Source organism: Varroa jacobsoni, unplaced genomic scaffold, assembly GCF_002532875.2.
Source record: "Varroa jacobsoni isolate VJ856 unplaced genomic scaffold, vjacob_1.0 scaffold_893, whole genome shotgun sequence".
NCBI classification, from domain to species: Eukaryota; Metazoa; Arthropoda; class Arachnida; order Mesostigmata; family Varroidae; genus Varroa; species Varroa jacobsoni.
In genome coordinates this window covers 18,245-90,333 of record NW_019213795.1, presented here as the reverse complement: position 1 = coordinate 90,333, position 72,089 = coordinate 18,245, and the positions used below count along the sequence as shown (strand labels likewise).

The window sequence follows — 72,089 nt, the reverse complement described above, 5'->3', positions numbered from 1 at the left end:
AATATATATATATATATATATATATATATTTCTTAACAGACGGCTTGAAAGCAAGGGGTGGGTTATATATAAATAGTACAATAGCTAGAACCTTCTCATCCAACACATTATATATTTTTTGATTAGAGCTAAATAGAACAATCCCAAACGGCCACCCCAAATTTGACCGCAATTCGCCGCTACGAGGATACATGACTTTTTTGTTTTTATAGGAAAAGAGATAAAGGACTGTAACAAAATCTCGACAGAATCTTGCTGTTCTTTTTAGATAGTATCTCTAAGACATGTAATACTAACTTGCTTTTGGAGAATTCTGAAATAACTAAGTGAACTTAGTCATTTTGCTCGTTGTAAGTACTGGTAAAAAGTAGTCCATACAACGACCTTGTCAAAGCGATTTTATACTGGTGGGCTAATTTATGTTGCCTTCAATGGACCAAGGCTTTAGTCACATCCAACGGCTTACGCACATATAAAAATAGCTTATTAAAAATAATGGTACACCTAATAAAAGCGGTCTCGCCAATGAACATCGGAATGCGAATGGGAATTAAAGAAAAACTACTGGATTAATAAAAACAAAACACTGAATAACCGCGTCCGAAAAATGCGACTGCTTTGTTTAGATTTCAGCCCCTGTCTCTACTATTATATCATTGACTGAACTCAGAAGCTTTTCCACCATCACGAGATCGCGTTATGTTCAGAATAAATGGCGGTTTTCAGTCTACGTGCTAGCTGGTTTTAGCATGCTTCTATATATTGGTTTGTATCGTGCTGGCAGGTCTTAGTAAGTTGCATGAGGACATTTGCACAGAGAAGGCGCGAGAATGTCAGGAGTGAATTCTTGGAGGGATCCGTTCACGTAACGGACAGCCAGGGTCGTATGCATTGCATAACTGATTGAAGAGTCAGCCTTGCCGATCCGGTATGCACGACTATGCAAAGCTCCCAATCGCATCTAATTCTATCGAGTCCTTCCTTATTCTGTCTAAATCCCCGTACATTCGTCCTCCGCTGACTGGTTCGTTCTGTTGCCTTTTCTTTACAACAGTATGCAGTTCTCGTTGGTAACAGAGGTTAGTTTCTGTATTTCCCTTAGCTTTCGTCGATGCAGGAGAATTCACACGACTTTTGCAGACGCTGATAGCAGCTGAGTGAACGAAGCTTGCTCCGCGGTGCGCCTCATCGCTTCTCTTCTATTGAGAGTCGCCTGAAGTCTCTTTAAGATGCTTTTCAAGGAGCTTCCACGTGTCTGCCCATGTAAGGTGTTTACCACTGTCATCTAACTATCGTTCCAGATCCTGTTGTGATAGGTAGCTAGCGCAAGGACGCGTAAATTTGAGCCTGAGACCTAGTAAAGCTGTGGAGCCTTCCATGCAACTGGGTTGATGGGGTCGTGACAGAATCAGTAGCATCACCACTTCTACCACGTGGAAAAAGAGATGCCAAGGATAGCAGCAGTTCCAAATCGAAAAGGACAGGCGAGAGAAACCCAGCCTCAGCTGTCTCGCAGTGGCCGCGAGGGCCACCATGAAGATGTATGTTATCGCGTCAATGAGGCAATTTCGACAAGGCGCAAGGAAAAGAAAAAACGGAGAATGGGGAATCTCGTTAGGGGTTTTGCTTCACGAAGGCCCACCACTAGAATTCGTTCCAAGGGAGGGTCGGATGGAAGACGCGATCCTTAGCGCCGTTCCAAAGTTCTTTCTATATAGGGGGCTGGGGGTGTAAATGAATACGCATGGGTAGACAGGGGTTGGGCAGGGGGTAATCTCTGGGGCATCTTCCAGGAGAGGTCGCTCTGCCCGTTTTCTGCCTAACCGGCTGAAGCGATCGCTGCAGACGCCGGGGCTGTTTCTTCATATCTGCATCTGAATGGCCGCGGGCCGCATATCTCAAACGCGTGGACAAGCCTTCGGCTTGCGTCGGCCGGATTGGCATCATGAGCCAGTCAAGACCCTGAGGACAGACTAACGAACGGGAAAATCGTCAATATAGACGAATGTGAAGCAAACGAGAACCTTGAAGGCCCGCGTTCCGCATACGCTATAGATTTACGGAAGACGAAACAGCAGCGCAACAGCATAAGGCATGACACGGACAACAGAAGAAAATGACGATGGACTATGAAGAACAGAAGAAACTAAAGAAAACTCGACTCCGCGGTTTTTTGGCGAGGCATCCGCTGCGATAAAGACACGTAGGTGCGACGTAGACACTACTCCTTTAGCAGCTCTTTGAGTTAATGAGAGAAGGGATCAGCTTGAACGAGATATTACGTAACCCACACACATTCATACGCCTGGCAAGAGCCTTAGAAGAAATGATCATCATAGGCTTTCTTCACCTTGGATGGCGAATTATTCAGTCATTCAGTTGTTGCACAAGAGCATAAATTTACTGATAAGTGCCTGCTTTTTTTTGTGGTTCGAGGAGAGAATTATTCAATGTCCATAATGATTATGCATGGACGGATTTTTGTTGTAGCAGTCACGGTGATATTTTACAAACACGCGGATTAAAGTTAGGTGCTAAAAAAATACGGCTCAAAATGTCCTGATTCTTAACACGATAACATTCCTTCAGCTCGCTGATGTCTAGCACAAAATAAATGTGTCTGTACCATAATTTAAAGCTATGAGTACGCGCATCTACGCATACGGAGGTCTTATTATACGAAGTCTTACGAAGAAGTACTGCAGTAAGAAGTGCTTACGTTTCCTTTTGTATTTTTATCGATTAAATGTACTCGCAACTTAAATTAACTTTATTTTTAACCGTTGATCATATGTCACATCACGTGCATTTTTGCTTAATTGTCAGTCTCCGTATTGACGTTAAAATCAAAACAGACCAGAAAAAGCAATCGACGTAGTCGTACTCACTTGTCCTTCTGGGCTCAAAAAGCTTAACTTAGTTTATTTTGGATCTGATTCGCTTTCCAGACTTTTCTTTCCAGGAAACCGCAACTTTCTCCGTCGTTTTCGGTTATCAAATGGTTAATTATAGCGATTTTCATATTGACTTAAAAATTATACACTGACTTCAAAATCGACGCACCGTTATTTCCTTTGAGATTGGATGCCTCCCCATCCTAGTTCTCCTTCTAAATGTTAGCCATTGGCCTTTTGCTATCACCGGCCTTGGGACCGTTCGCACGTTACTTTGGCGTATGACAAAAAAACTACTATCTCTAATGCTACATCATTAATGACAGATTACGATTGTGTTTCTTTTTGCCATAATCTTTAGCAAGCAGAACTGACTGGACAGGGAAAGTCGCGACATCTTTCAAAACAATGGCATCGTTATTGTGCACCGGTGCTTCTAAGCTGATAACAATCCAAGCTACAAGTGCATTATTTCAATGTAACAGTATGTACTATGCAACACAATCACAAGCGAGAATGCCGATGAAGTTCTGACCGAAATTTCCAACTGGTCAAAGCTAGTACACTGGCAGGGTGGAAAGAAAAAGAATATGCTTAGACAAAAGAATGTTGTAAGCAGGGTATGTGAATATGTACCAGAGTTTTACAGGTATAGTTCTTGACAGCCATAGTCCCCCCTCTAGCAACCCCAGAAGAAGAAAAAAACTACATGTCGTCGATCAGTGAGTACAATTCACGTCAGACTACCAAAAATCACGTTATCAAGCGAATTATACAAATAAAATATTTAATAATTGTATAGGGACAATATATAAGCGATATGTGGCCCGAGTTCCAATAAGTCTTATTTTTTCCAACTGTAACACCAATATTTGGTGGTCCACGATGTTAGTGATAGCTATATGATTTCTGAAAGGGACGCATACGTCAGGTGGTTTCGTCGCATCGATACTTTCTACACAGGTCATATTATAAAAACTGTTGAGGATAAAAAATTATACATTAGTTTGTAAGGTATTTTTCTTTTGTTTTAATCGTTCGAGCATTTGCATCTGTTGTAAGAGTGAAATAATTGTATACGTTTAATAATGAAGCGAGCTACATAAAAAACGATTTTTTACCGCATTTCTCGAAATGAACGTTTTTGTAGATTATATATACAACAAAACATTTGAGATTTTTTTTATGTTTCAGGGTGTCGCAGAAAACAGAACTTCGCTTAACGTACTTATGCTTTGTCTTTGCATTTACATTGTAGTTTCTTGTATCTATTGAGATGAGATTTTCTGGTATTAACAGCTAAAATATTTTGAACTATTAGCTGTGTTCTTTTTTGTAGAATATATTACTATATAATTACTTAAGTACTGAAAAATGAGAAGCAAAAAAAAAATAGGAAATCAAACCGGAGCCGAGAATTTAATGTTATGCCATTAGACATACTCAACCTGGGGGCCACAAGTAAAGGTAACACCTCTTAAAAATGTCTTTTCAAGCCTTGAGAGCTTTTCGGCAGTAATATTTGACTACCAACTAGCTAATAATTACAAAGGGAAGCCCTAAGGAGAACGGTCATTACATATGCACTAACCTAATAAAGGATACTCAATAGTCGAAGTATATATGTAAAAAAAATATATATAAAAAAAAATTATAAAAACATATAGTAACAAAGCAATCGACATATTTAGCGCCACCGGCTATTGCTGTTGTATGAATAAATCTTCCATTGCAGTATAAACTAGCCTTTCACCGGAACGTCGAGTCCCGGTGGGTCTTTCTAGAGTTACCTGGGGCTTAACAGACCATGAAACGTTATGGTAACCAATAAATACATAACGTTCTCAATGTAAGGGTTGAGACCAGTAATCTGCTAATCTTTTATAGTGATCTTTAGCATCTTAATCCACATTGTTACTGCTGTTTCTTCTATTGCTAAATAATGAGTCCTTGAACGAAGGCACGATGTTTTCCGAAATGTACCATCAAGGTATTAACGGGGTATTAGCAGAGGCGGAGTCCTGGGTGGTGACCACAATTATACACCATCAAATATCCCTTCATTTTTCTGTATTCCCCCAATCCCCTGTAGTGCATGTAAAGCAAACAGAAGGACATCAAGTGAGGGAATAATGGATTCCAGGCTTACAAGAACACCACATCTTCCCTTGCCCCGCGAACTCTGCCGTTTCCACTACATTTTGTAGAAAATTGATCCTCCGCTCGTGAGCCGCTTTGGACGAAGCGAATGGCACTGGCAAAGAGCGGAGGTAGGGGGCCCCGCTTTAACGAGCATACGCGAATGAATCTGAAGATTCTTTCCTGCCGCGTCCGTTGGTGCTAGAAAAGGCGAAAACACGTTTCCGTGCATGGTCTTGCTGCTAGCATCACCAGCGCGGCTCAGATCTACTTTTACGTCCCTTCAACTGAAAAAAGGGAAAAAGATGAGGGGCCAGCGAGAACGGAAAGAGCAAGCGAAAAAAATATAGCGGGGTGAGCTCATGAAGGCTGATTGTGCGTCCAGCGTGTGCTTTTAAATTGTGTGCAAGTTTGCTGTCTTTATGTATGTCAAATAGACCTAACGCAAGCTGAAGTCGGTTCGAGTAAGAGATGACCACCTGGCAGCATCGCTCGAAAAGTTCATTAAAGAGGGTCAATTCATTTAAACGTGCTATACTGTTCATAACGCCTGCCTCGGATGCTGATTTGGATCTGTGTGGACCTATATTTGTTTGTCTGTAATTGTAATATAGAATTAGGTGGCGCGGGTTGGTCTGTCATTTATGTTGCCAGGTTTTGACGGGATGGAGGCTTGCTTTATTACTTGCAATTGACTAAGATGTGACAAGTGTTGGATGCAAGTTACAAGCAGGTGAAGCGAAGCGTATCCCGGTTAAATATATTGTCAAACTGAAAGATATTTTTAAAACTGATTATGTATTTTCGAACTATTATCCTTGTTCCTAATAACAATAATAATAAGAAATAATGTGAACTGACAAAGACACCAAGCGGCACGCTTGCTTATAACACACAAAGAAAAAGTGACATACATCTCACGGAAAATTTATATTACTTAGAAAATAATTGAGCGATAACAACGTTTGAAGCCTACCTAACATTTTATGTCAATTTTTTTAGTTATTTTTTACCGCAAAAACGCTTTGATTTGTATATATAGTGCAAGACCCGAATTACGTTAGAGCTTCATGATTCCTCAAACTCCTTTTACGTTAGTCTGGATCTGTGCGATGGTGAATATTAGTCTAAAACGAGAATATACCGATATTCATGTTGTGTCTATGGCGTATTCACTTATCCGCTTCAGTTACCTCGTGTTTCCTTTTTCAAGGCCATTCTTCCTATTTTGCGCCTCGTTGCGCCATTTTTGGCTAATACAGTCGCCTTTGTACGTATCTCTGCTATACTTTTGTTTCGCGCTATTGCATTGGCCTTCAAATGCTTACTTTTGATAGGCTATTTGTTGTGGGTGAATTGTATTATACAGTAAGAACAAAAAAGCTACTCGAAGTACCCTTCAATTGTCCCTTTTATATTTTCATTGCTGCTGGTCAGAGCCTTTTTCAATGAAATTTTCTCTGCCGATTCAGCGCTATACTGAAACGGCAGAAACGAAACACGAATAGCAGTCAACATATGACCGTAGCCAAGTGCGTTGACAAGTAGATCGTTGAAAATTTTATCTGTATGGTATCTGTCGGGCCTTGCTGAGATTTTCTGTGTTCTCGTCTTTCATCCTTAGACAATAATGACGACTATTTAGTCAGCGTCTATCTGGAGTCGCTCTAGTTTTTAAGAAGTGGAAAAAGGTAAAATGACAGCGAGAATATGTACGGACAATGTACGAAAACAGGCGTGCAAATACTGAAAAAGAACAAGCGTACCGATATTGTTAGTATAATTTTGTGTCTCTTTCTAGATAACGGCATGTTCTTAATTTGCCTCGAGCACGTGGTCTGACAGCCACTTTTTGGAGGCTATATAGAAAACACAAATGCATTGTATACCGATTAGGTTGAAGCTTGCTCGGACAATAAAGTCAGCGGGCATGCACGAAGCTTCTGGGACTCCCCCTCCTTTTGAAATTTATTTGCGTTTAGTAAGCTAAAAATTCTAGCTAATGTTCTCACCAATCTTTAGCACATTGCTGTAGACGATTTACGTAGCGGACGTTTTATGGATTCCTGTTCTGCGGGGATCGCGAATCCCGTTGTGCTTCGTTACTCTGCATTGCCATAGAACTCTGGACTCTACTTGGCGTTTTCGTGCATATCTCTAAGGGAATTTTCAGTATCCAGCTGGGTGGGGCCACTTCGTCTTGCGACGACAAAGGCCTGCGCTCGTTTTTTCAAAACCACTTATTCGGGTGGAGTCCGCCGCCCCATAGCGATCTCCTTACCAGCCATGTATTCGCACGAGTGAGGTACCTTTTCCGACGTCTGCGCCTAACACTGGGGAAAGCAGCAGCACTCAAAGCAGCGTTTAAGGGATCTAGGGCTACCCATAACTCACACAACAAGGTACTATCCCCTGTGTCGACTCTAGAACGTAGTGAGTGTTCCGATTCAAAGGAAAGCATGGCGCTGATAATCTTTTCGTGTGAGTTTATCCATTCTGTTGTAGGACAAGATTTTGATTCGTAAAGCACGCCACCTTGTCGCGGATCTATCTCGCACCTGCAACATGCTTTCGTTGCCAAGGCTCTCCATCGCAAAGATCAACGTGCTATTGGAATCTGGTAGAAAGATTTCAGTGAGATAGAAAGTGGGCAGGGGTTAGCGACAAAGGGTTATGAAGACGGTTAATAGCTTCGTAGTGCGAGATCACAAACTGCAGGCAAGAAGTCATGAGGTCTGCTTTACAGAGAGCATGAGCTAGTGTTATCGCTTCTGCACCTTTGAAAAGTTTACAATCGTGATAACCGACTTGTCGCAACTTGGTTAGCTCTTTAGAAAAAAAAATTGGTTTGTGGCATAGTTTAAACTTGCTTTGCACTATCTCCTGAAAGATAGTACTTGGCCAGATTTATCGCTAGTCCTTTTCAGAAAAAAGTTAAAAAAATAGCACCTATTGTTAGCCTATAAGAAACATTTTCGAACAGAACGACGTTACAGAGTTAGATCTACCACAGACCTATGGAAAGATGCATACGCAAGCCAGTATGGCGAAACTTCTCTTCGAACAAATAAGGTTATGGTCCATTATGGAGTCTGATGTAAACGTAGTAGTCCTCCGCTATGCGGGAACGGACTTTCGTAGCTCAACTGGACAACATAAAAATGAGTTAGTTATCCTTTTCAAAATATACAACTATCTCAACTTAGATAAAGTTATCATGCCATTATGTCGAGACAAGGGCTGTTGAGCAATATTCGCAGGACCAGTTACGACGCGAGACGACAGCTGTGTATCGCGCTATAAAGTAAAAATGCGGCTCATGTATATGTTTAAGCTATAGCAAGATAACAATAGTTAATAGAAACATTAAGCTCAAATCTAGACTAAGAGTCACCGTTTATGAATGTTTAAATGAGTAGATGGTTGGTGGCTGCAACAAATTTCTTAGGATGCTATCCTAATGTCCTAGTGTAGGTCCGAATTGAAGCGATAAAGAGATACGAACCTCTGAATCTGTCTCAACAATTGCAAGCAACACCTATAAAGTTGTAGTGCAATAGTCTAAGCTAAGGTTCCATATGTAAATTTTGAACAGACTGTTGTCAAAGATTATCAACTTAACAACAAGACGAGAACATTCATATATACATATATATATATATATATATATATGTATGTACGCATGCATCTTTAAGTATGTTCGGAAAAATGAGGAATCTAAGGAGAATTTCCTAAGACTTGATTATTATTAATAAAATTGATAATTTCTTGCATCGTTACCATGCCATTTTTTGGGTGTATTGCGTAAATGCACCAAGACTAATTGCGGGTATACTCGTAAGGGGGGAAGTTGTCGATGCATTACCTCGAAAGAGGTGATCCTGAGTGCTAGTTCTCATAGAGAGGATAACTGAAATTGCTGAAAGTAGATCTGAAAAAAGTAATTAAGAAAAAGAAAAATTATACATGAGTATCAGAAGCACTATAATCGTTTTAGTCTAGGCGTTGTAGGGTTTCCTAAGAGTTAATACGCCTCTTGGTTGTGAAACCAAACTCGATAAACAGCTCATAACTGAAGTAAGCTTGTTTACAGTTCCCCTTATGTTGACTTAAAACTGCTAGATCAAATCTATGTTGCAAATAATTCTAATCTCTAAGTACATAGACGATTTATTAGATGACAAAGTGGATTCTCTAAATTTTATCTAATACAACTATATACAATAACATTAACAATCCGACTGTCCTGCGTTTCTTGCTGCAATCCGGCTTTCGTATTGTACGTCCGCATTTGTTTGAAATATGGTGTAACAAATTAGCTTTACTGATAAAATAGACTTTGAAGAACAACTTCAAAATTTCCCGGAAAGGTTAATATAGCTGCAACAGCTAGGCACTACCTTAGCCTGTCTTCTCTTCGATTTCTGTGCAAGTATATACCCACTATGGCTAGCAAGAGGTAAAAGACATACAGCTTCTATAAGAAAGCCAAATCTCGTTCTCCTAGTTTCGAAGCAGGCAACAGCCGCCACTTCCGTTTCGGTAGACCACGCAAAAACGTCTGTGAGCTCGACAAATCTCAGTTCGTTGTTTTCTATCATCCTCTCACCTGCTCCCTCCCCTGTTTCCTTACGATTTCGTCTGATAAAGAACGCGCTCTCCTCACGTTGTAGAGTAGGCGCCAGTTCAGCTGTCAGTATCGCCGCTGGCTCGGCATCTTTCTCCAACCTTTTGTTCGAGCTTCCCCTTTTTCCCAGTTGTTCGTAGTCCTTCCGCCGCTCCGATCCTCGGCGGCTATTTATCAAGAACTTGCACAGCTGCTCTAGGTGAGAGAGCAAGAGCTGCAGCGCGAATAGCCAACACAGTAGCAACCGGTAGCTAACAGAGGATAACAGTGCGATAGCAAATAGGATTGCAGGAAAGGATCCGCGCGCGAAAAAATCTTGTAGAGGATCTAAAGAGGGGCGCGAACGAGTTCAGGAGGAGGCTAGCGCTTGTGTCGTCCTATGTTCAAAGACGCTTTAAGATGGCCCATAGGAGCAAGGGAATAGCAAAAAAGAAAACGCAGAGAGCAACAGATAACGTGATTTTAGCGAAAGCAACAGCAGTGGCAGCTGAAGCCTTTCTTGTACAACAATCTTCTGTTACATCCAGTACCCAATCGGTTAGAGTTACATCATTTTCTATCGGCTGGATAAAGCGTTCAGTGACGAGTTGTTGACCGGCTGGTGACTACTAAGTCACTGAGGCATTGCTCTTTTGTTGAAGTTTTCTGTTTTCAGCGGTAAATGCAATTACAATAAGGGTACGATGCAATACACCTGGATTGTTTGGTCAGTAACCCGTATAGATTTTTACTGTTTTTGTGCAGCTGTCAACCAAGATATAGATAGTATTGCAGTAAAATTATGTCCTCTGCGAGAAGTGATCACTAGTATAAGTCACAAGCCCTTATGATGACGCGGTGCTACTGTGTTGGTTCACCAAACTTTGAAACGCCACATAACACACGTCTTGGTTCGAGCTACGATATACAATTAGTTTTATGAGGGTTAGAGCCGGCCGTCCGAAACAATGCAGCTAACGGTCGTATCAGACTTGAAGCTAGATTTACATCACAAAGTCTTCTCGAGACGATCTATTTACTGATAAGCGATATGGTTACGACGTGTTCAACATAAAGTCTACTATCTACGGTTCTCTAACATCTGAATTTAAGTACCTAGTGGTCTTGCTTTGCAGGAACTACGTTTGTTGTCCACATATCGCGTTTTCCAGAAAAAAAATCCAGAGCAGATGGCTTTCTCACTAGCTAAATACTAGTGATCATTAATATGATAATTCCGTATATTTAACAATTTGTGTACGCACTACCCCGTTTACCGTTAAATGGCAACATAATAATTGTTCGTATTAATAACCTTATTATACTTCTTATAGACCAGGTTTAGGTTAATATTATATTAGTAAAATTAAAGTACACCTGAATAACAAGTATTTCTTTATAAATACAATCACATAATCTAGCAAAAAAAGATGCACGTTGATATCTATTCATGCTATCAGTAGACAGTCGTTTTCTTAATTACCACTACGATGCTAGTTTGCTACAAGATGACACTAAATCTAAGTTGTCCCGTCTCTACATGTATTCTCTACACGTATTGGGTCTCTATTCAGCTAGATTCAAATCTATCAATCTGTTTCTGTAACAAAAAGAAAACGCCTAAGTAAAGTAGTAGGCTAAGTAGGTTCAGATACCATGTAGACCTATATCTTAATACGAAATATCACTAACGTATCCAATTGAAAACTACTGAAATCTCTACTCTCTTCTACTTTCCCTCACTGGTTGTTTACTCCCGGTATACCGTTCGTTAGCGTCCATCCTGCTCGGTTTTGTACTGTGGACGCAGTTTTAGCTCGGAAGAGTTGCTCCAGGACAGATATTCCAAATGAAGGAAGGTGTCTTTTCGGCGCCTTCTGCACCGTGTATTTCTTGGAGGCCAGAATGCTTCTGAAACAGTCCGGGGCATTTATCCGACGCTGTCGTCAAAATGATTATTCAAAAGTGGTTTACCAAGTTTGAAAACGGTATCCCAGCCTTGAGAGTGCCTGCCGTTCTAGCTGACTGCCTAAATTGAATTGCAACTATCTGAAGGTCTACTTACAGACGGAGAGCCGATAAAGAACTTATGCAATGACCGAGTTACTGCCACATGACCTTTGTTAAGCATCTCAAGCCTATTCGATTCATACCGCATCTCGGAGGTAAAATATCCTAGGAACTTTCTGAATCCAACCAGGTATTATGGTTTGACGCTTCATCTTCGCACCATCTCGTCCGTTATTAAACGTCACAATGACCGGTTTTTATACCGAATTATCATTAACGATAGATAGCAATTAGTGGCTCTGGGGGAGCAGTCAAGGCTTGAGCTCCGACCAACTTTTGACACGTGTCAATGTGGTCGGGAAACATCTACAAAACAAAGCCCGATCCACCTTCTGGCGAGGCAATATATACCACTTGGTGAAAAAATGGAGAAAGGACATAACATAATCATTTATATAATAAGTATAGTGTCGTCTATTTATTTATTCTCGGGAACTTTTCCCCAGTCCAACGTGTTTGACATTATAGCAGTTGTAATCCATTATATACTTGCTCAAGAAGCTATCTAATTATTCATTTCAGGTGACTTGTGGTGGTTCCAGTCAGGTCGAATTTTTACAATCACAGAAACTGATAACCACGAATAATTAGTTTTCAAAGCGTTCGTTATTAAATCATATGATCTGAGATCAAATTATCCGATTGGGGATCTTTTTTCTATGCCAGAAATTAGTAATAATTGCTGAAGTATCCAGTGGGATTATTCGATTAACCTGGGAAACACCGATAGCTTACTTCGGCAGCATATGATAAATTTGCGATGTTTGGTAAGTTTTACCTTTTCCACCTGTTGCTTCACTACATTGCTCTTCAGCAGCATCAAGACATCCTCTACGACGCTCCATCTAAAGACGTTTAATGGGGAATCCTCATCCCTCTATTCCAGTACGCCCAATTGGCTTCGAAATGAGGTCCATATAACACCTTTCTATTCATCATTTGAAGCCTGAATGCAAAACAGAAACGTAGCACAACGCGTTGTCCATCCTAGGTTATGGGAGCTCGTTTATATCTTACGTACTATTGATATTTAATCTTAAAGTCTAACAGAAGATTTGTTATTAGCGTACTGACCCTTGCTCATACCGCCAGCAGGTGTCCGTGAATGTTACTCTAGTGCATAAACAAATACGATTTAATTTATTTCTTCACGCGGTACATTCATACCGCAGGTCTGCTCGACCATTATCTGCGTGTCACTCGCTTTCAAAGTACTTCCATTTTCGCTTCTGCAGATGACGAATGGAGTTGATGTTATGAAGCATGAGCTACCGAATAAACGCAGGGTAAAGCTTATACTTAATGACAAGGCTATTTGTTTCATCAAATATACCTGTCGTTATCTTCTATGCGTTTCGCTTCTACGGATTACTGTATCTCATAGCTATATCGGCCGAGTTTTGCGCGACCAGTGTAGCAAATAAAGCGGCGCGATTTTCATTTTAGTTTTTTTTCCTTTGTTTACAGGCTCTATTAGATGACTACAGCTTCGATTGCCTTACCACTGTTCTACGAAGCTTTAAACAACGCACAATAAGACAGACATTACTCGATATCCTTTATTCATTTGTTGTATGTGGAGGAATTAAGCAAGAGCTCATATAAGGTCGGATATTTCTATAGTATGATGCTAATGCGCGTTGGCCTATTAAGCACGATACTTTGGAGCCTGTGCCTACGCTGTTTTTGCATCGACCCGACAAACAATGCTCAACGCTAATGATGGTTTTCTCCCAAATGCTATATTGTCCGCGTTCTCAACCTCTCAATGGTTTCATTGAAAAATTTTGAGTATACCATTGTCCGGCAAATCCGCTGCAATACAAGTACGATGAAGTTCCAATATAAGCTGTCACTCATCTCACCGCAACTACCATAACTATCCGAAAAACCTTGTTGCTTCAATATTCCATGGGCTTGACCTAACCGCAAATCGACAGTAGTTACACCGAAAAAAGGAGATTTTTCAAGAAATCTCTGTAACGCTTCCTTCGTTCGCCTCATACTCTCCGCCGTATATGCTTTCATGAAAGTTTTCTTGCTTTGCTCGTTATCCTACGAAACTTCCGCCTCGTCGACTACGCCAATGTGACCAATTTCACCGCTTTCTTTTCTCGTGCATTGATTATTTGACCGACGTTGCACCTTCGCTCCAGCCGCTTGCTGCTAAAAGTTTCCGGTAAAGCAACATACAGAGCAGCACGCTAAAGCCGCCCATCCGGATATAAACGTTTTTTCTTTTTTGTCTGACTGCTCACAGGAGAGCCCCTTGAAGATGAGCAGTACGAGCTTCAAGGGAAACGATACAGACCCGTACACATACTTAGACACCGGATACAGCTAGGATGAGGCCTATGGAAACAGTTCTTTTGGGGCGTCCTAATCTAAAATAGACGAAGCAGCACTTCTTACTTATTCGAAGCGAAACTCCATAGGAACTGGCCGGGGGGCGAGGTCAAGGGGGTCACCAAAGGGTGGCCTACGATTAAGCTGATAGTGATATAGAATTATGGGAGCACTTTCAACTTGATAAAGGCTACGATAAGCTGCTGGCAATGTAACAGTAAGCACGGCAAACGAGGTTGCACGGCTAAGGCTAAAAAGAATGGTTTCAGAATCTAAAACTCGACTAAGAAAAGTGTTCCCTTTTTCTTTTCTCTAGCTCTAGAGAGAGGGAGAAGTACGATGAATCGATCGATGAAAGTCAAGAATAGCATAAATGGTAAATTAAGACTTTGATTCAGATCCTCGCTTACGGTCGTTTTGTTCCTTAATATCTCATTCTTTTGCCCGGTCCTTTGAAACCCTTTAACGAAATGAGGACATGAGACTGACAACCAAGGAACGTCGCCGATTTAGCCGTCAGTCAGGGTCGGAAATATAGAGAGGATTCACTTTTAGCGGTCCACTTACATATTGATAATAGACTCAAAATGTGTTTGTCCATATTTTCCTTCAGCCTCCTACTAGGTTTTCGATTAGTATAGCTAAATATCTGGAAATCTAATTCTGCCAGCCAGTGGGCTCGTATTCATTCAGGTATGATCTTCTTCGCTGTGTGGTTTCTTAGAGCCATGAGCTACAAGTAACTAGTCGACTGTAATCCAAACAAAATGTTCATAATACAGGCCCCTTTTGGTCGTGGCTATGGTAGTCAGCCGTTCGTTTGTGAACGTTTTCTCAGCTGCATGGATTTGCATGTAGAAGCGAAACAGAAAGTCAAGAAACAGAACCCGTTTTTACGCATTCACGAGCCTATAAACGACAATACCCAAAGGATGGGATCCTTGAGCACATCTCTGTTAAGCTCCTATGTCATCATTGCATTGCCATATTTGTCGGGCGTAAAAAAAGGCATGTAGTGAATGACTTTGGCCGAGTGATTCCCCATTGGGGCATACGATCAACGCATATCGATTCCAGCACAGCCAAAGGTGACCGTAATCTCTGAAGGCTTCTACCGGCGTTTTCTCGCCTCGCCTTGCCTCGCGTCAACATAATATGAACAATCATATTAAGGGTTTTAGGGAAAAATTATTTCAATACTTATCTAAGGTGATTGTTGTATAAATTAATCCTATTGAGATGATATGCAATTTGTTTCACTGCTCCCCTCAGTTCTATCCGAGTCTTGGGCACGTTAATGAGCTCACTGGAAATTATGTAAACAGTAGTAAGTGACATCTTGTTCAGATATTACTACAACAATTTACTTGCTGTCCTTCCTTATTTAATTTATGGACAAAATGCTTTAATAGAGGTAAAGACTACATGCATTCGAGACAAATATTTACACAATACGAATACGCGTATTTGCCACCAGGAAAGCCACCGAAGGGGGCTAAGGGAAAAATGTTCAAATGAATTACTCTTCGTGTTCGACGTAAATACTAACAAAGGGACATGCGATACGGTAATTAGACAGTGCAGAAGAATAAATGAGGTGAACACGGATGATGTACGATGCCAAACTTCTTAATTTATGCAGCCGAGAGGGATTTCCAAAGTGTATCAGCAAGCTGGGGGGAGATCGGACGAAAAAATATGCTGCTGCTAAAAACGGAAATCTGATTAGAGTGCAGAAGTGAGGAAGCAAACTTATCGTAAAGCAGAAAGTTTATGCGAACTCGGGTTCCTGCTGTGCTACACGCGCTTCTCGGTCCATAGCAAATAAAATATTTAATAATATCCTCAAACGGAATTCAAATTGTTGCACTAATTGGTTATTTTTACAAACTTCTGTCACGCTAGATATGACATTAAAACAATGTTGAATATCGTTGCATCATATATTCTATTATAAATAAAGGCGAAAAAACCTGTGACCATCATTCAACGCAGATTCACGCGCTTTCAGCTCTTGCTGTTAATTTCTTACCGTGAAGCCCTACCTCTCCGCAAAGATCCGTCTGCTACTAGACAGAGTACAAGCTGTTGAACGCGTTGTTGCTGAGACCACTTATTTCTTGCACATCAACACATTTCGACTCATTAGAAATCGACATCGGACGAAATAGTAAAGGCTTTCCCAGTGCAGTTGACTACCGGGTGTTTTTTGCCCATCTTTTCGTTGTTAAAATCTCAAGCTTACAGAACAGAAATTTTGATGAGTCCCAGTCCCCTCGATTAGAAACGAGCGGCTTCCTTCCGATTATCGATTTTTCGTATTTTTCGCGAATACGTGAACGCTGAAACGAAAGTTCTGATGTTTCTGCTGTGTGAGCGATGCTGGCTTAAGAAAGGCTGGAGAGCTTAGTAAGGCAAGCTTGCCAGAGCGTCAGTGAACGCAATGGATGGTATGCCTATTCGAGCCTCACGTATTTTTTTAAGATAGCGAGGAAGTGCCTCGGCAAGGTAGTAGGGAGGGAGGCAGGGAGGAACGGTGAAAACTAAGTGAATCGAAGAGTTTACTGCCTGGAAGAACCGCTGGTTCAAATAGCAAGAATTCGTTCGCCATCCACCCGCTTACTCGCCAGCTCGGTATTCTTATTGCCTAGCAGCCTTTGATATTGCGCTTGGCCCTCCAATCTGGTTGGGTCGATCACTGATCCGTTGAGATGGCCAGAACCGTGCTAACTAAAAGATCTGCATTCTTCGGCTCCTTTGTTTCTAGTACGTTCCCCATTTTGTTCCCCTGGTGAAGTAAGCAATGCCGCTAGTTATGGAGCCGATCTTTTGGTTTGGCTGCCAAGCCTAGCAAAATTAGGGGGTTGTGCTTGCAGACAAAAAGATGGAGCAATAGTTCGCCGGCTGCTAGAGAAAGGGCAAATTTCTGGGTTTCTTTTTTTCTTGGCTCTCCAACCAGCTTTCTAGGCGCTTCCTCAAAACACGTCTTTGCTGTTGCAGTCTTGTGCGCGTGGCAGAGTCGAAACTTTTACAGTATTGGTATTATTCGTGCGAAAGTGAATGCGCACATGCAAACGAGCCGGCGTGGACCGACGACTTATATCATAAAATTTAGAAAATATGAACGTCCCTCAGCAGTCGAGGCTGTTCCTTTTTTACAGAAGTGCAGGCTTTCCACAAAGCAAACAGTTCCCTAGTCGCCACGACGCTATGCTCTCAACGCTGTTTTCTCTTGGGTTTTTTTTCTCTAGGTCTTGCTTCTTTGTAACGCCCTCATGTACAGATCAGCTCGTGCGTTTCCTACGCTACAACCGATGTGAGCACGTTAATGTGTCCAGGAACTGCACTGGCATATGTTTATATAGGATAAGCTTCTTTTTTTCTTTTTTTTTTAAGAATTTCTCTAATATAAACTAGACTTTGGAACTACCTCTTTTAGGAAAAACATCAAGTACTTGTCCCACTAGGCGTCTAACTCTGGTGGGTCTTGCTGGGCTTGTTTGGGTTTCTTCAACAACAGAGCTAAGAGCGGCATAGCAACCACACAAGCAGCTCTTCATCGTGCCAATAATTTTCTACTTTTCCTGATGTTTTTACTTTTTATTTATGGTTATTTATTTGCGACAGTCATTTTATACCAACGCTTGTTCATTATGGATACCGTAACAATTCCGTGACATCATGCGCATTAAACACCCAGACTAGACTGTCCCGTATACAGTAGGTATATAATGCAAAATTTCTAGCATTTTTTTTTATTTAGAATATTTTGAGGTTTTGTATTTAACCTCACTGTTAACCATGAATAAATATATTTATGAATACACCATTATGAAGAACCGAGTGATAATGGCAATATTGTTGCCGAGACGGGAAAAAGCTAAGCTTCGACAGTTGCTTGGCAAGTGGAAAGCTGCTGAAATGTCTAAATATCCTATATATATATATATATCTTACAGACAGCAAATGCATATAATAGCTATCGATACATGTGTCGTTACGGCCGAACTCGAAAATTAGAATATAGTTGAAATATGTTCCAAAGTAAATTTTACAGTGCTTGTATGAGTTTATAGTTTTACTAGCCTGCCATAAATTGATTTTTTCTTTGTAGATAATAATAAAAATTACACCTATGATTCAAAAATATATGCTTTCTGCAGTATAATTTGGACCTTTCTATGTGGACGAAACGGAGACTACTTGCGATTCAATATGGATGCGTTTGCGTGCTGTCTCTTTCAGGTCTCAGATCCGACATCCCCGTTATTAAACACTGAACGAATGGCCCTCACCTCGCCAAACGTTACGTCTACTCCCACCGTCTAATTATACCTCAGACGTGTTGGTGAGGCGTATGTGTAGACATATTCCTACTGAACTATCACTGAGACATCCTATTCTTTCGTATCACAACATCGATTTTTATGGGCATTTAATAATCTTTTCTATTGAGAAATATAGAGAGATAGAGCAGGTTCCTTAACAGATATCCATCGCCATAGCAGGTGGCGCGAAATACATAGAAAGGTGAAATAGTTTTCGTGGTTTCGTCGTATATAGTTCTAACAATTGCTTGTTATGTGTATTTTCGATTTGTCCAATGTTCCACTCGCATATCGCACCACCTGCGTGCCCCCCGCCGTTTGCCCCTGAGTTTTTAATGAGAGGTCAGCGGAAATAGTTTAAGTGGTCTTTATCGTTAAAATCGAAGCTCGACGAGTACGACAGCTGTGAATGGCCAGTCATGCAGTACTACCTGGGCGGGCATATAAAAAGATGACATGCTATTTGTTCCGCCTGAAATTCTACGGTTATATTACCTATCTCCCGTATACACACGTTTATGTAATCGTATTAAACGAACAGTAAAATGAAAATTAATTATTAATTTATCTTCACCAAGTGAATAATAATAAAATGTAATATTAATGAAAGTAAAAAAAAGCTCACTAGAGACACCTCAAGCTGCCAAGTGTCTTTTTTGAACTACCAAAAGACTTTTGCTCTATTCAGCATAAAGACGTGATAAATTCAATTTTTTTGTTTGTGTCTAAAGACGAAAGCCAATATGGTAACCTGGCCCTGTTTTGGGTCTTTTAGAAGTCAGATATCCTAGCAATTTATCAACGTCAAGTTGCTGGGTTGAACAATTGTCATACAAAACGTTTCAATGCTCACTCCACCTTAAAACTTAAAAAAAATAGATTACGCAAAAGCAGTAATAATAATAATAATAATAATAATAATAATAAGTAATTCCGGCAACGAAATATTAAACTATCTCTTCACACACTCGTATTTAATGTGTATTCCGTTTCATTCCCAATATGCTCATTACGGTCAATTCTTCTCCCTCTGAAGAAATCTCACCTACCCGAGCAGTCGGACGTTGAATACCAGGTGTGATAAAAACGAACTTGTTTGTATTTACGAAATACTTCCTTTAATTCATTTTCTTTCAAGTGTTACTTCCAATATGAGAAAGAAAACAGCAGTCCGATGACTGAACCGGTGACCCGTTTTCAGCAACGGGATCTTTCTGTCGTCTCTTCAATTATATGGCCCTCCCAACAAATGGAACCAGTGAACTTTAAAACCAAACCTACAAAGTTTATGCTATGGAACTTAAGTCATGTGTGTTTTGAAGATTTGACCGGCTAACACTAAGTTCACTCGTGCTTTATGTGGAGTTGGCGCCGCAAATCAGAAATAAAATTAAGCTGGTCCTTTATTAATTGACTCAGTGCCACCAAACGTTTTCCGTTTACATTCAACTGATAGCTGACCCATTAGCTTGACCTAACTTGGCTAGCGTCAGCACGCAAGCCTAGCCTGTAGAATTTCGCGTCACACATCAGAATGCACGACGTCCTAAAAACCAAACGAAGCGCTAATCAGTGGATCTATCATAAATTTATGACAAACAGGAAATTGTAAAGGACATAATATTATTAATACCTCTCTGAATTAATTGTTGCGACACCAATCTCAGGTGCATACAAAGACGTCAATGTTACGCAACTTCCTGTTTTGCTGCACTTCAATATAACTAAAATCATAACGATTCAATTAGAGCGTCCTCTGCCGTATCGCAGGCCTTCACGTGGCGGTTTGCAATGACCTTACCGTCGGACTAAAACATTGTTTAAGATTTCTTTCGTATTTTATGTATGATCAAATTTTAGAATGCTGAAGAAATACACTCTGTTATAATTACATTGTAACTTGTGATTGTTACTTATAGGCAAAGTTATTTATATAGATGAATAGCCGTACTAATTGGGTAGCATATGCATTATCTAAAAGTGTTAAGTAAGTAGACGAGAAACTAAGGAGCAGAGCGCTCAAAGGCGAACGCCAGCATTTGTTCGACTTGCAAAGTCCTGTTCTGCATTACATGTTTATAACCTTATTGCTTTCACCGATACTTTATCTACATAGAGGAATGCTTCTACAGCACATAAAAACATGATTTCCACCACTGGTTACTGTTCTTTTGCTATAAAATACTGCCTTCTTTGAGGTACTCAAAAAAATCGCACGCGTCTTACGTCCAGTTCTACTGTCGTGGACTGCCGCCGCGGTTTGTTCGAGCAGCACGAAACGAACCGGGTAGCTGTCTACGCCTGGCTTCGAACCTCTACTTCATTTCATATCTGAGCGTTCCTAGCTTTAGTAATAACAGGCAAAATTCAATCACCAACATACGTACGCACCCAGCCCTAACTTTTTCCGAGACTTCTTTTCTACGCGTGTCCTCAAAAGCCATTACTGCAGCCTTTAGCCTGTTCAGCGCCAACCATCAACGACCCTGTGCTTCTCTCCTCTCTGGGCTTTTTCACCTCCTAAGTTGTAGCTGGTCTCGTACGAGAAAGCGGTATCTACTTTGCCCGCAAATTAGAGCAAAGTGCTATCCATTGCAACGGTTGTTTTTCCGGTTATCGTAGCCACATGTGCAATGGCGGTGGTGCCAGCTTTTGCTAGCATAGCTGGTGACTCGGGCCTTATTAAAAGCCACCTGGGGATTCCGCTCCTCATGCTTTACTACTGAGGCGCTCCTGTTTCGCTGCTCACCGGACGCTTCTGCCCGTTTCGCGAAATAACAACGCTACCGTACAACAACGCTTTTTTCCCTTGGGATCGAGCGAATCCACCTAGTTCATCAGCTCGTACTTAACCATTCTGGTTGCCTTACTTATACCCCCTTGATCATCCCCCTTTATTATCTCTTTCATATCTCTGCTTACGCTTGGTCTGCAGACTCGGTACACGCACGCAAAGTTAGCCGATTTGTAACTTCCTCCAACCTGAAGAACCATACAGGAGCAATACATTTTTACTCAACATCTCGTTTATTCACTGTTGCCTTCTAAATTGCAAAGTTGCGTCTGATAAATTACATCGACCGCGCCGGTAGTGGTGGACGACACTGGCTTAAAATTATAGAAAATAACCTAGAAATTACTGTTTATTTCAAACTTGTCAAACCAGTGGCAATTGTTGGGAGAAGCGCATTTGCTCGGGGTTGCGTCATACGATTTACAACTTTTCCAACGTTCACCAGTGAAAGACCTGCCCCGCTCTCGCATTGAACAAAGAACTGAGAAATTACTGCTTTCATTCTGCCTGGCTCTTGAGTGTTCACCTGTATAATTTTATCGTTTAGAAAGAAGGGTGGAACTCAAAACGCTGTAAGTAACTCTGGTTTCGTGGCAGACTAGAACATGCTAGAAAAAGCAGGAATCTAGGGTTCGCGACGAAAGCAAAGCCGTTTAACGAGTCGTTCCTAGCGTCCCGATAACGGCAATGGGAGCAGGGTAGACCTAATCGCTAATACCTATTTATCCACGTGGTTCTTTTTTTAGTACTACGACTATTCGGCGAGGTCTGATACCGTACTGCAGGGATTAACGCAGGATGGCTGGTCGAAGATACAATCGCAAGCCTTAAATCGTTTCAACTTTTTGCCATAGCCTCTATGCTATCATGTCTTATCGATTTCTGAACCGAGCTGACCTTTGCAAAAAACCTTTATCTCTGCATCGGCACTCAAATGAATTGGCACCACGTACATATCTAGGGGCCCTTGCTCTACAGTAGGTTAAACAAAGCTATGAACATTTTTTGCATTTACACCCCACGATTACCAATATATTTCCATATTAACTTCTACTAACCGAAATCCTTTTGTATATGTACCCGTTCGCATTCACCTTGCCCGACAACGCAGAGCGTATGTCAGCTGCACGCTAGACGAGGTGCGGCACCACAGTGGTAAGCTAAGGTCGCCTGCAACCCGCTTAATCTATATAGGTGGTTGTTTCAGCCTTCGCGTCCGCCACTACGCCCATCTTATCTCCAACTCATCTCCATTAGGCTACTGTGAAGGAAGTATTAAGACTAACTGCGCCAGTTAGACGTCAGGGGTAGGTTTCGTTACGTTACGATTGAATTTGAGATAAATGCACACCGGGAAGATCATGGACAAGCAAGCAGCACCCGTAGGCTTGGAATAAATAAAAGCGTTGCAAAAATGGGGAGTCATGTGTTCTTCAAATGAACATCAAGGAGACAAAGTAGTCCCATTGAGAAACAGGTGGGGAGAAGCGGTGCATGGTAGATAAGAAAATGTTTCTTACCGACAGCCAGAGCGAAAAGTGTAGCGACGGTTGCCTAGTGTATGAGAAAAACAAGGCCACCTACGATTCCCGACTGATTAGTAAGTGCTATACTCGCACAAGAATCTTGACGCAGGATTAGTGTCGTCCATACCGTTGTTTCAATCTTCGAAATATTGCTTCTTTTCTTTTTATGCTTCCTTTGATGCAATAAAGATAACTCGAACGTGAAATCGACTTGACTTCTCCTGTTCTCATTTAGAAGTAAATATCTGTAAAGTAGATCTTCGTCTCCTTGCTTTAACTATTAGGAAATATTGAATATTATGTCGGGGCACTAAACGCCCAATGTAGCCAAAGAATTTGTGATGTATTGCACAACTTCAGTACAGGAGGCATCACTTGAAGCCTTTCCTTCCCTCAATACTCAAAATTCTGTTCTTACCGCCCACTTCGTAGGCCAACATCTTTCAAGATGTTTTTATGTGAAGACAAAAAGCGATCCTCAATTATTTGACCAAAATGTAGACTGGCGCGAGTGCTGTTTACCTGTACCCGCTTTGGAGCGGGTTCTTTACCATACATACGTAAACGTACGGGAACATACGTAAAAACGCTAATAAGTAAGTAAAAACAGAATGACGTGCTCACATAACGTAGAAAAAACTTACAGATATCCTTGAGCCTATGTTTTAAAGCTTAACGTTTATGGATATCTATTATAACATACTAAAAACTGTTATCAAACAACATTCATTTATAACTTGCCATAGTAGTGAAGCATAGCTAACGGTTCATTGTTTTTCTTATGATTAGCTTATGAATACCTATTATTGTTGGACCGCCTTGGATAATCGTCTTGTGAATGACTTGCTACCGCCAACATTTTGAATTGTCTTAATCAGCTTAATTAGTATCCTAAATATCTAATACAGTACATCAATGACAGTACTACGGCGCATAAGAGATTGAAAAGATGTGTTAGTACTCATGTCAGCTAAACTCGTCGGGTTTTTTCGAGCATAATAAATGCTATGTCAGTGGCGCGGGCATATTCGAAAAATTCTAACCACTCGCGTTCATATTTGCGTCAGTGGCAAAATTTGTATGACATTTTCGTGACTAATAAGCATGATTGCCAATATTATAATCCTCCACATTGCGGCCCCATCGGGTTTCAAATTAGGGATATATCTGTTTATTAGTATATATCCCTACATATCTGTACCGATGCAGAGGTGCAGAGCACGATCGCGGCACATTGAAACCCGTGACGAACTCTCCAGCATTGCGGAGAAAGAGAAATTATAATCTAAGTTCCTTTCAAGGTCAAGCAATCTGCTTTATGACTTTCATCAGATCTCTCCTTGTCTTCTTTCATTTCCCTATGACACTCACTTGCTATATTAACGTTGAGATACTCAGCCCCATATATACAGGTGGTCGCAACAACACCTGTAGCCGCAGCAGCCTGCGGTTGCGATGGGACTCTAGCTTGACCTAGGTCTGAGAATAACGATGGCGTGAAGACCAGCTAAAGGGAGCAATCACAGGAAGATCACACAAGAATACAGGCACAGTCTACGAACAGACAACTTCGCCTCTGCCTGACAGCCCACTATCCATCCCATTGTAGACATCGCCTACTATTGTTGTTAAAATAGACTTTTTGGCTGCTGTTGCTGCAGGTATTTCCTTTCTTACTCTTGCTAACACGAACAGAACGATGGGACATTATAGGGAATACTGAAACAGAAGGAACATACAATCTCTTCCATAATGACTCTAACGATCGACGTTCCCGCCCTGATTGGTTCGTCCAACCAGCATCTTCTGTCTGCTGAGTGGGCGCTGGGACCGGAAGTAAAAGACGCCGCCGGTGGCTGTCTGATGTTGCTCGTCGTCCGAGTCCCCGTTCATCCGATCGAGGTGGAGGGTGAATGGAAAAGAAAGGGGTCTTGAAGTGAAGGGCGCGGGCATGATTTTAATTAGTGCTCGCCACCAGTGCTGCTAGAAAAGAGTTCGAAATATTTTCACTGTAATCACCGTTTCTGCCCCCTGAGGGCGGCGATACGACTCAGTGATGGTAATTGTGTTGATGACGATAAAAATAACGGAGAAGGATGCTAGAATGCGATGCGCGAATACGAAAACTAGCAGGGGCTAGAGGCAGGTTTAAAACTTGCAAGTAAGTTAGAAGGTTTCCGAGACCAGACAGAAGAAGCGGCCTATCGGACGCTTGAGGGTAGCGAAGGAGCAACCAAAATACTCTATTCTAAACCAACCGTGTGTTGTATCTACGCAGAAACACGAGCAGTAGTAGTCGTAGTACTAAGCTTATTTTTTTCTCGTCACACGTTCGGAACGTGCACGAAGAGTGCCAGTGACATAGTTCGGTACGACAACGCTTAAATAAAAAGACGGACACAACAAAGTGACCAGAAAAAGCCGAAGCCAGCCAGAAACAGATATATGTCAGGCGAGCACTAGACGTCTGATACTTCGCGTTTGCCCCGCTGTTTTATCTGAGAACGAAACGCCCACTTCCGTCGTACAAACAGCGTAAGACTCCAGGCTCAAGATGGAAACTGCGCCGGCGGTGGCGGCAAGCGAAGGCAGCTAAAGCAAGCGAATCTGTCGCTCTGTCGCTGCTATTGCTCTCGCTGCTGTCTCCGGCCTCGCACAGACCAGCGAAAAGATGACATTCATCGCTAAAGATCATTAAGAATTACCGTTCGCGCTACCGTTAGTAATGTGACGCCGATTACAGGATTAAGGTTTGGACCGAAATTTAACTCGGAAAGCGCATAAAGGTCTATGTATAGTAGAGCTGGAGCAGGCGATAACGGCATGGTAACGTTTCTGATCTGGAGCAGGGTGCGAAACACAGCTGCAAAAAGTGTGGGAACAATGCACTGAAGTAGATAGCAGTAAGCCATTACATCAAAGCGGTTACTGGGTGTCCACGGATATGTTATTCTCGACAACGAACTTAAAATGAACAGTGGGGTTAGAAAAAATGGTACGCATCTAACCTCCCTAGCGTCAGACTTCGAAAAGCGGCCAAGCGGCGGGGCAACCAAACGCAGGAGAAGCAATGAACGACGAGTGCTGGAGACCCTCCTGTCGATGTCGAAAAGCGAGCAAAAAGATAGAGAATAAAATAGTAAGAAGGCTGTTGGACCTTAAGTTAAAGCTAAAGCTAGATATATGTATTGATAGATGCATAGCAATATGGCCATAGGGAAATCAGGTTACAGAGCAAAGTCAACACAAATGCTACGTTTCATTTAACAGTATACTGTAACCAACACGCTCTCAGTTCGCAAGGCGCCCTGTGGATCGAAAAAAAAAAATGAGCCGTGTTAGTATTTATTAGTGGTTCGTATTTAATACTAGTGTTTCGGATAGACGATATTCATGTGGACTTTTAATTCTAAACAGGCTATAATAGAGTAGAGGTTTGTAAGCCTGACTCCGGCTAAACGGAATCAAATGAAAGGACCGAACTCTCGTTCATGCCAAAAGTTAAAATGGATACAAAATTGCTGAAAACTCCTCGGTGTACCCTGCTTCGGGGATCCACTAGTATTATGCGATCTCTGCAAAAGACAAGGGGCAGTTTAGATCCAGTCTGGAAACTAACACACATTATGTTGAACAGAAATGGACAACTATTCCCTAAAGGAAATTCGCTTTTGGCAGATCGACGAAGAAAATTGTGTCCTTCAAGGGCATACTCCGTTTCAAGGGCAAGCTCGAGCAGTACAATTTCGACTATTACTAGTTTAAAAAACGATGTTATGTTCGCCACAACAAGCTCAGCCTATCCGAATGCGGCATACGTGATGACCACGATCTGCTTGATCTATACGCTTCGATAATCAAAACACGAAGCTCTCTCTAGTTACTTTTCGAGAATGTCACCTTATCAGTATTCACAATATACATTTCTATATATCTGGACAACCACGGTCGATAAAAGTGAGATTCAGGTGATGCACAGGAACGATTCGCGTTTACTATGAAAGACGCTCGGGATACAACAACGATGTTAGCACAAGTATCCGGTACAAATGCAAGCTGGCGATGCACAGCCCGGATTCTATTTGGGATGTTTATTGACGTAAAATTGCGTCATCTCTCGTTCGACTGCAACCCTGAGGAGAGTTTTCGTTAACGAAACTCGATGGGATGACTATAGACGATAGCGTCGAACGACTTCGCCCTCGGCTTTGTTAATGATGAATATAATTCTCACGATGCCATAAAATTCTGACCGGCTATAATAGGCGGATCCGTTGTTGGAAGACAACGCGTACAGCCCGACTGATGTAGAAACACGAGCCATTACTTCCCCTCTAACAAAAAATAGACAAAGCTAATGGTTATCGATTTACACACTACAGCCAATCTTTAATTTTACGTCCGGATCTACTGGCGTTGAACTCTGTTTTGTATGACTGGAAGCAAGGTATTTCTACCGATCTTAACTATAACATATATATTCGAGCCAGCTAGCACAGCTCTTAAATGAAAATGAGTTCCAATAGCCAAATACCTCGAAGTACCCTAACCCTATATGTAGGTTTAACTAGTGAGTGAATTCCGTCAACCTAAACAAGACTTATTAAATGTTACGTTCTACTAAAGCCTTTGAACACGTTTTTTGGGACGCCCTGTATATATCGTCTGTATACGGCTTGTAGTTTTCCCAGAATGAAGCGGTATTCAGAAGGCCTCATTTTCGCGGCTTCTTTTTCCAGTTGATCGAAACACTGTTTTCAACATCATAAAACAACGCCGTGTGCTACATGTAGCCTTTGCGGTTGATTTTGCATACTTAAGGAATACATCTTTGACGGATCTCGCACCTGTCTTGCTAAGGCGATACCGCACACAACAGCAGCGCAATAGCTTGCTGATCTGTTGCTCTTTTCGCCTGAAGTTATGTTTGTTTACATGTCACATATGGTAGATATTCGTCCCGTTAGTCATCCAATCGCGCGGCCGTCACGAAGCTAAATTCACGTCCCCCTCACATCATTGTTACAGACATCGATGCGCTCAAACGACCAAGACGTAAGACTCGCTGATGCTTCAAATGTCTACCTTTACATATATTATAGCCAATGGCTTGACTAACTTCCATAATAGACTGCAGCAATTACGGCACTCGATTAATTTTTAATAATAATGGGACCAAAGTTTTTTACATGCTTAGGGATTTGGTAAAAAAAACTTGGACCTTTTTCACCGAACACCAACAAAGTATGAAATATGCTTTAATTGACAAATGGTAATGCTGAGAAACAAATATAATGAGACCGAAATCAACGATCCAATGGAGAAACCAATCGCTTAGGTCTGTTCTGAATCAGTCTACGGTAACCGTTGAGTGTTACTTACTTACAAGAGCTAGCTTACAATATGGGGCCAGCACGAAGCTTGAGCTTGAATTTGAAGAGTATATCTGTCGACGAAATATTAAGTATACACAAATACATTAAGAAGAATCCTTCAAAAACACAAGATCACATAACAACACACTTAACGCGTGAAGACGAAGTACACATGATTGCTACCACTAAGAAAGCCAAATTGTCTCTGATACGAATACAACAGCCTCCCTTTGCCAGCGTTGAAGAAAACTGATGGACGTGAGAACTTTGTACTCGATATCGAAGTTAAATGGGAATCAGACAGATTTTTAGAGCCAGATGTACTTGAATAGCCTATAGGCGATCTATTGATGCAGAGTCGATCTATCCACATGTAATGAACAGAGCTTTCTGAGCAATGCGGATTTTGGTCGATTTAGCAGATATTGATGCTGCAGTCACATAGAATCGTTCCAAAGGAATCAACTAGCAACTAGGTAAAAATTAACTCTGTGTATCAAAACAGCGGGTCGTCTAAGACAAGCTGAGATGATAAGTATCCTCCGAGATTCATCAACCAAGTAAAATTTTATCCTAAAACAAGCTGGAAGTTCTAGCAGAAGTTCATTATGGGGCGCACGTCTCCACTGAATTGATGCCGGAAGTAGGCACAGCGGGTCAGCGAAGGCACCACTTACACACAAAAATAGGGAGCTCGGATCAAACTACTAACGAGGAACGCTGCACAGCAGCAGCGGAAACAAAGAGTCGATGATTCCTACTATCCGCTTAGCACGTTCGTGGTGCTTTACTAGGATGTATCGTGAAATATTCCCTTAGCCAAGTCCTAGTCCGAAAATCAGATCAAGGTAATTAGTAACCTGAATACAAAAACGATAATTTTATTGAGCTACCTTCAAGGACAAGACCGGTATCGGGAAGAGCTCGCACTGACACACAGAGCAGGAAAACAGCCCTCAGCTATATTAGACACAATCAGGCTCTTTTTTCTAGCAGCTTTTATCTTAGAGCACCACTATGTTATTTTCTATTCAACTCGTGTAGCTGACGAAGTTTAAATGATTAATAGATATTAAATAGCGTGTACATTTTGTAGTTTACATGGAGCAGATATATTGCCGAGTCTCCTAGACTAGCAAGGCCTCTCCGGTTCACCCTTGAAAGGAACGAATCGTATCCCATATACATTACTTCCAATATCTATAAATTCTCCTCTTTATAAGAGGGGGTCTTTATCTAATAAGTTCACTTATGTGACACTGCTCCACGGACAGTGCCAACTTTCGAAGTCGTCGTATAAATCTTCGTTGTTATTAGCACTGATTTCTTCTCGACTGCGAAATGATGAATTATGGTATTAATCGGTGATACTAGAAGGAAAGGCAAACGTGTTTGAGCCCTACGGAGAATGTGTATTCGAAGAAACAGATGCCCATTTATTAAGTCTAGATCCAGTTAGGCTGTTTCGTTGTGGCGACATATAGAATCGAGGCTATGAAACCTTGTTACCTTCAGTGCGGCAGTATTGAAGTCTGTAGCCAGCGTAGTTTTTCAACCAAAATTGTACGTTATATGTGGGTGGAATCGCGTACCGTGTTACCGGCATTGGATAGAGCATGCACAACGGTCACCTGTAGATATGCACACAGACTGCATCCGTTACGTATGAATTGCACACCTGTAATCATTGTAGAAAGCGCTCTGTAGTTGGTTCAGCCAATTGAAGTCTGGCGTTTTAAGCAGAAAATTTGAACAAAACTGTTATTTATATTGAGGATAGTGTACACGTTATGGGGCAACGTTCATATGCAGAGAGCCAAAAAATGCGTTTGTAGGTCTGTTGCTAGCTGCTAGCCCTGTTTCATCACAGCCGTATCTATTTGTTTACAAATGCCCTCTGTGTAAGTGCTCATAATTACTTACAAGCTGTCGCAATAATGATAATAATGCAGCTTTTTTTGCTTTTGTATAGTACAATTGTTCTCGCCATAACTTTGTCTCTATCAGGCTGGTATTAGTGCCAGAACTAAAGTTAAGGACAGAGGGTTCACTTCTGAGGACATTTCAACACGTATTTCCTCTGTCATGTCCCCACCAACCGACGCTGAGCGTTTTGGTCCTTCACTTTATGTTAGCGGTGAGATCCAGCGGGATCCAGCAGAACATACGTAATCACACAACACTTCAAATGTCAGTACGATGTGTTGTCTCTCCCTTTTCCTCTGTAATTTTCGTTCGCATTTGGCATGCACAATCTCGCGCACGATACATAATTCATTGTTTTCGTTGAATAGCGTCATTCATGAGCACGTCAAGAACGACGTACTCAAACACAGATGAGTAGGAAGTGAACAAAGTTTCGTATCTATGGGGGGGTTAACTCAAGTGCAAGTGGACTTCTTCAATTTCGTGGCAGACACGATACGAGGGGTCGGTCCACCGGATACTGCCCTCTGTAAGACCAGCCGCTGCCTATCACAATGGCCGCACTCCTTCGCAATGTCAAAAAGCAGGAGATCAGACAACTGAGTCATCGCCATACTTGTGGGACCCCTTATAGTTCGCAACGAAGTTGCCACGATCCGCCCCACAGCCGATGGTGACAGCCTGCCACAAGGGCTCCTCGATATTCACCAACCTGCGCCCATCACAGGACATAAGTTCTCAACAAGTTGGACAGATAGATGAACACATGTTGGATGGGATACTGTCGTGTTCTACGGCAGACTGGTCAGCAATGCTATCGCTGCCACCCGCCCAGCTGACACCGCCAAGGCTGTGCAATCGCTAGTCCCAGGCCGCTGAAAAGCCTTCCCTTTGAAAAAGCTTTCACACAGACGGGGTGCAAGTGCTCATTCGGCCTGGGAGCTCTGCAAATCACGTAGATGAACCGCGGCTCCAGTTGAAACTCAGTCCGACCTGTTCTATCGCATAAAGGTTTTGTCAAGCAGTCATTGTGCGGTAGATCGCCTATTTCCCGCGTCGAAGGGGAGAACTGTATAGCACTCAGCTCGCAGTGAAATGCGAAGGCTGCGCACTGAAGAAAATGCCCTCTGTCCTTTCCTCTGTAGGGCAATTTTTCAAGGACGATCATATGTACCTAAATATGGGTACAGGAAATAACATGGGGAGAACTGTGGGATTAGAACTAAGTAAGCTTTGCTCGTTGTTAACCGACTGGCGGTTACTCGATTGGCCTGAATCAAACTGCTAAATAGAGAAGAAAAACGGTGGCTCTGGTTATGTAACGTGGCCCACCGAATCCGTATCAACGAATTGGCTATTTTGTTCGAAATTGAGCTAAGTTGAAAACATACTGTTTCGAAACGTAACTGATAGAACAACACGTCTGAAAAACTAACTGAAGATAATTCTCAACCTAATTTCGTTTATACTCTATTTTTAATAGTAAATAATAGTAATACTATTAAAAAAAACACACGTCTATGCGCAAACACAGTTTTCCGTTTGCGTAAAATAAACGTAAGTACTATTTTCAAGTTTCTATTGCGAGTCGATTGGTATCGATGCAGATTTTGTTGTTGTTATTAGCATTCGGGGGATAAATTAGAAAATTACTTAAGTATATAGATTGTAAATTATTCTATGCCTCTATGTGAAATATTATAAGCATCTTTGCGAAGTACTGTTAATGTTTTGTAGAAATTCACGCTTAGTGTTGTAGTTTGTTTGAATTAAAGCCGAAAAATCCACGAAAGAAAACTAACGACAAATTATAATCCTTCTTCTACAAACCGAACGTTGTTTTTGACGTTAACAAATCTGTCAGATTATGTAGACAATCATAGGAACAGGTCATCTTATAACGTATATTGATTATACGTAATGCGACGGGATTTAGTCTTCGATACTAAAACTATTGAAGTTTGGAAGACGTCTACGTTTAAGTAATTGGCTTCTTCATCAGATGCTACTGCATTAATTAATGTTAGACATGTTCGAATTCCTCAAGTGATCCTTTAAATGTAAACGGTACATCTAGTAATGTATGGAGCTGTATTGGCCGACACAGAAATAGGCTTACATAAGTAAGTTAAGGAAATAAGATTTCGGAAAGAAAAATCATAGGTTAGCAATTAAAGCAGACACTGCGTTAATTGTAAACCTTTTTTTTTTTTCTAAATTTACTAAAATAAACGAAACCTAATTACTATTAGATCTTGCCTGCTTAAAAAGCGTCAGCTACAATTATAGTGCTAACGAATGAACGGTTGTCTTCGTGTAATGCCTTTACAGTCAACCTAATTTACTTGTCATGGCCGCATTAGAGAGATATAGGTACAGCTTTTAATTTAAAATTGCTTGAACACATATCTAACGGTACAGTCATATATATATCGACATAATTACGTCTCAGATCTATCTTTTAGTTTAAGTTAGCGGACAGGTATAACCCACAGCGGTCCCGTCTATGTCCTGCAGGCTGCTTAGCGTATTTTTAATTTAGCGCTGCCGAAAGTGGCTGACACCAGCTAGTTATAGTAAAACTCTTGGTTAACAACTTGCTACAGTAACGCCATGCCCAGCAGTTTCAGCATCGGACCATTATTTTCTTTTCATTCCAAGCCGTCTGTTCTATGGCTGCTACATCCTTCTTCAGACCAGAATCCAGCCGAGTTCAATTCAACAGCACAATATGCACTAGCTGCTTTGCCTTAAACTACAACCGGGGCTTACCAGGGCTTAATTTAAACTGGGTTCATCTCCTCTTCGCCTTTTCCCACTTTCACGAACAATTACCCCCCCCCCCCCCGCTTAGTAAGCACCCTGACTCCGTATTTAGTTTATGCTTAGTCATATGCTTTAATTGCTGTCTCAGTTCGCGCAAGGCCACCATAATTTTACTATCCTCAACGTCTAACTCATTGTCCACTAAGGACTTTTAGCCACTGTCCCAATAGAAGCTTCTACCTTTCCGGACACCCACCAAGGTGGAGCTCCTCTAGAATTCCAGCCAATCTTTTTTTACCCTACGTCCTTTTTGGCGTTACCCCGTAAGCATGGGGCTCTATTGACTTGCAAACGTCAGCAAACTGTTCTTCTACGTAGTAACAGCTTAACTGGCACACAACTGGGACAGAAGCAATCGCTTATTGCCGATAAAAAAACATCATCATTTTGCCGGCAATTTCAGAGGCGGAATTTTTCGCTAGAATCCTTCTATTTTTTTCATTTTTTGCGGATCCCTTTGATCAGTCTTTGTTGAGCTGAGACGTGCTTCTATTTGAAGCGGTACAGAAAAAATCACTTATTTATTATAGGCTATTTTTAGTCTAGACAGAGGGTTGGCTGATGAGCTCCTTTTTTTTCATTAAAAGCAACTTACAGCATAATGTAAAAAATGTTTGTATTGAAATTGTACATATATAGAAACGCTATCCTCTCGAGCGCTTGGGCGTTACGAAGGACTCACGTTACGGAAAATACATGAGACTGCAGTATGTTGCTTCCAAAGTGGCCAGGACATATATAGTTGGTAAAAACTTAATTTAATTTCCTTAAAAGGAAATTACGTTTTTTAAGAAAGCTCTCAAGAGGGCAATCCGTCGGTAGGCTGCATGGACTCAAGATATCGTGATTCTATAGCGTAAGGTCCCGACTACAAGCCGCAAGCAAGAGAGCCCCATTTAAGGTCTGCCAAAATGTACCTGGCTGTCCAAGTCGGATAAAGCTAAGCGTTACGTTACTACGTAATCACTACATGCGGTTTTCTATTTATTTATAATTCCTACGTGTATCGGGAAGTTGTGGCAGGCTTGCTTTACTGCCATGCACGAAACTATACGCGCATTCAACTGGATGGTAAGAGCACTTTGATCGTATTACTCCCGTCTTAAAGATCTTGCTTGTCATATACAGCAAGCAATGATGGAGAACACTGCCATTAACTCTTAACTATTCGGAAAGATTTTGAACTGGCCTGGCTAAGTTTTTCTGCGGTAGATAAACTTGTAGTTAATTGTCATACTTTTCAAGTGACCATCATGTCATGATACGGGGCTTAAATCAAGGTCTTCAGCCCCAAATAGTCGAAACCGGTTTTGGGAAAGACTGTCGTACAATGTTACGATACACACCAGCTCCACCCGGCTGAAGCAGCAGAGAAGACAATGTCAGATGCGCAATTTTTCGATCCCATGATGATCAGTAGCACAGAAATTTGTCCCTGAACTAGCGAATACTGTTAACAAACCCAGATAAAATATCAGCAGCATCAGACAAAGAGTACAGCCTGGAGAACAAATGCATCATGCCTGGAACATGTGGCATCTACAATTAGCAAAGCCTAATGGTTGCCAAAAATAACTTTCTGGCAAATGATAACAATAAATGATCTTTAAATCTATAAATTGATATATACTACCTACTATTTCAGTACTTAATGTTAAGTTACTTACTAAGTTTAATACTTACTACATAATGAGATGCGGACTGACGTAGTATATTGATGGCATGTTATCTCTAGTAGTGAGTGCGTCCGATGCATCTTTGCAATTTGTCGTAAGATATTCTAAAAAAATAAATGTTTACAGAATTAACGATTGAACATCTAAACGGCTCTGTGAATTTTGTACGAGGTTTTAAACCAAAATTCGTCTAGCTCTTAATAAAATGTTTACCAAATATTGTAACCACAATAAAATATTAGTACTATTTACATCTAAATATATATTTAAATATAAACACTACTAATTATTCTGTGTCGTGCTTTAGTAAACCGTAGTACGTCGTATTACGCTCAAGCGATAGCGAAGAATTATTACTGATCTAACTTCGTGATAGTGCAGGTATCGACAAGGTCTGAACAAGCACTTCAACCTAAAAAAGGTCTAGACACGAAAACTCGAAACTTTTGCGCTAGGTATGAAACAACGTTCTTTTTTTGGATGACACGCAGAATAGAGGATGCGATTAGGAAAAACGTAAGAAAGGGCATTTATCGCCGGGAGCAAACAAATACAAAAAGTATCCTAGGGCTTCAAACAATGAGGTTTTGTGTTCGATTAAAATTTGGTGGCCTATTTGCTCGAACAGCGTGGGTTCTTATCATGAGTTCGTTCTGTTGTTAGGTTTAACCGACGTAAATGCCCTTGTAAATGCCTCTCTGCACTGTTTAACGCTGTTTCTTCTATTGACATATGTTTTTATGGCGAAAACCGCTAAAGATAGTAAAGATGGCGTGGCGAAATATTTATTTTGTATTTGATGCGATTTTGAAAAGATTAGTATGACCCTTTTTTAATTTAATCGCTCTGATATAATACGACAGAAGATCTCTCAGCGTACAGCGTCCGTCCTGTCTAGAGTTTGAGCATCTGATATTATTGAAAGCGCAATCACGTAGCGAATAATTACGTAGCGGATCTGGATAAGTATACTCCTGAAAATGTGAGCGGAAAGAAATAGATAGTAAAGGTCGACATATGCCCAATTCGCCCGAAGTTGTAATCTAACGACGCCAATTGTTTTCTGTCAAACATCAAATTTATTCCAAAAGTGGGTCGCGTAAGATTAGCATCGTTCCTAAACATTGGCGAAAGATTTTTTTTTTTTTTTTTTACCAAATAAACGCTTTATTTGGTAAAAAAAGAAAATATGAAAAAAAGTCTGCTGTTATTCAAAAGTGTTAGCTGGTGTCCCATGATTTTTGCTTTAAACAGAATCCATGTATAATAGCACAATGTGCAAATACATGCCCGAAACTCGGGCCGAATAGACGTTTAACTGGGACTAGCTATAGGATTGTTGTTTTTCGTCCTGCTTCAATTAATGACCTAAGTGGCCAAAGGAAAGAAGGAAGGTGTTTTTTTTTTTTTTTTTTTCTTTCTTTCTTTAGCCCTTATGGCAAGCTTAGTTATTTCTTTAGGCTGCTTGTAGATAAATCTTTATTCCTAATTCTCAATTTATTTTTTATTCTAAAATCAGTAATTTCACTATTATATCTTTTAATACCTCTACTACCTTTAATTAGGTATGTTTTAAAGTCGAATCTAAAAATTAAGGTCGGTCTAGGTCTCATGAGCTGGACAGCGGCTACACTATCATGCCATTTGCGTACGTTTACGCATGAAAAAATGCCAACAAGTGGCAGAACCGTTAATTTTTGATAAGTTAGTAGAAGACTCGTGCTAAGCTTTGAATCATCTTGATCTCTCCTATGTGTGATATTGGCATGTTTACATTTGAAAAAGAAAGCAAAAAGTGCTAAAATCACTACGAAAACAGATTGTTGCACTTTTTGGTCACCCCGTGTGACCTAAGTGCAACGATCAACCTTGCTCTTGACTTTCGCAAGGACACTCTTTACCACCTGAGGGTACAAAACTGTCTCGAGCTTTAAACAAGGTTACTTTTAATTACGTCCATAGACGTGCCTGTTACTGTCATAGACCCGTTTGTCAAGTTTATGCAAACCCAATGTAACAACGCACACCGTTCAACGATCTAAACAGCTGGCATGCTTCTGACCACCTGATCCTCATCAAACTAGTACTCTGCCCCTTGTCTCCATTCCACTTGTACGCGAACAGACTACAATTACCCAGTAAGGAGACTTAACCACCTCGGCCCAGCTATGCATTTACTAGGAAAACGCTCCGCTTAGACTGACGCCTTTACAAGGACGGTGCCGCATTGTTCGATGTACAACAAGCTGCAGGCTCGACTTAAGTCTGCCAACTCATGTCGGTTTTCTCAGTACTAATAAACGAGATGGCCTGCTTCTATGTTGTTGGTCATTTTCCGTTTCTGCAGGGTCCAGCTACTTAAAGATCGGTAGAGCTTTTACGACAGTGACGTTCAGGTCCCACTCCCAATGATACTTAGAAAAGTGCATCTCATCGTTATTTATTTCTACTTTTCTCAGAAAGCTCAGTAGCTTCCTTCTTCACTTTCTCAGAAGCACGTAGAAACATAAATTTATTCTTTATTTGGATGCCGAAAAAGTGTTGACCGTTTTCAAGCTGAAACGGAGGCAAGTCCGTTTTCCATTTTAAATTTATATTACTCAACCAATTACGCGTCATTTTGATCGATGGTCTTCTGCGTTACGCTTGAGAAAAGATGTGAAGAATATCGGTAAAAAAATAAACAAGGAAAGGGAGAGAGACAACATCGTGAAACTAAAAAACGTCTGCTCATGATACCACTTCACTCAAAATTATGCTTCGCGCAACATAACACGCAGCGGGCTTTGTCCGTACGCTGTGCTACTTCACGCTCAACTGCAGGACCATTGTAGGGCAACCATGGCCTTGTTCGTACGTTTTACAAACCGACTAGTCAACGCAATCGCCGCCGGTTTGATTACTTTAACACCAGTCTCCCGTCCGCTGCTATGCTGTAAGTTCCCTTCGAGTCTAAGTCTCCGCTCAAATAAGTGGAACCCGTTATGGAGTACGACGATCGAGGCTTGTCGGGTCCACACATACGCTGAAACGAATGTTTAAATGCTAAAGGCTGTAGTAAGGTAGCGAGGCCTATGACCCACGCCGATGAGATGGGATTGCCCAGCCTACCAAGGTTTCATCTATTTGCGACATGTTAGTTGGGGGGACAAAAAACCAGGGAATCTGTGGTGTTTGGTGTCAGTCAGACATCTGGTGGGTGTACGTTATAGCCCAGGCGGACCAGAATCGCGTTGACTCACTACCACATAAACGCACTTTTCGTGATATATCCCTAACTCCCCACCGCTTCTTCGCTTACCCTTCTGTCCTGCTTTGCCATCTTGGTAAAATTCCGGTGTCTCTGGGAAAGTCACTGACAGCGTTGAATTTTTCTGTTAGGGTTTCCAGATCAGCTGGTGGGCTGGCTTGCGTTCGGATAAACAGGAAACAAGAGAGGTGAACACGCCATAACTCTAGTGAATGAAAAACACCTTACGCTCTACTCAGAGCTCATCAACCCTATTTGAAATCTGTTTGCTAAGGACATGGCAAGAAAGTATCAGGAATATGACTAACGTCCTATAATAAAGCTAATCGAAGATTCCCAACAAATTGGCGGCGATAATCCTTCCGTACGGATATTGTGCGCTTTATATATGTATAATTAGAGGTGATATTTTGTGGGTGATACGTACTTTAAAGTATAGCAAAATGTTCCTGAAACAAATGTTATTTGAAAATACTGGAATTGTTGAACCCAGATTTCAATACTAGCCACGGAAAGCTATCTAGAAAAAAACTATAAGCTTCAGTTTCGATATGCTTTAATCTACCGTCTGTCGTGAATACGAAACGACAGCTTCCTATGGGCCTTGTCCAACGCCAAAAGTTGGTGGCAACTCTTAACCGTCTGTTTATTAAAATAGTTTAACTTTTACGTTTGTGCTTAAGCTGATCGTGCCTGTCAGCATCAGTCGTTTCAGACGGCTAGCGACCCCTTCCAGCAATCGAAACAAAATGCGTCTGCGCTCGATTTCAAAACTTAACCACCGCACATGGCTCCATCATTTGTTTATTTCTGTTGGGACAAAATGATAACCGTTTTAGTAACACATATAAACATATCACCTAATTTCTAAGTGGGCGCAAATTAGCGCAGTTTCTATTTGTTCTTTTCCGAAGGCGGTCATTGAAAAAACATTATTTCGATGATTAACTTAGTCAACTAAACTGATCCAGTGCGTCAGGAGGCTTCAAGCAAGAATCCGACAAGAAACAGTAATATTTAAGTTAAGCTGGCACCTCAAAGATCAGGAAAGGTGAAGCTACCCAAAATATCCAAGAGGTAAGAACTTCTCTTAATCTTTAAATGACTCTTAAGAGAAGTTTTGTGACCTTTTCATGTCACGACGGACAGCTGAGTGTGACTGGACAACTCGCTGTGCTCCTTATTGTGACAATCTTGTGTGAAAACATCATTCTGACTGGTCCTGGCGGTTGTTTTAAGATAAACTCGTACTTGTCCAAACCGAAAATTGTTAAGACATTTGAGAAGATATCTTTCTTCTTTATCTACTCTACGTATAGGATTGTTATCGACGTAGATGTTCCTATATGGTCCTCCATTGGTGGGATAGTGTAATGGGGACAAGTTTGCTGACTAATCTCAGGAAGTGGTGCACGTTTGTTACCGGGCCTAGACGCACGCTTCGTTTAACCCTCGTAAAAGACGCCACAAGAAGCGCTTCATTAAGGCAGTAGCACTGGACAGAAAGAGCTTGGAGCATTTTTGCATGATCCCATATAGTAGTAGCCAAAAAAATGTCATGTTGGCTCCACGGGAAGAAAATCAGGCACCGCCTTTTCTTTGCATAACCTTCGGCCATTGGTCGATCTGCAACGACATAACATTCCGCAGCAATTTACATGTATAGTATTAGATGAATAGCCTCTAATGGCGTGCTAATAGAAGCCTTGCGAAGAGCATACTGCATTGGTACAAAGCGCTCTATGAATTGAAAACAACGAATTTAGATATGGAAATTGCTTGTTGTTATAGGAAGAGGTGCAGCTGATGGCTCCGCCGAGAATTCAAAACTTGTCTTTGACGCGCTTTCTCGTGCTAGAAACGAGGTGCAAACAGGTAAGGTAAAATAGTTCAAACAAACATAAGAGGCAAATAATCGTAGAAGTGACGTGCACGCAATTTCTGTGTCAGTCTATTATGCAGGTGACATAGCTGACGAACGCTTGCTATACAGCTTCTCATACATGTAGCCCGCCATTTTCATACAATGACCTCCTTTTGTTGTAGGATTACACCAGTTTCAAGAATAATAGGATCATCGTATCATCATCCAATACAAGTCCTCCTCTTAGAACATTGCGATCGTATCATCTTAGCGAGCTGCTTTGATTCTAGTGTCTGACGTTCAAGTATATGATCTAGAACATTTTCTGCTACCGGCTTGGTTTGCATAATCTTCTTTTCATTCCCCATATTCATTGTCTACCTTCTTCGTCACGAATGTTAGATACGCGCTTTCTTATATTATCCTCTACATTACGCAGCGGCCGTCAGCGTTCAGACCATGCCTATTGTCTCAGGTTGGCAGCCGACCTACGTTATCAATCGGACTAGCGTTGTCTCGAACAGCGTACGTTCTCTCCAGTGAAATCTAAGGGCACGCGTTGCTGTGACGTGGTCGTATAAATACTGTTCATCACACTGAGACCTTCAACTCCTTTTTTTCGTTGCTGTGTGATGACTAAATTATATGCCCTTACTTTGTCTGTATTTTACAAGCCATGTACCCAATCGCTAGTAAATGGGCAAGTAACTAGAGAATTTATTAGAATCCCCTCTCCCAAAAATATCTAATACATGACCCATATAAATATAATTCTTTACATATCTTTTTTTCTCTATGTGGGTCATACTCAAATCGTATTTCCATCTTCTCCGTGAATATCAGGCTTTCACTGTCGACCTCGTATACTTTCTTGCCGACGTACCGTTTCTTGCCGGAAAACTCCAAGTGCGTTTTGACATTCCGCGCACCCCTGGCTTCATGAAGAGTATCGACAACCGAAGACAAAAATGGAAACTTTGCGAAAATCGACGCGAATTTCCTTACCACTGAAGCCAAGAGGGATAATTCGTGGGAAGAACTATATCCTTCGAACCGTTTCATTCTCACGTGATTGGCCATCATTACGTGTTCTGTATATCATATTGGGTATATAGAGAAAGCAAATCCAGTTCTTCAGCGAATCCATTGAGAACTGCATTTGCTTGAAGTGCGGACAGTTCTGTGATAAATATCATACAACACGATGCTCCCAGGTACACTCCTCAGGAAACTTTGTACGATGATGAAGATACATAATGATATTATAAGATTGTTTATGAAACATTTTCTAACACAGCCTCAAAAAGCCCCTACGGTACCGCCCTAGATACATATATGAATAGAGTTTCATGTATATTTGTAAATTGGCCTGCCTCCGTAGCTCTTATTTGAAAATGAGAATTTTTCGTGCTTTAAAATGGTCTATGTAAGCCATGCAGAAGTAGCATCAGAGCACTGAATCCGCTCTACGCTTATATGCAACTGCACTTAACACGGCGTATCCTTACATAAATTATATATGCATTAAATATTCTGTGCACAATATATTCAGATCTGCCGTTAAGAAACTAACGCCCGTGAGAATCAGAACCGCTTTGGCCTACCGAGAGCAAATTTTTAGACCAATGTTTAGGGGGATCGACAGGTTGGTTGGCTCTTGGTTAATTGTCTTGCAAAGCCTAAAACTATGTAGCCGTGACAGATGTCATCATCGTATCGCCATATAGATGTCAAGCAGGCCGACTACATACGCCATCGTATTCTTTTAATTAAGGCTGTCAACATGGACCGTAGCGTACATGTTGCTGAGAAGTTGTCGTCTGGTTGGCTCGTACGTCGTCTTTCAACCTTCGTGAATAACGACGACGATTTGCGACCCGCTATTGCACACGCTAACTAAGCGAAACCGACGAGTTAGGACATTGGCCTCTGGTCCTTGACTCTTGTTTGTCGCGGAGTAGTAATGCTGAAAATAACCTCGTTTTGTGGTGTGCCCAATTAAACAATTGAGAAGACAACTAAACAACAAACGTTCTTCTGTTGTTTAGTAAAATATGACTGACCAACAAGGATATAGGTAATGTTACAGTGAGCAACAAAATGGCTTGTCAAAAACACTCTTTCTACAAGCGTACTCGGGTGTCATTTGGGTGTATAAATAATTGCTGAGCCCATAACTCACATGAAACGCCCAAATGCTTACCGAAAACAAATACGATTATCATAAACTTTATCTAAAGGTACTTACTTCTATGCCGTTTATGACATCGAAATGCTCGAACTATTGAACAAATACTTTTTGCCAGCTTTTACCAATTCATATAAACGGAAGTTGTTACGGTTTAATTGCCACAATTCGAAGTGTTAAGAAACAGTAAACTGTGAGCAGTAGACGTTATTTTACACGACATACAAATTATGTTATTACAAATTATTATTACATATGCTTTATATATAGATATAAAGCACAGCCTAAGGTCATCAGCTACTGACACCCCCCGAACGATCACTACCTTACATTTATTCCGCTTTTCAGTATATATGTACGCATCTTTGAAAAAAAATACCCCGGCATGTTATTTGCATGCCGTGGGTATAATGTCGAAGTATGTTTGATCTGCATGCGCCGCCATCGAACGACTAGACGCCCTACGCCCACGCAAAAGGATTCGAAAGTTCGATTTTTTTTTAACAGTTTGGTCCTCTGATATCTCTCAGCAACAAGATGTCCCGGGTTAAAGCCACGGCTAGTCTTCAAGAGTACTGAACTGTGTAAGCCATACGTGGCAGGAAAACGTGTTGCTTTTCTGCTCTGAATCGAACACGGTTTCTTGTTGCGTGCTTTTATATCCCGTGTATTAAGTTAAGAGAAACTTCTAAATAGGCCAACGTTCTTTTCCAGAGTTCTCATTTGCGTTGTGCTCCCAAATGGAGGCGATTTGGGTGGTCGGGCGTTGCTCTTGTGTACGAGGAGCTCTTTTGTACAATCTTTTCGGCAGCATATCGCCGTGCGCGTCCAACAGAAAGCTACTTTTTGCATCCATCTTAAAAAAGCTCCCAGTGAGGGCACAAAACATCTAAGCCAAAAACCCTTTTGGGCAGTAGAATGTGCAAAACCGACTGCTTGATGGGCGCACTGAATATGTTTGAGCGCAATGATTGTACGGAAGAGGCTCAGGCTAGACACAGAATGGGACACCGCCAATCACTTTGCTGTATAACTATAAGGTCTGGTTTTCCTCTAAAAATGCAAATTTCTTTGGGTTGTAGTGGTAGTCTTCGACGACACCGATGCGCGGATCAATGGCAAGTGTTTGCGGAAGCCGGCGCTAAAGGCGTTGTGCTAACTTTTACTCAGCACTTCTCTAAGTCTGTGTGTATGTAAATGTGGATTTCAGCATGTATGTAGAGGACAGAGATGCGGTTGATCTGGGTCATGTTACGATGACGTAGCGAATCTCTTCCTCCACTTCAACTTCCGCCCTAGAAGTTGCATATACTCAGTTTAGTGATACTGACGTAAAAAGGTTTCTCGCTAGGATGCCGATCGATACTCTATATGTGTATATATATACCAAAAAAAGATACTAGAAAAGTAGCATCTGCGACTGTATGCATACGACATTCGACTAAACAAGCCGCTTTGTCAGGTTCTACCACAAGCACAGAACTACTGCCTTCGCTAAAGGCTGGTACGCATGGGTCTGTCTAACAAGGGAAGCGGCAGCAGTAGCCACCGAACAATGGAGACGGAGTGCCCTCGTACACTAGGGGAAAAACATAAATCGCTATTTTCACTATCTCTCCATAAAGCAATCAGTTTCAAAGCCGCCATAACAAAGCTGCAGGCCACAAATCCTACGCATGTTTTCTTCAGTGGAAAATCGAGTTGCTCGCATAGGCGTTACAGCAGCCGCCGCCGCCGCCGCCATTTCCATCGCTGTTGGTACGGCTGCTCAGATTCGTTGTTGTCTGGCGTTCACAAGGGAGCGTGTGAGTCGGTACATGTTAGCGGGTTCCTCCAGGGCGTCTGCATATACATTGTTCCTATAGCCGCATTACTGCTACAGATACACGCATGCTAGTGGAAATAGAACCGGTCCGCATTCTTTTTAGTGCTGCGTCCTCGATCCGTTTGCTCGTCTTCGCAACCAGCTTTGCCACCGCCTGGCCCCTTAGCACCAGCTACCTACAATGCGAAGCGCTTCAGAGCCAAACAAAAGACGCATAACGGGCCCACCTCTTGAAAGTACGGTACTAAAAGTTGATGTGCGGGTACATGGGCGGACAGACTCACCACACATCGTCAGTAAATTGTACGGATTTTCATAGCTCTTCCTTGTCAGTAATATTCGTTATCTGCGATGCATTGCTATCATTTGAAAGCTGAATAAAAGTTGGCATGGCACAATGAAAGTTTTGTTCGCGTTTTATGCCACGCTCGTCCGCCTGCCATTAGCAATCATGACATAACGTGTATCGAAGAAAAATTAAACTTTTTTTTTTCGAGATCCTGGCTTTTCGCGTTCAGTTGCTAGATAGAGTCCTAGCGATAGAGTTTCCGATGTGTCTGATCTACAATGAAAGGCTGAATTTGTTGATCTAGTATGGTTACTTTGGCTTAATCTGCGTTTTTGTCTGTCTCGTTAGTAAAACAGCCGAAAATTGTGACAATCAAAACTGCTCAGAGTTTATGTGAACTTTTCGTGTTACTATAGTCTTGCTATTGGCTATCTCCTTCCCCGTACGGTGTTGCGATATTTTGATAAAACTCAAGAAAATTCAAATTTTCGACCAATATTGCAGCTGCTTGTTGCATCCTCTCTTGTTTTTTCAGATTCTTGTAGTGGACCATCATTTTGTTAAATAACTATTGCCAACTAATTCCTGTCAACTTCTTCGACAGCACCGTGCTTCATCGTTACAAGTAAGGCAAACAGCCTGAGGTTCTCGGACCCTGTATGTCCAGCTTACATCAGTATATTGCATAATCCTTCTTTCCGGCTATTCCCACAGATATTATCGTTGGGCGATCTGGTTCCCACCACCACTAGCGCCACTATCAACAACCACAACTTGCTGCATCCCTCCTGCTTTGTTCATGGCCACGTAACGTGTCATTTGCGTGCAGACCTTTGTTTTAAAGTAGAAACCCGTGCAGATAGGTACTCCTTTATCTGATGAACGGCTACTGCCCGTGAGCCTAATGCATCGCGAGTGCCGCTTATCATATGGCAAGCATTGGTAGGCCGTCACGCATTTCTTTCAAATTCCGCACACACTCCGCTATGGGTTCGTACATCTGCAGGGCCAGCTTTCATATACACTTTTTAGATCCCGATGCCCCTATACGCTGAGACGCTGTGGCTAATGTTTTCTGTGCAGGGAGCTCGATGTGCGTCTGCCGATCACCGATCCGTTTGGTTAGTTTACCCTATTTGCCAGGTTTCTATTCGATGGCCTGATCCACCTATTTCACTGTAGATTCTGAACCATGCTATCGCTTCTATGCTACTCACAGCCGTCCCCAGTCCGTAAAGCAGGTAGGCACGTTATGCAAATAGTGTTCAAGCGTTTATGCTTTCATCTTACGTATCAGACAGCACTTTTCACGGCCTATTTCCAGATCCCCAGAGCTATTTCGAGACAGCAACGTTGAAATCAGTTCACGCTATACATGCATCGTGACATTTTTGTCTTTTATGGATTCCGCGCGATAATACTAGCGTTGCGCATATATTATTTGGTAGGAAAAGGAAGAAAGCTGCAGGAAATGATAAGGCATGCTGATACGTGTTCTAGTGATCAGAGTAGTCTTCAGTTTATCTTCACAGCATTATTACAATTGCTTTATAGAAGCTTGTTCCCTGCCTTGTTCTACCTATAATCAACACGGAGCCATAACATTATCTAGTTGTACAGAACACAAACGCAAATCATTTCTCCTGAATCAGTTTCCTTCGAGGGGACTGTATAGTGAATATTATATTTTTATACAAAGCGTTGCAGATTAGTTTTTTTGTGCAAGATGTACGTACATATGTGTTCCATACTAATGTGTGATTTAATCCGTAGAATCTGTTTTCCTCGCTTTTCCATAGCAGGCGTTGTTATTTTTTCGGTCGCCTATTTTCTGTCCTGTACTCGTTTCCGTCCAAGTCCGCAGTGGAAACTTGGCTTAACTGACGTTGCAACTGAGAGGTTACTGCTGTTGCTTTCGGAAGAGGGCGGAGCGTAGGGAGGGCTTTGGTCGCATCCGGTAGCTCTAAAGGGATCAAAACTCCGCATGCTGCTTCCAGTTCTCCAATGTTGTGATGCAAGCGCAGCAGGAAATATAGCAACACCCAGCCTTCGGCCAGCGCCTGTAGCCGTCCTGCCAGTCAACCGGCCAACTAATTAACTAAGAGAGGAAAGTGCTAACTCTATGAGAAGGACAGCTACAGTTATGTGACCATGGGAACAAAAACATAACACACAAAGCACAGGCATCGGGAAATAGGACGGCGGGAACGGAAACACGCCTAGCAGAAAAGGGGTTCCTAGCGGGGACCTAAAAAACACACTAGCGCGGGGACTCGATAGCAAGTATCGCTCAACACTTGTAGCTGGAATTACGTATAACAAGCCAAGCTAGTTAGAGCGGACTACAGTTGTGCTAAAGACCCTGATGAAAGCCGTCACCAAGCTTTCTGAAATAACCAGAAAATGCTTTGCTTGTCCGTGTGTGTTCAGCAGGATACGGCTAGATTCTGCACACTTAGCCACAGGCCCTCATCGGTACAAACAACGCTCAAACGCTTTTTCACACAGTAGTGACTAACTCGCGCGATTCAGATATTTGTCCAGCCCTTGCACTGCTCTTGTTTGCAATTCACGCGCAGTCAGATTAGTCTTTTGCGGCAGAGAGAAGCGTTTGTACCGGCTGACGCAAATGGCGACGCGCGCGTTAAAAGTCAGCAGTGATCGGTATTTCGAAAGGTGCAAAGTATGACAATGTTTCTCGTGCCGTCGTTACCGCAGCCGTCACCGAAAGTCGCTGCTACAAACACAGCTGCGGCTGCTATCACCTCTAGAGAACGCCAACGTTACAACTCTATAGCGATATGGTGCAAGAAAATGGATATAGCGTCCAGACGAACAGAAAAAAGACTGGAAGAAAGCACAGATACTGCGGTGTAGGAACTAGGAAAATTGTTTCTATGTCCTGTTGCTCTAACTTCGTCGTCTGTCATCGTTGTCGCCCTACTAACTCTCTACAAGAGAAGACCACCATTGCGCTGCTGCATCAAAATGCGTGATAGCTGTTTTCTTTTCCATTGTCCCCCCATCCCAACGCTCTATTTCGATGTGTGATACACTGGCAGGCCGACAAAGAGACTTATTTCATGGTAAGCAGCGTAGTTGTTGGGAAACCCACTACCGATGGCGGCTCGCTATGATGTTTTTTTGCGTCTTCAGGGACTGCAATGGCCGTAGCCTAGCCAAGATCCTCGGCTGCTGCCGCTGCCATTTTTCCAACTGTTGCCAGACAATCCGCTGTTAACTCCTGCATCAGTCATCGTCGGCAGCAGTAAGAAATCATCAGCGTCTGAGCGAACGAGATAGATTTTTTTTGGCCATTTGCCTATGACTCTTTTATTTTATCTTTCTGTTTCTCCAACTCACTCAGACCAACACGCATATGCCGCCGCACCCATTACAAACACTGCCAATGTTGGGATACTTCGTCTGCAGCTGTTGCCGCTATACTCTTATTGAGCCCCTGTTCGCCAGGCGTAACCGTGAACAACCATCCTTTCCAGATAGTCTTGGATGTTTTTCGTCCAATAGAAAGATTCGTTCTTTCTTTTTGGACCAAACTTTATTTTTGTCCCCTGCACGCTTCGTTGCCTGCTTCTCGGAAGCGCAGGACCGCTCTCAGTTCTTGTCTTCGCCTTCGAAAAGTGTTGGATTTTTGCCATCATCAGCAATGGGTAAGAGCCGTATGTTATTGACGGCTGAAATTCGATATAGCTCCTATTCAGTAGTTTATTCCATATTATTATGTTTTCCTTTAATACTCAACTGGCATCGCAAGACTCACTTGGGATGAATGCGACTGGATGCGGAAGGGTATCTTTTTTTGTAAGAAAAACAAAAATTTGAACAACTAAATACAAGTGAAAATTATCCAAGCGAGTAGTTGTTTGTTACAATGGAACAATGACTGATACTCCTTGTTTTTATCTAGTTCGCCATTCCGTGGCTTTCCAGCGACTTGTTTATGTCCACATGAAAACATACTGCTGGTGCTGGACAGTCCATATAGCATAGCATAGCAATGAAAATCATCAAAGGTGTAGCGTGTTCAGCGTTGTCTTCAGGAAGAGCTTTGTCTTGCTTCTCTCTGCATCGTGTTGCTCCTGTCTCTCCCTGGCTTATTTTTTGCCAAGTTTCTGCAGTCAATCGCCGCAGGTCGCCACAATTGAACATACCAAAAATCCAGACCCGGTGTCGATTGTAGGTCTGTGGGGCCCACGCCATCCGGTCAGCTTTGACTCACGCCTCTGAGATCATCTAAACCTATTAACAGACTAAGGGGTTAGTCTACAGAGTTTAGATCTTCGTGAAAAGAGTGTGCATGTCTCTAAGTAAACGCGCGAATAGGTCGGCCAATTTTCTACGGCCGGATTGATAGCAACTGCGCGACAAAATCAACAAACGGATTTTGTTAGATTAAGAAAGCAGCAGCAACAGTAACAAAACGAGAAGGAAGCGAACACGGCGAGGGAGACGTCGAAGAACGAGGCAGAAGGAACTGCGCTGAAAAATAAGATAGCCAGTTGCGGACTAGTAGGGAATGTTAGTCGAGAGCAAAATACAAGGTAGCTGGCAACAGGAGAGGAGACGACCCGAGGAGCAACGCCGGCTGATTCCCTGAGCCAAGGACAGGGGCAAAGACGTGACAACAAACTTCCGAGGCTCAAACGGACGAGAGCTTGTAAAAGTAAAAGGTGAGAAGCTACCCGCGCCCTTTTCTCTTGTTCTTCTAGAAGGACGGCCCGACGAAAAGCCTGTTGCAGACGAGAAGACCAACAAACAACTTTTTCTTATGTAGCTCCGTCGATAAAATGAAAAAGTGACGGTGGCAGTAAAGTAACGCATCACTTTGGCTGTTGTCAACGCTGCCGTTGGCTCGTTTACACCTTCACACTTGTGTCAAATGTTCCGTCCTAAAATTTCCCGCTGCTGGGACTCCATCTAGGCCTACACGAGCCTCACATTCGTCGATCATAAGAACCAACAGAGATGTTCACAGCAAACTTTTCAACGACAGCGAAGGCACCGAGATCAACAAGGATTTGCGGCATCGACTAGATCAGTCAGACATCAGGTGAAAGCTTCTTTACATAGGAAACGGCGCCGCGTATAATGTATTCTTTGAATGATTTATAATGGCTTTTTCCAAGCATCTTTAGTTCAGTTTCCCAAAATCTGCTCTATCTGACGTATAGAGTCCTCGGTTTGAAAACTGCAGGCAAGCGAAATAGTCAGAAAAAGGCTCATGAAAGCCTCTCTTGAACAGTTCATGTTGTAGCGGTACTTTTTGTAGTACGTATAGGTAATAGTAATAGATTGAAAAGTGGTCGACTATTTGGATTTGTAATTTAGTGAACAATTGACGTTCGGGAGCTAGGCCTCTCTTGTATTTACGTGTCTTATACACGATGGGGGGTCGAAATCCACCTGAATAGGTATGTTTTCACCGATCAAATTGTCGACTGTTTGTTCTGTATATATATAGATAATCGTCTTAAGTAATACACATAAGCGGTATAGATGCGGACCACGACGAAAAAATACAAAATCTCTTATAGTAAGGACCTTTTTAAAATACAGCTAATGACTCTTCAATCCATTCTGTTGCTTATAGAGTTCGGTCGTTGTTCTAAGAAATGCTGTCTCAGACTAAGAATTTTCGGTTAAGTAAAAATCTAAATAGTAGAGTAAACCTAATACTCTGGCCTGACTGTCTCGTCCAGTTGCTTACGATCTAAACACAGACCCATTTAAGCCCTGTAACCTTGGCATAAATAGTGGGCGTCGTGTCTGTCTCTCCTCAATTCAACATCGCTCACTTCACGCTTTCTTCCGCAATGCCTGTTTCTTATAGGCCACACTATTTGCAACTGTCCGCGCTGTTCGAAATATCAAGGAAAAATGTACGGGTCCAGTCTGAAGCCAGTGTAGCTGTTCAAAGTTGACTTAATTACAACAGCAGACGGTCCGCCACGCCGTCGACTAGAAGTAGTTGACATACTTCGGTGTACACAAGAGGGGAGTACCCCCTTCTAGACCTTTCTCCTCTACAGAACAGACGAACGGACATAGGAGCGTTTTGAAACTAAAGGTAGATTCGTTGTTTCCCGATATAGAAACATCTCTGCGATTTGCGATTGCGGGCTGGTTCCACTAAGTTCATCTCATATGACGTTGAGCCATATCTGGCAAATCTAGGCGAGGGTGGGAAAACTCAGAAAGCCCTCTCCTCACACCCGTCCCACACAATCCGTGGTTTTTATCCCTTTACTTTTCCCTCTGCCTGTCGATCTGTGCCCACTATTGAGCTTTGTTAGCTGCTCCAATTTTTGGGTTCCCCTCGAGGTGTCGGCAGGCACTGGTGAACATCTACAAAAACCGATGGCCATTGGTGAGCTCGCTGCAGCCGGTCAAGTAAAAAGGTGAACCCACGCTCACTTAGTTTCCCGTGAGCTTCATTAGTTGCAGCTCTGTCGACATTTTCTTTGATGACGTCCCTGAATCGCCACCTACCTGTAGATCTAGCCAATAAATATCTTGAGACCGGGCATCAGACACAGTTGCACCCTTGACAGCGAGCATTTTTGTGCAGTTGTAACTTGCCAAGTGTACCCTTATATAAGGTGAAGAATTAAGGGCGGCCATCTATATCCAGGTAATTTCATTACATATAATGGGTTCGAAGGGTGTAGAGCCTAAATTAAACAAGTTATAAAAAGACCGCAGACGTAGACGCGTACTTTTTTTAAGAAAGCCCCTGTATTTAAATAGGCTATATGTTATTTTTTACCCGAACTGTCTCTTACATTTAACAAACAATTCAGCCTTCTTGACCATCTGGTCGCATTTATTGTGAACCTTCGTTTTCTTTATCGCATACTTCGGTCCACTTGTTTTTCCGTAGTACCATCCCAGCTAAGGACTCCGTCTTATCGCTAAACACAGCCATCGCACACTTAACGTCCATAGGCCAACAAAGTTATCAAAGTCACCATGGAGACAAACATTATCGATATCCGTATGCTGTCAAACAGAATCCGCCTGTATTGTGCCGGGCGTACTTTGATCGCCTGACTTCGATCGCGGATCCATTAACGACTTATTTCTTTCCTCATCCACCTCCCTTGGCAACGCACCGTGCTTAGTTGCTGTTATGATTAATATTGCTGATATAGGGGTTATAGCTGGTTCGGGAATTTTGTTACAACTGCGTTTTCCTACTTATTTTCGCTGGGTTTTCTCAGTCTATTTCTTTCTGAGTAGCCACCGACTGGGGTTTGTTGCTGCCGCTTACATAGTGGCCATTGTTATTTTGCCATCAGTGACGCGAATTTGATTTAATCCCCTCTGGCTAATTTTCCCTTCCAGCTGTTCCTCAATGAGACGAGTACGTTGGCTCAGTATTAACACACCAAACCTACTGCCTTCTAATCCTAGACCTGTTCAACCGCTAGGCCTCTAGACTAGATTCGAATTTAAAATGGTACAGAAAAAACCGTTACTCCTACGATTCGCCACGAAAGACTACATCCATCCGTTCTACAATATTCAACTAACCCGTATAATCTTAATAAACAGTCTAATGGGTTTATCTCACACGGTATGTTGTGCACAATTTGCGGAATAGCCGGGCTTTGGTAAAGGCAGCTCGCTGAAATTCGCAAAACCAATACTACATCAAGAGTTCCTGAATAGTATATGAAAATAATTTTATAGAAAGTATATAAAATGGTTATATTATATGCGGGTGGTTGTATATATCTTTAGTAACAGTTGAATAGGTGATATCGTTATCAACCATAACCAAACTATATATATGCAATAGATTTTTTTTTTTCAATACTAATTTTTCACCCCGGCAAAAGAATCACCAAGTATCTATACGAAAATAGCGAACGCTAAAATCTAAGATTTTAGCGTTAGTCTGTCAGGAAGTATTAGCCTGCATAGTTTCGTTTTAATTTGATGTAGGATCTCCTCATGCCTAGAGACAAGCTGTAGTGCTACAAATAATTTCGAAAAACTCGAAGCTGCTTCTAATGTGGTCTGGCGATACTCGCTAAAAACTCGCAAAGTAAATAACAATTATAAGCAGAAGTGTTGCGCCTTATATTTTTAAAACAACACTTCGACCTGATGAAGTTGTAATATTCCGTCTTGCAGGCAAGTCCTAGATTAGGAGAGACAGAAAACCTTTATTTAAAATAATAAGATGGTACCAGATGGACTTGCTATAAGAAACGAGTAGGAAAACGTTGCTGGTGATAGAAAATGGAGCATAACACTCTCGAGAGGGCAGCTGAAGCACGCGTTTAAGTTCCCTTTTCTTCAGCCGGATTTAAATAGGGCAATTCAATTTAAAATACTCGGAATTATTCACTTTTTTGAGGCGAGAAGCACGTGCGATATCAGGAGACAGCTGTCGGATTCCGGTATTTCCCTAACTCCTGTCCATGTTTATTTTCGTTTGACAATGTACGAATCTTCACATAACTCAACACCATTAAGAACTGCTAAGCAGTGGACGGATGTAGTGGTAAAAAAAATTAATAACTATAACCATATTGTTATGGATATAGAGTGAATTATTAAAAAGACGAACCGAATCAGAGTCGGGCGCGAAGTCTCTAGTGTAAAAACAACTCAAGTTGACTAACGTATTATCAGAATGTTTGCACATTTACAGATGTTTAGTGTGTCGTTGATGAATGCTGAGGATAACAGAAGGTGGACAAAGCTCCCCTGGGGCGTACCATTCATAACACGTCTTAAATCCGATCAAAATCCCTTAATACCGTTAACGGTTATTTAGGAAGGAAAATAGCTGATCGCAAGCGAGATCGGAGACTTCATACATAGGCAGTTCTCTATAAGGGACTGGGACAAACCAGACACAAGACCTTGAAGACCTAATCTTTTAGAGTAACGGGAGACCACAGGGTCAACAAATACTACTGCTTAGGGATTTTAAATTTAAAATACCCTGACTTAACTCGGAAAACTTCTAGTAAATGAGGAAATCATTGAGATATACTTTGTCATGAAAATACTCTTTGTTTTCTCAAAATAAGGTTTGTCCAAAAAATAGAAACAACTCGTTCGTCGACCTAAACTCCGTTGCCGCTTTGTAATTCACCAGCAACTAACGCGGCCAATTGCGTTATACCGTGAGGTATACTCCAACCACACGTTCCCAATTTTGCGCTAGCTTTACATTTCTATTTCGGAAACCACTATTTTTTACGCTAAATATACGGTTCCTCCAACCTATTTACTAACGGATTGTAGAATCTACCATATTATCCACGACGCTCACCTTTCATCCTAGTAGTTCCTGGTGCCGCTCACTTACAAATACATGAGGACGTGACATCGCTAAAGGTACTCATCTGGTTTAACAACACTCGTGTCCGCCGAGAGTTTACAGTTAAGCAAGCCAAGGCCAGAACGTTGAAACAACTAATCTCCATCACACTGAATTACGTCAGCGCTGGTCTCTTTTTACCTAGGTTCGAAGACAGACCTAAATCCTAAGAACTCTATTTATAACGAAACATCGCTTTGACTGCTGCTACTGCCGGAACACGTGTTACACCTCCACCATACAGTGTATATACTATCGCGGGATTGTTATCTTGCCATGTGTTTGCACCAGCAACCGTTACTCTATGGATTTTTCCATATTTTATGACATTGTACGAGTGACAGATAATTTAAAGGGAGGCATGGCGAAGAAGCCCGTACGGTATCGTTGTTCCGGGAGCCGCTTCTTTCTCAAGCTTACCCGGTAGGCTCTTATTTAGTAACCTCTACCGATTTACTTGAATATTTTTATTGAAAAAATGCAACATCTAGTAACATGATCGTGTGCAAACTTTATGGTCAATAGACAATAACTAGTCTAACAGAGTGGCCAAAGCTGGTAAACTTTTGTTTCGTACGGTCCAACTACTTCTGCAGGAACTGAGCGGCGAGATGGAGTGCTAGATCTTAGAGACAATAGGTCCAGTATGTTTAGCTTCTGTGATCCTGCAGTGGTAACGTACTTCTATATTTTGAACTTACATACTACTTAGATACGTTTGAAATCGTTATCTATTAACCAATCCAGACGCTACAGCAGCCGCAAGAATCGCTGGTACCAAGCTGTGCGATATCGGCAACTAGACATTAGGTCATATAGAATTTTATCGCAAGCATGTTTTCTGTGTGGGGAAAAGGTGCCGGCAAAAGGGACAAAAGTTAAATTAGGAGCAGTTAGACTCCAAAGGCAGCGGCTTTTATGGAAACGTGCGTGTTTCAAGATAACCCCGAACTCACAGCAATATATTATATAGATAATGCAAATCTATTTGTGTACGTGTGCTACGAGAGTCAAAACGTACATATATTTGCTGTCTAAAAATGTATTATCAAAAAATAATTACATCGATTGTAATACACACGCCTTCCATTATCGTCCATCTATCATGATACTGATCTCGAAATACACATTAATCCTGGTCTTCATGTGGTCCGAACACATATGGTAGCTCAGTCCAGTCAAACAACTGCCCACACACGTTGACCTTTCGGTAAAGTGCCTTAATCGAAAGGGACACCCTAGACTAAAGCAGGAAAGACCTTCCCGTTTAAAATCAACTCAAAGACGTGTTAAGTCGTAAGATGTAAGAGTTATTGTTAGATTAGAGCTGTTAAAAGATTGTCGGTATTGAGATCATAGGAAAAACTGTAAGCATACAACAAGAAATGGACGAGGCCGTTAGTTGTAAGAATATAGATTTTTTTTTTGTAACCTCTACGCAATGTTGTCGATATATAGTGAATCCTTAGCTGTTTTTGACAGTGAGCTGCCGAGGCTATACCAGTACAATTTTATTATTTATACTTGCCAATCTATGAACATCTCATGAAGAGCTCTATGCTATAGATTACCCTATATATCATTCGAATTATTTTAGTAATGATAGTTCTATACTAATCAATAAATTATGTTTGAAAATAACTCCAGCAATTTATAAGAAAGCAATCAAGATTCCGGGCACAAAATACAAAATTAATATCAGCAATAAACGGAAGACAAAGATCATCGGATCTGTCCGAATAACGTGCTGGAATATATGCTCAATTTAAATCAGGCTTAACTATATTAAACAGCAGACAACTGAAAAAACTGAGAACTGAAGTCAGATGTTTAACAGAAGCCAGTTCTGTGCTCAGGTGTTCGCCGTCAGATATATTGAGCTTTATTCTAGAACGGCATGAATTAAGCTGCAGGAAGTCTTTGGTGGCAGTCCTCTACTGGACCTTTAATTTGTTGATTAGATCGAACGAAATGAGGTCAACGTGTAGATTGGCGCTACTTTGAAAATTAAATAGATTGATTAATAGAGGAAAATTTGGAATTTCATAGGAAGGCTGTACACGTCAAAGCTCATTTGTAGCCCTACTCGTTAACAATCGATCCAAGATTCTCCAGGATCTTATCATTCGTACCGCCAAGAAGGTGTTGAAATTCGCACCTATCTGAAGTATTTACTGAAAATGCCATATTCCAACAATTGAGTTTTCGTGTCTGTTTTAGACTGACTTCAATATAATTATAGTTATTTCTCATGTAGGGATATTTATTAAATATTGTGTACTCTTGGGCCTAATACTACACAGTTTTATTAACATTACGAAGAAACAACTATTGTCTTTCCCATAAATAATAGATTAAGACACCGCTTTTGCCCAACCACAGTTAGCAAACGTGATTATAGCAATAGTCACAACCCTATGACGAGGATGGAAACTCGGATTCGATCAAATGGCGTTTGGAAGCAAAACGCCGACGGTCTACATGCTCTGCTGGGCAAGGGGGTCGGAGGCAACATCCATCTACGTCGCCTTTATTGTCACTGTCGCCGCCCCCAAAAAGAAATGGCCCTGGAGCTCTGGACAGTTGACCTGCTGTTTTTTACTAAGGTTAAGGAACACAGATACCACAAGTCTACATCTCACATTCTTGGCCTGTTGAGTTCCTACATGTCATCAAAGTAGGTCTTTAGATACTTTAGAGGATGGTATCTTCATCCTCTTCGAGTGTAGCACGAAAGATTCCCTCGCAGCGCAGACTGTACCCACCACTACCAGTTAGGTAGACCTGCATCGTACACACGCTGCGTACTTCACCACTTGGCAACACTATATAGGTTTTAGATGCGATGGCCCCATTCACAGCTCCCACGAATGTACTTCATATATCCTAAGTATTTCTCTCACAACGCGACCTTAACACATACTGAAAGTTAGTAGCGTCAAGTCGTGGACGGAGTACCTTTGTTGATACAATTAATAAAGGCAGGTGTACTAATTAGTGAATTCAGCTTCTTGGTTTGGTGTTTCGCTGTTGGTGTCGGTGATGTCCTCGATCACCTTTTACGTGTTCAGTAAGAAAAGCCGGATATCTGTAGCACACCGATTAATGCTGGCTAGTTGTTCTATAATCTGGTTTCTCCCTGTCGTATAATGGGTGTTCAAGCGCTATAGCCCACAAGATTCCTAGCTTTCTAGGAGTTAGGTTACGTCCTTTATCTATCCTATTTTTCCGTATAATTTCAAGCTTTCTCTTTGCCTCAAAGAAGCCAATACGCTAGAATACTAGGTTCAGTTTGTCGGAGTGGCGCACGCAATCCCAGTCACACCCAGTTAACCAGTGCCAGCAGGAAACAGGCTATTGTCTATTAGCTTTTATGCGTTAACGGCCATAGTGTGCATCTCCTGTGTCCACTCGAGGAGGATCGTCAAAACGACCTGGCTGACTAGATTGGAAAATGCGGCTCCTTTCTCTGAAATTTTTCCACGATTGCTACTGTCACTTCAGGGTGTTGGAAGGCTTTCTACAGCTATAGCTAAAACATAAGTAATCGTATTAGTACAAACAGCTCCGGCAGCTTGGTTAGGGTTCTTCCAGAAAGAAGAAAAGCAGATTTAAGTGAGAACCAGAAAAAGAGGTGAAAGACAGACCGACGTCGAGGCTCCCTCAAGAAGCTGAAAGGGAATAGTTTTGTTGGCCACTTGGTCGTTTGCTAACTTGTTTACATTGTTAGCTAGCTCGTGGCGGAGGTGCATTTAGGTAGTGAGAAGCAACGGTACTCACAGGCGGTGCCTGTTGCGCTCTGCTTTTTTTGAAGAGAGATCTCTCGTTAAGTATTTATTAAGCGAAAGAAAGGAGAAACTTTATAGGGTTAAAAACGACTGCGCGGTTTGTCTTGATGAGGAGCTACATTAAAAGGGGGATGAAAGCATTGCCGCCGACGCCGTTACTAAAATGCATCGGACGACCATGAAGAAAGCTAAAATTATGCAAATACATTCATCTAGGAGTTTATAGACCACACTACATGCATACATTCGTATACTTATAAGGTTACAAACAAATACAGACGCAGTTATATTATGCACAGGCAGGAAGGCACGCACACAGCGGAATGCTATACACAGACAGATGGCAGAGACAAGGCCGAAAGCAGGCAACAGACCACCATGCCATCGGCAGTGTCGCAGCAGAATGTGACGCTGATGCAGAGTCGGCCGTCTGTACTGGTGAAAAATTGCCATGTATACGACTATAGACAAAAGTATGCATATGGAATCTGACACAAGGTCACACGATGAGTGAAACATATTAACACCTAAATAATTCATAGGAAATTAATTATATAATAGCTAAGACAATTTTTATCTTTTCCGTCTATCTTATCTATTTTAGCGATCCTGCATTTGCACTTAAGTTTATAATGCACACTCACAGAGATGGGCTGGCTTACGAATGAAAAAGCTGTACAGGCCACAACAAGGTAAAGCGGACGGCCAAAATCGGTGGGCCAATAAAAAAACGGGTATAAGATTTAAACAGATAATTGCGACATAGATAATAATTGCCGTAGGACTACGCGCAGAATTTACCACTGGACATTACACACATAGGATGTCAGGAAAAACACACGGAGGCAAGTTGTCTAAAAGTTTAAATAGCAGAGACAGGTTATGACAACATGTACCACGTAATAGTCGAAGGCTACGACAGATCCCTCACACTGTTCAAATCCGTATCATAGCTTTATGGCAGGTTTATCTTCTTCACGGAACAACAATGATTGGATTATGATCGTTTGCTTGTAATGTACTCATGTTGCCGGCCTTAACGCCAGGGACTGTCCGGAGAAATAGTGCCCCCTAGGGCATTCGCCATAGTTGTTGAGAAGAGAGCTTCCGACACAGTCATGTTATATGGGAAAGACAAGTAAAGGCTAAGGAATGACAGTACAATGGAGCAAGTCGGTAACAGGGGTGGCTTGGGACAGCTCAGGGTGCACCATTATAAGTTTGCTCATTAGTCACGAGCATGCTGCCTCATACGAACTAGCAAAACCCCAAACTTCCGAAAGTGCTAGAAGTAACCCGGCATACCGCTGCCCTCTGAGGCGAGGATTTTCCTGCACAGGCAGTACGCTGAGCGCATTAACGGTGAAAGGTCCTAGCAGACTGCTTGCGCCTCCGCTACTGTTGCCACTCGGGCAGCAGCGCTTCAGCGCCGCCAAGTCGGATCGGTGAGCGGGGGGCGCCGTCAAAGTGAATGGGCGCAAAGGGACAGCGACGATCACTCGTCCAACCAACGACCGACACAGAAAGACTCGAGAGGTGCCTCAATCCTAGGTAATGCACGAGTGAACCGTGGCTTTTATAGGGAAAGTACATAACTACGAAGCAGGGAACGGAAAAGGCAATGTAGCAGTCCCATAGGACGCGGCATCGAGGAAGAGGGAAAGCCAGAACCGACGCTGCCGCTTGACCCATTCCTGGTTTGGCCTCCCTGTCCGTTCTCTGAGTAAAAGCCGCTTCTGTCAACGTTCAGCACCATCGTCACAGCCATCTGTCTACACCTTCATCAGCGTACGGTTTCAGCGGGAAAGTAGCACGCACATACTTACGACATTGGCCTAGTGCTTCATACCAAAGTACGGATCTGGCACAATGGTGGCGTACAGAGACAGCACTACTCGACAATTGTCAGAAGCAGCCTATCCGTTGAAAGTTGACCAGCGAAACTACGAAACAAAAACAATGAATAGCTTCAATAGTCAGGTAAGCAACGAATTAGAATGGCGACGTAGGGAAATCAAATAGTTTGGAATCAATTGGAAAAATCATGCGAACTGGTATTGCTTTAGTCAAGCATTGTTGGGGGGCTTTTTCCAGTATGAAATTGAGCTCGTTATGAACTCAAAATATTTCTATCCATAATGAACATGGCTTGACAAGATTATCAGCTATGTCACTTATCTGATTGTGAGTGAGAAAGTAACTGCGCAACAGTTCGGCTAATTGAAAGAAGAAATGTTTATTTTTCGTTTGCTTTACACGAGAAAATCCAATGCCAATGCATCGCAAGCGGTGACTATGTTACTGCCGTACTTAGATTCGTGAAACGTGCCTGCTACATTTAAGCCCGATGCAACGTAAAAAGCCATGCTGGATTTGATTTCCTAAACTGGTCCTTCCTCGTCAAGGGCAGTACTACGGGCGTAACACTAATTGCAAGGTAAAACGTAACCTAGGAATAGTCCGTTGGAAGGGGCCAACCGTTAAAACCGCCAAGCGATAAACGGGAGTATAGAAAGACGCGTTATCATTTCAGTGATTGAGCCGACCCTAATAACGACTAATTCTAAAATAATGTCTGATTACGCGTTGATGCGCTCTTCTCGTTACCGTTTTTGCTAAAGTGAAAAAAAAAATATATATATAAACATACTTTCTAGTGCAGCCTGCAACAAGCCTAGGCACATCGTCATTTTTGGACACAACAGACTGATTTCACATGGTTCTATTTGATAACTGCCATTTCCTCGTTTCTAGATCCTTAAAAAAGTCTTTGCACCTTATTACTGCGCTTCCTGTAACATTTTCACATATTCATACATATTTTCACATAAAAATTGGTAGGAGATTTTTGTTTTCGAGCGAGATTTTCATATCTTTCGTGAAGTAAGCTAACTCTCACCTTAGATACAATATTCCGGTAGCGTTAATTTTCATGCATATTCTAAGAGTACCTTGCATATGTCTAACCAATGATACACATTGATTGCAGGGATGGCTTAGACAAAAGCGTATGAAAGGGATCCATCTTAACGCAGTCAGCCGGCAGCAGGTAAGCAGCCATCAGCCCGCTCATCTCTCCTCGCCGGAACCGGAAGTTAACAACGGAGGAGGCAACGCGGGAAACTTCAACGTGCAGAGTAAAGAAAGAAGATCGTGTTTGATATCACCGAGACATCGTTGATTTTACTCCTTCTCCGTAATACTATCCTGGCTGGGTATTAATATAGAAGTGATGGTATACCGATGATGGATAAGCAATCGCCATGATATCGCTCAGAGACGCTATTCTGCACTATGAACCATTCTGTTTTATGCTTGTCGTCGACTTTGACCACGTCGCTCTAGCAAAGGGGTGACGCCGAACTTCGAGCAGTTCTTCCGCCTTGTATCTGTTAAACATCACTTATTTCTAGTCATTTAATATGAGGTGGTAATTTAACCCGTTGGAAATTTATGTTCAGTTGTTCCAGCCTAGTAATTCTATCTGCCCTTTAGTGCTATGGTAACTTTTAGTGCGGTTACGGTGAAGGCTGTAGCGGGTCAGCATGGTAGGTAACTAGGATTATAGGAAAAAAAAAGTCTATACTATAGAGGTCATGAAAAAAAAAAACGATATTTAAAATTATCCACACTTCATACTTATGTAATAATAATTTTGCTATATCGTACTCAGCTTGGCTATCTCTCCCTGGTTACGTTTCAATGTATCAGATATGCCCTAACTAACAGCGTAGGTGACAGGGTCTCCAGTAAAGCTAAGCTCTGCTTAATCGAACACGAAATCAGATTCGAAGTTCCGCCGCGACCGTTTTTGAACAGTTGTTATTTACCGTTAGTCAGTTTGCTCGTTTCCGGTTGTTTACAACCCTAGTCTAGCCAAATGCCAGTTTCGCAACTTTATTACCTGCCGAGCCTTTGTGGTATAGGCGTGATAACGTTGGTGACTAGCCTGTAGCGACGTAATTCAACCAAAATGCTAGAAAGCAACAGTGATGATTATTATAACAGCTACTGGCAGCAGCCACAACAATAGCAGAACAGGCAACTGAGTGACACATACTTTCACGTCATGATTCTCACTAAATAAACCATTAAGTTGTTCGACAAACATCAATTTCAAACTTTAGGATGACGTTAGTTTATTATGGTGCGTTATCTAGCGGTACTTTTTTTTTGTTTCTTTTGAAATCTAAAACCGTGCACCCATATAGCGTCACTGAAATTTTTAGCATACGAGTTGTAGCGAGCCGCAGAGCAAAATAAGCGGTTTAATTGTATAAGTTTTATCCTAAAACTACAGCGACGGAAGCACTTCGCCGTATAAATTTTATATTCAGAGAAAATTCCATTATGAGAAATACGTGAGCTGTTGGTTCAAGCAAGTCTGGAAAAGACATTTTGAACTCGAAAACCAGTTTCGTAGAAGATACTTTGTGGAAGTAAGGAAAGAACACTTGCGAGCTGCAGTGGCAACTGACCCGCCTCAAGGTATAAGGGTATTAGCACTTAGGTTTAATGCATATAAAAATAGTCTCTTATTCAGCTCAATCAAATTAATCAGCTGATAATATTAAACAATTGGAGGGATTGATAAGGACCGCATGATTTGGGCGAGGATCAAAAACAGACGTGGAGACAGACTCTTGCCTCTCGTTATACCAAATCGTAACTTGTGGTGGAGGATAGATTCTGCGCGACAACCGCAGACGGTTACCGTAATGGATAAGGTACGATTGCAAGCAAATGTAGAGTCGCTGTTAACAATTGGTGGAGGCGATGAAAAGCTTCGTATTAAGTAAACAGAGGTTGAACACCATCGTGCAATAGAAGTGATCGACAAGAATCAGTCCGGTAAGAACAGAGAAATTACAGTTAACAGCCTTTTTTTCAGCCGCCATTCTCTCCAGAGCTTTATTTTTTCAAATACTCGACAACATTTTAATGATATCGAAACTGGTATTCGAGACTTGAAAAAACCTCATATCCCGGGCTTTTACAGCAGCAGAATAAATGGGGTATTATCTAAATGGTCATTGGTCCGAGACAGCACTGGTACGTACCTCAAGCGAAAATGAGGAAAGCAAGTTTATGAAACAAGTTTTAAAATGTTGGAATTCACTATGTCACGTTCCACACTGAACAACTTAATAGTCACCGAAACCAGCTACGGGTGTGACCAAAATGGCAGCCAATTAGAAGATGAAACAAAGGTTTTGCAACAGGGACATACTGACACACAATAAAAAGTTTCTATCATATATAAAATAAAGCAGCTTTTAGGCTTTCTTCGCATAGTGGCCAGCTAAGTCACCGATCGTCGAAAGCATTTGGGCTAGTAATGGCGTCGAGTTGATCCACCGGGCAAAGCTGGACGGCTTTAGGCATGCCTCTTGCGCTGACGCTGTTTTCATCGACGTACTTTACGTTATTGCTAAATAGTGAAGTTGGTTAGTTATTTTTTTCCTAATGAAAATATTGTCTACCTGGTGTCATGCTATATTAGGTACGTCGAGGTATTAAACGTTTTAGCTTTATCTAGGTTGACATCCTGTTCCGTCCAGGTTAATAAGACGATAGGCTTAGCTGATTGACTTACAAATGGTTCTCAGTAGACTGCACCATGGCAGCAATATAATAGTGAGTCTAACGTCGCCTCACTTTAAGCAGATCGACATGTCCAGCCGTAGTTGACATTAATGATATCGACTTCAAGAAATCCCCCCATCCACGTTTTCTGCAGGTTCTTACGGCTAACGAAAGCCACAGTCCTTAACAGGCTCCAGAAAAAAAGTTCTTCCGATAACATGAATAGAATTTTTTCACATCTGAGATTTAATTCCACAGATTACGCTCGTGTCTTAAAAGTTTCAAGATAAATACGTACGTTCCACAATTTTGTGTTCATAAAATACAACAAAATACAATTAGCACTAAAATGAATTGCGTCTCGCTATTTCTCTTAACTTGCTCATCGATTCTTCCGTTTTTACATTTTGCATTTTTAGAAGTTGCTAGGAAAGCATTCAAGTTATCTTGCAAGCGTACATTGTATAGTAACATTTTGTAGTTTGTGACACAAATAATTTTACAGATTGACAATCTCGAGGGCCATACATTACGTTATCAATAAGCTTCTGCAGAATTCATCTCGAACCAGTTCCACTTCGAACGACCATTCATATAGCTGCAGACTATACACTTCAGTAGCATAACTGGACGGAGTCGTAGACGATCCTGATGATGGTAATTCGTTTTGGTTTTATTGATCCTTCAAGAAATTCATTAGTTTATCGACTCTGTCTACGGCAAGAAACGCTGTAAGTCTTTGCGACAAGCGTTTTTCCCTTACGCGAACTAGCTTATTTGTCGCTTGTACGAGAACACCCTAACTTGTAGAGCTAGCCTGAAAACTATAAGCATTCCTCCTCCGTCATCGTTCACTTCTTCCCGTGGGTTATTGCCCCACTTTCTCAATCTCCGCTGTGTCCATCACTCCGTCGACACATTTTCGTTCGTGTGTGCTTCTGCTAGATTTCCCCTTGCCGCGTACCAGCATAGAGCACGAGACTGTCTATCGGCGGCCCCCGGGCAAATATAGCTAGGCGTCTGTAACACTGCCAGCTGCTCCGTAAGGACGGTCGAGCGAACGGATGACAACCTCGGTAGCATGCTGGGAGAACCGATGAACTAGCGGTGGCAGAAGCGGCAGCGGCGCGCTTGGACGTGACGCGACTAAGATACTGGTAGAGCAGCCACTGGCCGGCTGGTCACCACTGCCAAAACGCTGCTTTAAACGTGGCGGACCGGCCTCGCTAGTATTATTGGAGCATGCGGAGTTTTTTGTCGGACGGCTACGTCAAGACTGCTGCCAGCTCTGTAGCTTTACGTTACTGTGTCCAGTTATGCGCACGGTAGCGGGTTCATCCAAAAACAAAGTGGGTGAGGCAATGCAAGGGGGTAGCGCGGGTGCGAGTCGCACTTGGGGGGGGGGGAGGGGCAGCGTGAAATATGAAGTCGGCTGGAGCCGGAGATGCGGCATCGTCTATTTTGCTTTCCAAAGCTTCAAACGAAAAAGCAAATATATGCTGACCGCGGGAACGGGGATAGTATGAGGATTATGGATGTATCACTGTCTTTTCGTCTGAATGGGCCCCGATTGTTGATGGTGAGACGTTTTATAGTGGCGCTTAAAAAGGATACGTTCAGGACTTTGGGGCTGTAGCTTTTTTTTTAAATATTATGATAATATTCTGATACTTGGAAATGATGCTCGATCTACAGATGAAACGCGCTAACTCGACGAAGGCTATTTCCAAATGTATGGTGCATGGGTATGTGCCGTACTCTGCTGTGTTAATGACACATAAATTATTAGCATCTGTGAAGTGCATGTTTTGGTAAGAAAAAACATGTGGATAATTTATGCACAAATGACAATATAAATTAGGGTTTTAGGTTATATGGTCCTTTCAGAGACGAACAATCCAGTGGTCGAGTCAGTTTTGAAAAACCCAGTGACTGCCTAGGGAGACCACTGCTGGGAAATGGAGTATTAAGATGAGCAGTTGGATCACGGTCAGACAGTCCTACTTGTTTTGACGGTCGAGAACTTTATGAAGCACGTTCTGGTAGTATGGACAACCGGAAGGCAAGCTCCAATACGCGACACCTTGAGTCACCGCAGCTACCCATAAGGACAATCACAAGGCTTACAGCAAAGCTGGACCTCGAGGAGTCGTTAAGGATTACACAGTAAAGCTATGAGGAAGATGCAGATCTGACGCTTCTTTCCCGGAAGCTCTGGAAAGTATATGTATCCTTGTGCTAACAGACACTTGCGCAACTAACCCTTTTACCATAGCGCGTTTCGATTCTGTGCACTGCCGGGCACTGAAGTGTAATAGACTGAGCCACCCTAGTGGAGGCATTTACATTTTCTTCAGTCATCAGATAAGCGACTTCACGCCATGTTTACTGGAGAATAACGTTATTGCCTTGCGTGGCCAACGTCTTAGCTGCGCGCAACGTACGTGCTGACGAAGGAACTCGTCAGTGGACTAGAAGCGCTGTTTTCCCATTCTGCTTCTCCTTTGGTAGTTCTTAGCTACTTCAATGCTCACCTTAATCAACGAACTCAAGCCGTCCTACAGCCCTTCAAAGTAGGTTCACGGTCAATGGTTACGAAATAATAAGGCTCACCTTATCATTAATTTACCTAAAACACGAAGTCCGGTTATATAAGTATTTGCGACGAACGTAACCAGAGATACGGTAAAGTTTTAGAGTGAAAATCGTTCAGTGTCTGAAGGAGCAAGCGCTCGTGGTCACATATCGATGGCGATAGACCTTACTCCTGTTCAAGTTGCACCTGTGCGGACTATCAAGCGCCAAGTTTTATTGTAACTTCTAAATGGAGACATGCTCCTAAAACGCATCTAGGAGTTCTTGACGTGGTAAATACTGAATATCACGTGCAACATCTCGTTGAAACTCTTCAGTCTACAGTACAGCTTCTCTGTGTTTCCCGGAAGCATTGCTTGTAGTTCAGCTACACCTACAATCTTGCCCTTCAAGCTTATAGGTCAGATACAGTTGGAGTTTTATGCTTTAGCTTCCATTTTAAGACGAGCTACCGAAAAATAATCGTTGCATGAACAACAGTTTTCTGAAGTGCTGAAAACTCGCTTGATTGCCGATGCGTAATGTATACCAGACAAGTGGCTAATACACCATGGCAGCTCAGCGGATTGTCCGATTAGCTAGTTCCTCAGCCCTCAAAAATTACCTCTCGCTGATGTTTGTGTTAAGAGATACGATGCTATGCACGGTGTCTTTTTTTCTCAGCGTGGGAGGAAGAAATCTCTACAAAAGGCCGTATCCTTCAATAAGGCTGCGGGAACTAAAATAAGGTCTCGAAAGCCTATACAACAAGAAAGCCGCTAATCCAGATAGGGTCTGCAACGAGCATATCGAATGCGCCGACGTTCTGGCACCATTCTTGATGGCATTTTTTAAGCATTTGTTATAAACTACTATCGGACAATGTTACTAAGAGCTAGCAGCTATCTAGGAAGTTTACATGCCGTCTTAACGAAGCAAAGTGGGTTTCCAAAATAATATTTCTTTGAAACGGCGTGCAGCATCCCAATGGTCGATGTTTACAGAGCACTTGTCATGCTGTGCAATCCACTATACTCGGTGTTCGTCAACTTTAGGGTAGTTTTGGACTCGATGCCCAGGGACAAAATTATCCTCACGCTGTCTGAAATGGGTGCCTGCATGAATGTACTCAACTTTATCGTTGCGATTCTATAAGAGAACAGAATAACCGTCGACAATGGAATGGCCGAAGCGCCCCTTTCCAAACAGAGAATTGATTTAGCTAAGGGGATAACCTCTATGTTTCGAGTTTTACGTCCGATACCGCTGTTAGGCATTGCATCAAATAACTGGATTGTTTCCAATATGAAATGAAGTGTGTCTATGCCCGAGTTCGAACCTAGACCGCAACGTGTCCCTAAGATTAGCGGGTTACCTATAAGCTATCACGAGGATAATGCAGAATAGAGGAAACACCAGAAGAGTGGGCTTAGGGGATAACTTAAGCCCACTCTTATTTTCCAATTATTCCTCTTGCTGAAAAGCCTTTACGACCAAGTGAGAGGACCGAGGAAGTTGGTCGAAATAATTTAAGACGCGGACGACTTAGCGATATACGAGTCGAATAGGTTCCAAACGCAGCAAGCTCTAGCCCGACTCTACATGGCAGCTACAAATTTATGACTGACCGTAAACCTGAACCCGACAAAAGCGAAGAAGAGGAGGCAAGACAGCGGCTACTGACACTTTGTACTCCGCCAAATTACCTCTTGCCTATTTTAACCGGTTTCCGTACTTGCTTTCCCCCACTAACGGCGAAAGTTTCACTACACACATTACCGGAAAGTAGTGTTGGCCCTATGGACGGTCATATCGTCTTGTCGCTTGTCCGCTCTTTGCTTATTCCATCCCAAGGTAGTTCCAATCGCAGCGTATGGGGGTAGACGCTATTTGGGAAGATCGAACAGTAACGAACCTCGAATAGCTGAATCGCATCAAAATTGCCCTATAAAAGAGCATTGAGACTACATATAACAGTGCGAAATCGGCTCCCGCATTTACTAATCGCCTCGCCATTATTGTGCGAACATTTACGTCGTCACGTTGAACATCCTAGCAAGGGAAGCTTTAAAGATCTGTATCTATGATGTTTTTGACTACTACCAGCAAAGATGAATAAATTTAATTTTTTAAATTAATTATTCAACCGCGGTTGATGCGGACGTTTTATTTATCGCTAATCGAACCACAAAAGTAATAACTTATAGTGATTCACTAAAAAAAAAAAAATTCGACTCCTCTTTTATATGAGCAATATGATACCGTGCCTAAGGTCCACACATTGTTTGCGAATTTCTGTAAATTAACGGGGAGCTGTAGTCGTGTAAGTTATGCGTCCGAAATAAACATTCAATACAAGATTCGAGGAGTCTATGCTTTCCCCCATCATATTAACACTCTGCGAAAAAAACTCGATCGCTATGACTGTTGTGTAATGATTAAACTCTATGCCGTGGGACAAAATTTTAAACTTATCGGGTTTTGTCGGTATTCAGCAGAACGCCGTATATATATATATATATATATATATCTTAGAAATCATGCTTTTCGCGAGAGGTAAGAGCACTTCCAATAGCCAATGTACTTCCCAATCAGCCAAATATAAGGGCGACTGGGAGCCTCACGAGGCTGCCCGGCGTATTCTCGGTCGCCTCTTGCTGTTTGTTGATTTCATTTCATTAAAACTGACGAACTACAGAATTTAGGCAAAATCACACACGTAATAGAATGCATACCTATACATCTTGTGGAACAACTTCCAATAAACAGAACATTGGGGGAATGTTATTAACTCTGTTATAGTTCTGTACATCTGGGGTTTCTGAAGTGCGTTCACAGAAAGAGGAACAGTATATTCAGCTCAATGAGCCATTCATTTTAGTAAGATTTGCAAATAGTGACCCAAAAACCGAAGTATGAAAACTGTAGTCATAAAAACATCATCAGATACAATCTTTGAGCATTCCGGGTTGCATACCAACTACTTTTTCGGACGCTGGGGTGCGGGGGGAGTTTCGCAAATATTTTTTAGGGAGTGAATGCACGAACCCTGTAAGGGCAAAGGTGAGCCATTTAACAGCGTTTCCTCACCCGCTGTCTCTTTTTCTGAGCAGAGAAATTTTTTCCTATGAGGTCTATGTAGATAAGGATTGTTGTTGACATCAATTGAAAGCCTTCAAACTGCTACACATGCTTCTCTAGCTAGGTTTCACTTTTTACCACTGAAACGAGGCAAAAGCAATATAAAATATTCTGTCCCCCGTTTGAAAAGACGACGTTACAACGATACCGTTGAACTGCATTAATGATAATGTCGGCGACGGGCATTGTTGTACACACTTCAGTTTGAATATGAGACTCACAGGCTCATTTGAGGTTGGATTTCTTTCTGAAAAATTCAATATGGTGCTACTTGCCACCTTAATCTGTACATGGCTGATATTAGGGTTCCACACTATTCTGCGAACAAACGAATAGTGCTCTAGCATAGCTACTGCACATCGTTTCGGCTAACTGGCTTATGTTTGTGTGCATTTGATGCACAGCTGTGCATATTGTTAACAGGGTCATCTTTTTCTGTTAATTACTGGTAACAGATGAAATTGCGCTGACAGGCGTCTGTGCTGGGGTTAAAAGGGCTGAAATAAGCTGGTGACCCCAATCGATAATGGATAAAAACCGTTTACCAACATATTTGAGACACTGCACCAAACTGGCGGCAACCACTGGAATCGATTAATGCTATCTGATTAGATTACGAAAATAGGAAAAAATCATAGCACAAACATATGTAGAGTCAGCCTGCGAGTCCAATGCGATTTGGCTTCATAGAGACGTATGTAAAGGCCGAAGTCTATCACCTATTGCTACAAATTCTTCTACCGTCTCCAATTGAATTACATACTCTACCACTAAATCGGTGGACGACTTATCTAAAAGATCCAATTTATGCGCTTGCTAATGTCGGATATACATAGGGCATTGACATCATCTACAAATGGACAAATGAATATATTGCGTCAAATCGTAAATGAACATTTCGCTGTAATCTTTAGTTCATCCAGGACGTTGCCAGCGCAAAGTTAATTAGATAATACGTCCGTGACATCTTTCGAAGCCTGGAACCTGGTTTCCACTCCTCTCAACGCTAGGACGTATCACTGTGGCCGTAGTGTTCTATTGGGATTGAGTTCAGACACAGCATATGGCGATGTCCTGTAGACAAGCACGGCACAAACTTTTACCGGGATGTCCTTCATGTGCCTGCGGGGGCTGCGTTGTTGCTCTGGACCGGTCGGCCTTCCTCTCTGATAGCCTGGTTCTCAACTTAACCGGCCCATCAGGAAGCCTATTGACTTGTTTATTGGCGATGTAAAGAATTTTTTCATCGTTGCTCGCATCACGATGCGGTGATCCCCGCAGTCCTTTGCCTGCAAATCCCTACTGTGCGATATAAGCTTCGTCCTTTGGAAAATTATCACATAATTAGCCGTTGCTACTCTCTGCTACTGAAGATGCTGGTAAGTGTCAGCGAGAGCAGAAATACACGAGCCAGATCCCACGAGTTAAGATCTCACGAAGTTTTCCCCTACATAAAGATTATAACATTTCTAGCATATTTAAATATTGAACGTTTTTCTATCTAACGCCTATAAAGCAGAAGAACAATGTACTTGCTGACACGTGCAATCGGCAATTAACATCATTTGCTACAACAGCAAAAGAGAAACGATAAAATCATGCCCAGTTCGCTAGTTAGTTTTTTTTCTAAGAGGTTGTTTACTTTCTAGGCTTGGCCCTTTTTCTTTTTTTTGTTATTATCTAGCAAATCATTTCTGTTTAGCCTTCAAAACAATTCGTCAAACAAACGTGTGTTAACAGCAGCGGTACGTTTAGCTTTAAGAAAACCAATCGAAATTGCGTAATTTAATACAGCATACTATCATGGTATAGATAAACGACAGTCATTTTGACAGTTATCGTAGGGTCTTCGGCATCAAAACCAAGTGAACTTTAATACTAGTGCCGTATTTTTTTCACTTGACGTTATCCTGAGCAGTTATATTTCGCTAGAGACAACAAACTAAGGATTCATGGTGTCTTGCTGAGCTCGACGGCCCTCAATCAACGGTAGTTCCTGTTACGTCGAACGTTCAGATTTAAGATAGTTCGATTCCTTGGCAATACACCCTTTTGCTTGAGCGAAACAGACCCGCGATAAGTTAATTTTGCCGATTTTATAGTGCTACAATCTACTGGGTCATTTAGATATTCATGAAGATCAATTATTTCGCCTCCTCGACTGCCGCCAATTATTACCCAAACGATACCGAAAATCTCGACCTCTTAGACTTTAGGGTGTATACACGCTTAATGGTGGACTGTATTGGACGCTCCATTCGTGCATTAAAACAGTCTGCTGCTTTTGCCTTTGGCATTCTCTCTTCGTCATCTTTCGCGCTCATCATCCGCTTGCCTGCCAGAGATCAGCCATCCAACGACTTGACCTTGGTAATGTCTTTTGTGATTTATGAATACTTCTGCTATTACTAGTGTTGCTACATTTGTTATTAGTATAGCAGAAGTAACGCTTCTGTTCATTTCTAGCAAAACATCAATCTCGCGGGTCACGTTAGTCCACTCCCTTTGGAAAACGAGCACAATCGTTTTTCGATGTGGCAACGGTACTAGAGGCGTGAGCAAAAGGCCTCTTACAGTAAGCCGCTCTAAAAGGGCGCCGCCGCTGTCTTTTCCCTGCTGTCGTCCCACAATTAAGTCAAGCCGGCGGCTATGACGTTAAAGGAAGAAAACTGCAAGAGATCATAGGTTGGAAAAAAAAGGCGTACGTACGCAAGATGGCGAACGTTGAATCCCTGAAGCGCCACAAGTTCTTGCGGCTGCTGCTAACTTTCTGATGGAGGGCCAACGCTACGACACACTAAGAGCGCCTATTGCCGCTGGTGATCCATAGTTATCCGTCGTTACCATGCAGGCTATAAAGAGAGACTCTAGATAGGTGAAAATGAGAAGACTAAACAAATGAAACAGTCAACCGATGAAGTCAACCAGCGGTCGGCCGTTTGTATGTCTGCTGACAGTAAAGTATAAGCAACATATATCTCTTAATGATGAAAAAGCTTCATCAGAGGACATCCAGAGTTGTCTAGTCTACTCGTGTACGTTTTTTTTTAAATCGAACAGAGCATACACGCCGAGAGCAACAGCCATCCACAAAAAGATCGCCTGTAGTTGCAAATAACTTTTGCTAAAAAATGTGTATATATATATATATATATATATATATATATGTATTTATAAATGCCAGAAAGTGCTTTAAGAAAATTGTACGTGCAACGTACAATTTTATGCGCATGTGATTATTTGGCTCATAAGCATTGGACAAAAGTGACGCAACTCGTAGAGACTGGATAACCAGGTTTGCAGTATTCCAGATAGCAGATGAGGATATAAAAACGACTGGTATGAATCCTTTTGGCGCTTGTCGCAGGGATGATTTTACGCTTTGCAATCTTTTCGAAAGCTCGAAATGATTGCAGCAATTTACTAGGACAAAACACGATATGCATACGAAAGAAAAAAGAATGTCCAGTATCGGCCGCCCGATTAAGTGTATTGTTTCTATAAGAAAAGAAATTAGGCTTCTTCTAGCATTAGCAGGATTGATTGAAAGGCCAATGCATGAAAAAAAGAAACCGCAATATTTTTTTCTGCAAATCTATTAGTTTTACGCAAAGGTTTCTTTCATTTGGAGACCTCCTTCCTACAAGCTGTCCAAAATTGTGTGCATTCTGTCAAAATGGGTCTTGTTGTAGTACGACTAAGTTCAAGAAAAACGTT

The 72,089-nt window shown here is 41.9% G+C and overlaps 1 protein-coding gene across 5 annotated transcripts; it reads left to right on the top strand.

The window, feature by feature from the left end:
• Positions 1 to 39,478: 39,478 nt before the first annotated feature.
• LOC147752913 (uncharacterized) lies at positions 39,479 to 61,197 on the top strand. Of its 5 annotated transcripts, XR_015312781.1 has the most exons (3): positions 39,479 to 39,631; positions 57,676 to 57,763; positions 60,061 to 61,197. XR_015312781.1 is itself a non-coding variant. In XM_086970192.1 (2 exons), exons 1-2 carry the CDS (start codon positions 58,941 to 58,943, stop codon positions 60,250 to 60,252), a joined length of 303 nt encoding a protein of 100 aa, XP_086826318.1. In that variant the 5' UTR covers positions 58,177 to 58,940; the 3' UTR covers positions 60,253 to 61,197. The 5 variants fall into 5 exon arrangements, 1 of the variants encoding a protein (XP_086826318.1); XR_015312780.1 differs by lacking the exon at positions 57,676 to 57,763; XR_015312779.1 differs by lacking the exons at positions 57,676 to 57,763; positions 60,061 to 61,197 and adding an exon at positions 52,606 to 52,926.
• The last annotated feature ends 10,892 nt before the right edge of the window (positions 61,198 to 72,089 follow it).

Excerpts from the sequence above, each read along its gene's own strand:
- LOC147752913 (XM_086970192.1), top strand. The coding sequence starts at position 58,941 with ATGGTGGCGTACAGAGACAGCACTACTCGACAATTGTCAGAAGCAGCC. Across the intron at positions 59,052-60,060 it reads TGAATAGCTTCAATAGTCAG|GGATGGCTTAGACAAAAGCG; the intron begins GTAAGCAACGAA and ends CATTGATTGCAG.